We start from the raw sequence: 72,089 nt of genomic DNA, 5'->3' as shown, positions 1-72,089 counted from the left end.
AGCATATGTGGGGACACTTCCTTTGCGTGTACATTTTCTGTGCTCATGAGCTGGTGATCACACAGAGCCCAGTTCAACTGATCATGCCTATTCTCCTTCTCCGTATGTTCAACCCATGCGAGGAAGGGTTATGTGTTCAGGGCTACAGAGAGTAGCTGGTTGTGTCGTCTTTGGTAATTTTTTTTTTTTTGAAATTTTTTTATTGGTTTTTATAATATAAATTTTCCATGTTAACAAACAACAATATACGTAGTATTAAAAACTAAATCATAGGTAATGTTGTTATAATTGTTTAAGTACTAAATAAAAATAAAAAATAAAGGAAAATTTATTGACTTCCCCATCACCTCCGTCCGCCTCTTAATAAAGTATTCTATCCCATCGTGATATGGTCTGATCTTAATTATTCTTATATCTCAATTAGGTTTCAATCACATTATACTATCAATATAATTGATTACGTTTCTTTATGTTAACAATGTCATCTAGATCAGATTAAAAGGTATTCTTCCATTTTCCCCAGTCCTAGTTCATATTCACAATATTTCATCCACGCCTCCCATTCCCCCATAAATTGAACATTCTCTTTTTGATTTAAAATAGCTGTAAGTTTTGCCATTTCCACCAGTTCAAACATTTTCATAGTCCAGTCTTTTTTCCCAGGTCTGTCCCTTTCCATTTTGCTGCATAAAGCAGTCTTGCAGCTGTAGTCGCGTAAATCAAAAAAGTCCTGTGTTTTAACAAATCATCAGGTATCATACTTAATAGCATCATTTCTGGTGTTTTGGGTATTTTTTTTGTACTATTAGTCTTAATTCGTTATAAATCATATCCCAAAAATCCTTAGCTTTGTCACAAGTCCACCACATATGATAAAAAGAACCAACTTCTTTATTACATTTCCAACATTTAGGGGATGTCACTTTGTAGATCTTTGCAATCTTCTTAGGCGTTAAATGCCATCTATACATTATTTTATAGATATTTTCTCGAATTGACTGCGCATTTATTCCTTTCAGGTCTTTCGCCCATAGTCTTTCCCATTTGTTTAGGGCAATATCATGTCCCACAGTTTGGGCCCAATTAATCATTGTTGGTTTGATTATTTCCTGCTCACAATAAATTGTTAAAAGAAGATTATACATTTTAGAAATCAGTTGAGTATTATTATCTAATAGCATCCTGTGAAAAGATGATTTTTCTTTAGAGAATCCATTCTTCATATCTTGTGTAAATACTGATTTAATTTGATGATATTGAAGCCATTGTAAATCGTCTTTAAGTAACTGGAAGTCTTTTAGTGAGCTTTCCTTTCCTTCCCAGTTAATTAACTCTTGGTAGGTGATAAATTTGTCCAATCTAAGTGGGCATAATGTCAACATTTCTTGAGGTGATATCCACATCGGTGTTACTGGTTCAAGAATATGTTTATATCTCATCCATATATGAAATAAGAAGGACCTGATTATATGGTTACGAAATGATGCTTGTATCTTAATTTTACCATACCATAAATAGCCATGCCATCCACTTATATTGTTAAAACCTTCAAGATCTAACAAACGCGAATTGGATAAGTTCATCCAGTCCTTTAGCCATACTAAAGCGGCCACTTCAGCATAAAGTTGAAAGTTAGGTAGTGCTAAACCTCCTCTAACTTTAGAGTCCACCAGATGTTTATAAGCAATCCTCGGTTTTTTCCCTTGCCAGATGAAATTTGATACATCTTTCCTCCAGGTATCAAAGTATTTAACATGTGATATTATAGGCAAATTTTGGAATAAGAAAAGCATCCTTGGTAAAATGTTCATTTGGATTGTTGATATATGTCCCAAAAGTGACAATTTTTTATTTGACCAAATGATCATATCAATTTTTATTTTGTCCCATAGTTTAAGATAGTTATTGGTTATCAAGTCTTTATTCTTTGCAGAGATCCAGATTCCCAAATATTTGATCTTATTAGCCTTCTCCCAACCTGTGTATGATATAAATTCCTGTTGTTCTGTTTCTGATAAATTCTTAAATATTGTCTTTGTTTTTTCTTGGTTAACTTTAAATCCCGATACATTTCCAAAATCGTCCAAAGTTTCCAACAGTATCTTCATTGATTGTGTTGGATTCTCCAAGATTAACAGATCACCCGCGAATGCTCTCAATTTGAATTCATGTTTTTTAATTTTTAATCCGTGAATGTCCTCCATACTCCTTAGCTTACAGCATAGTGATTCCAACACCAACAAAAATAATAATGGAGACAGAGGACATCCTTGTCTGGTTCCTTTCTTGATTGCGCAGTTGTCGGACATCGATTCATTCACCAGAATTTTTGCCTGTTGGGATGTATATATGGCCGATATACCTCTCAAGAAACGGTCTCCAAAATTTAATTTTTCCAATATCTTTTTCATAAAGTCCCATGAGACCATATCAAAGGCTTTCTCTGCATCCAAAAATACAAAGGCCGCCGTTTGTTGAATATTCTGGTCATAATATTCCAATGAATCTAATAAAACTCTTATATTATCTTTAATTTGCCTTCCTGGAACAAAACCTGCTTGGTCTTCATGTACAAGGTCCTTAATAAAATGCTTTATCCTATTCGATAAGACCGAAGCATTAATCTTATAATCCACATTTAACAGCGAGATAGGTCTATAATTTGAAGTTTTTTCTAGATCTCTTCCTTCCTTAGGTATCAACGATATAAATGCATGTGACCAAGTCTCTGGGGATGCTCCCTTATCCAAAATTGTATTACAAAGTAATACAAAAAAGTTCACTAAATTGTCACTAAACCTTTTATAAAATAGTGCAGTAATTCCATCTGGTCCTGGTGTCTTGTCTGTTTTTTGTTTCATTATTGCTTCTTGTATTTCATCCTTTGTAATTGGTGCATCTATCCATTCTTGTTGGGGCTTTGAAAGGACATTCATCTGTATTGAATTTAAAAACTTGTCTATTTTCTTTTTTGAGATATTTTCTTTCTGATATAACTTAGTATAGAATGAAACAAATTCTTTTTGTATATCCGTAGTTGTATAAACTGGTCCTTTAGCGGATTGAATTTTTGTTATAATCTTCTTTTGAAATGAGTCTTTCAGTTGGGTCGCCAAAAATTGTCCAGGTTTATTAGCATGTTCAAAGTATTTTTGTTTAGCGGATTTTAAATTTTTGTTCATTTCCTCCATTATTATCAAATTTAGTTGGTGTTTAGATACAGAAATCTTCATTTGTATGTCATTTTTCTCTTCTTCATGTAAGGCCATAACCAGTTTGTGCTCCAAATTTTGTAGCTCCCAAAGTATATTATTGGTAAATTGTAGTTGAGTTTTCTTCCAGGCCGTGTGTTTCTGTATCATAAATCCTCTTAGAACAGCTTTAAATGCATCCCAAACTGTATTCAGCGAAGTTTCCCCATTAAGGTTAATTTCAAAGAAATCTTTAATTAAGTCCTGTAGTTCTTTTTGAATCTTGTTATCCTTTAAAAGTTTATCATTTAGTCGCCATCTAAATGCTTGTTTATTGTTCCATTCAAATGTAACTGGATTATGATCAGAAAAAGTTCTTGGTACAATTTGGATTTTACGTAGTTGCGTGAAAATAGATTTACTAGCCCATATCATGTCTATTCTGGAGTGTGAGTCGTGTCTCACTGAATAAAAAGTATATTCTTTAGCCGTTGTATTCATTGTTCTCCAGATGTCTTGTATTTCCAATTCTGAAGCCATGGTGAAGAAAGTTTTAGGTAAACATCCTTCGTTTTCGTCTTTTGCTTTGGATTTTTTATCCAAAATTGGGAGAGTAACACCATTGAAATCGCCCATCAAAAGAATCTGATCCTTTGCATACTGAGAAATCAGTTCATGTAGTTGTCCATAAAATTTAGCTTTTCCTTCGTTAGGTGCATATATTCCTACTACAATCGTCTTTTGCCCCAATATTTTGGTCTTGATAATTACAATTCTGCCTTCATTGTCTTTGTACAGTAGTTCAGGACTAAGGCTAGAATGAGCATATATCACAACTCCCTTTGTTTTTGTTTTAGCCGATGCAACAAATGCTTGTCCAAGCATTTGCCTATCCAGGTATTTTTTGTCTTTTGTTGCTATATGAGTCTCTTGCAGACAAATTAGGGAGTATTTGTATTTCTGTAGATATTTAAAAATTCTAGCCCATTTGGTTTTTTCATTCAAACCATTCACATTCCAAGAAATTACTTTTGCCATGATGTAGTAATTATTGAAGCAAAATATTCAGTCTATAACACAGTGCCTCCTTCTGCTCCCTGTGGTTCTTCTTCTTCTTCTTCTTCTTCTTCTTCTTCTTCCTCTTCCTTTTGTTCCAGGGTTAGTCCTTTAAGCTCTGTCTTGTATTTCCTCAGAAATTTTCCCACATCCGATGGAGATAAGATTGTCATTTTCATTTCTTTGTAGGTAAAAGCCAAGCCTTGTGGCATAATCCAACGATATTTGATACCATTAGCTTTCAAAACAGACACAAATTCTTTGTAATTATTCCTCTGTGAGAGTAAATGTCTTGGTATGTCCTTTAATAATATTAGAGGAATATCTCCTGCTGAAACCGGACTGTCATAGTGGATCTTCATGATCCTGTCCTTGATCCTAGTGTCATAAAAAACAATCATGAGATCTCTTGGTTTAGATCTTTTCATTCTAGCAGGTAATGGTATTCTGTAAACTCTGTTGATGGCTTGGTTCAATTCTTGTTCTTCTATTTGAAATAAATAAGCCAGATTTGGGACTACAGTTTCTTTGTTGTCTCCCATCATGTCTGGAAAATTGCGCAGACGAAGGTTGGTTTCTCTAACTCTCATCTCCATCATTGCTGTCTGATTAGTTTGTATTGTTTCAATCTGCTTCTCTTGGCTTGCTAATTTTTTCTTTGTATCCTTGTGTTCTTCCATCACTTTCTTAACTGATGAATCCATTGCTTGCATGTCCGTCTTCATAGTATTCATTTGGGTCTTTACAACTTTAAGGTCTTCTGTAACCACATCTCGCTTTTGGTTAATAGCTTGAGATGCTTGGCCAAGATTTGTCATCATAGCAGTCAGCTGTGTCATTTGTGTAGACATCTGTTCAAACTGTTTAGTTGTTGCCTCTGTTTGCTTGGCTAACATGTCTTGCAATTTCTTTTCCATGGTTAAGGTTTGTGTCACTTCTTTCAGTTTTGTATAGGCAGGGCTATGTAATGAGCCAGAACAGGGTCGGGATGCAGACATTTACATTGAAGTAAGGCTGGTAAAATACATGTCCTCAATCAGGACCCTCTGATTAGTTGTTGATAGAAAATGTTTCAATGATCAGCTTAATAATTTTTATGCTTTAAAAAGACCCCTATTTCACTTTAAAACAGCTTTTTAAAGTTTTGAAATACCAGCGAGTTTTGTCGACCCGGTCGGGTCAATCAGGAAGTATTCCGGAAGTTGATTTCACCGTGGACCTTCTACCGCCTCTTCCCAATGGTTGTTCCCTTCAGGAACTATTTCTATGTTACTCGAGTGCGACGTGTATCCGGTCCTACGAGTTGCTTCCTGTAGTTGTAAGCCAGATGATACAGAGGGTGATATAGAGGGTCTTCCGGATTAAGGAGTTCCTTGCTGCAAACGTGGCTGGAGGACCCCTTTTTTTTCCTTTTCTTCTTCCACCGGAAGAAAGAAGTTCACCCTCCCCTTCCCTCAAAAGTACTTCTCATTGGTGGAAATTTTAGTCCATCTTATAGGCGTCTTTCTAGCTCTTTGTTTTAGTTTAAGCTGATCAGCTTGATAAGGCTCCTGCCTCTAATCCTGATGGATTTTATAGGTCAAACTTATCCAGTTCGATTAAGGGTGGGACAAGGATGCTGGGAATGTCTTCATCTACCCCCCAGTTATTCAGTAACATCAGTAAAAGACGAAGGGTTCTTGCGTACTCACTTGAGCGTCTAGAGGTGAGGTTCTTATCTTAAAGTAGTCCTTATGGTGGTTATAAGGTGGTGGAGGGTAGAGTCTTATGCCGAAGTTGCGTTTTGGCAATTTCTTCCCTAGGTGCCCTCGCAGGACCGGCGTCCAAAACTCCGAGGGACTTAAAGAAGCTCCCTCAGAGTATTTGGGAGGTCAAACTGCTTTTGCGGGCTGCAGGGAGTTCCTGCTATCCGACCCACTTGCAAGGATCGGGTTGGGATGCATATAGCATCCCAGGATTAACGCAAACTTGGATTTCTCCCAGGACAGCCTGGGGAAACGTGGCACTCACCCCCAGCGGCACCACCGGCAGTCCGTGTCGTCTTTGGTAATTTTACAGGGTAAACATTTATTTAGTAGAGAACAAAACCCAACCACATTTCCCTCCGTTTACAGGATGCAAGCCCTGCTAAGAGTTACACGTATGGAAGTGGAAATAAACCATACAGGATTTATCTCTTTGCAACCATGCACCAAACAAAATATGCCTTGCATCCAACTTAAAAGTAATTGGAGCTTCTCATCCTGTACAGCGGGTTTTCAGTGGATGAAAAAACCTCTCCCAAAAGCTTCCGTTTCAAATATTTTATTTATTGAATACTTGCTATTTTATTGATTTGAGTAGTTAGAAACATGTTCATGTCTTGTCAATTAACTCTTAGAAAAAGTGTTAGATTACACAACATAAACATACAAAACTATTATTTACATACTATACATGTTGGATTGATGGGCCAGATTCTTCCAGGTGCTACTGCACCAGCAGTCCTCGCTGAAATGAAATAGGGCTTCGTACAGGAGCGGGTTTTTGCATTGTGCCCTATCAAATCAATAATTAACGTTCCATGGGGAAGAGTTTCTAATGCACCAGAATGTCCCAATGAAACAGAACTTGGTGATAGGCCTTTTGAAAATAAAAGCTCCCATGTCGATCAAACATTTGCATTAAACGTCACCTTCTTTTAATACTGTGGTAACATCCCTATGATGCTAGTATAACATCATGAGCTCCTATTTCATTCTCAGGATGTGAAAGCAATGGGATTTTGGCAGTCTGACTGCGTAGGATTGTAACCATATTGTCTGTGGTTGGGGTTGGGGTTGCCAACCTTCAGGAACTAGCTGGAGATCTCCTGCTATTACAACTGATTTCTGATGATAGGGGCTGTGGCTCAGTGGTAGAGTATCTGCTTTGCATGCAGAAGGTCCCAGGTTTGATCCCCGGGATCTCCAGTTAAAAGGATCATGTAGTCAGTGACGTGAAAGACATCTACCTGAGGCTCTGGAAACCATGATAGGTAGGGTTGCCAACTGCCAGGTAGTAGCAGGAGATTTCCTTCTAATTCCACTGATCTCCAGCCGATAGAGATCAGATCACCTGGAGAAAAATGGCCGCTTTGGCAAAACTCTATGGCATTGAAGCCCCTCCCCAAACCCCACCCTCCTCAGGCTCTGCCCCAAAAATCTCCCGCCGGTGGTGAAGAGGGACCTGGCAGCCCTAATGATAGGCCAATGATCTGACTCAATATATAAGGCAGTTATATATTGTCATGCTGCATATAAAGTGTGGAATGCTGGCTATTGAGGAGAGTAGCAAGCCAGACACGCTTCTTTGCCCTCATACTGCTTTTCTGTTCCTCCCTGGTGTCCTGGCTTGCTACTTGTTGTTCTGCTTAAGGAAAATTGCAGAATGGGGGAAAGAAAGAAATGACTGAATGACCTCACACTCTATTAAAGGAACTGAGGGAGCCAAGGAAAGGAAAGGGGATCCCACTGACCTTTATGACAGTCTCTGCCCACACAAGAATGGTTAGTCCCAGTGATTTCTAACCCTTGGTAGAATAAGGCAGTTTTCATACAAAGCAATCCAGAAAGAATGGGAGCTTTCAAACATGTCGAATAATGCACTTTCAATCCACTTTCAATGCATTTTAACAATAGTTTGCAAGTAGATTTTGCCATTTCACACAGTAAAATCCAGCTGCAAAGTGCATAGGAATTGGATTGAAAGTGCATTATTTGGCATGTGTCTCGGCAGGTTTACTTAGTCTTGTCGGGTTTACTGCTGACAATTTAAGAGTGTTATGAACATTTATTGCAGTTCTCAATCTCACCAATGTGCAAAACCCCCATTAAGCACAAACCAGAGCAAGCTTCAAATGCCATCAATCAGATCCAAGCATTCGACCATGCCCTTACTTCCTGGCAACTTGCCAGTTACTGGCTTCACATCCCAAACTCTGTACTCACCAGTTATTGGCTTTACCTCCCAAAATTCAGTACTTGCTATGACGCAAATACCAGATACTGGGCTGTTTCCAGCTGCAGTTTTCTGTCTCTTGAACAATGCTTCCACTAGTGGCAGAGAGGGCATTTTTGCCAACTCTCCCCCTTCCACTGCAGGCCCCAGTAGGCTCCCATGCTGACTGAGTTCCCTACTCCCTCAGGTAGGGCAGAATTTCATTGGAGCTTAATATGAGGGGCATGTAGGACAGTCCCATTCCATGAACTCTGCTCTCTTTTTGTTTGACCCAACCCGTTGTTGAGAAGCAGTGCCAGGAAATACAGCCATTTTTCTCCAGTGCTATAATGCTGCTACCCCTTGTGGAAACATTTAGAGTCAAGATATTAAGGTTGACATATCCAGCATTCTGTGTGCATACAGAATACATTAATGTCAGGCTAAGCTGAAAGAAAGGAAATGAGCGAGACTTTAGAGATCCTACAATCAACTCATGTTAGCTAGGACGCATTCAGCTAGAGTTACAGGCTTCCACCTTGAGAATTAAGTTGAGCAGAGGTCCATTTCTTCCAGCAATACAGCCTTCATTTACATGCATTGCTACAAATCTCATTGGAATCTATATTCAGAGGGTTGGATCCAGTATAAGGATCATGTGAGGTCCACACAAGGATTGGCGATCTTTCCAACTTTCTCCTACCCGAAGCAGCCATTTCTGACCCCAGGAAAGTTTATTTCTGGGGACATGGGACTTATATGGAATAGCCACATGGATCAGGAGGCTGCAGTGAGGAAGGTGGGGGGGAAGTAAAAATTTTCCCTCCTCTCTCTTTAGTCAGTGAAGCTCTGCTCTCACAAGAGGCAGCTATTGGGAGGGGAAAGCTAGGAAGACCAGTGACTGTCAGCAACTTCAATTGATGGATCACAGGATCCAACCAATTATTGAATTCTACCTGCCCCATTAAATCAATTCATGCTGCTGAGTAATTTCTGACAATTGTTTCTGGCTTCCTAAGTTAAATACAGTGATCTGATAAAGAATGTGCATATGAAAGAACATAAGAAAGGCCATGCTAGATCAGACCAAGGTCCATCAAGTCCAGCAGTCTGTTCACACAGTGGCCAACCACGTGCCTCTAGGAAGTCCACAAACAAGACAACTGCAGCAGCATTGTCCTGCCTGTCTTCCACAGCACCTATTATAATAGGCATGCTGCTCTGATCCTGGAGACAATAGGTATGCATCATGACTAGTATCCATTTTGACTAGTAGCCATGAATAGCCCTCTCCTCCATGAACATATCCACTCCCCTCTTAAAGCCTTCCAAGTTGGCAGCCATCACCACATTCCGGGGCAGGGAGTTCCACAATTTAACTATGTAAACATGGAGGCAGACTAAGAACAAGGTGAGCAAAGAGGCAAAGGAAATTTGGTGATTGTGTTTTGCATGTACATTTCCTGCCACTCGCACAAAGCCAGTGTCTTCCAGTAAAATGAAGGGCATCCAGCACCAAGGAAAGTATGGCACACTGGTGGACTGCCACTCTGTGAGGACAATACTGACCTTGATGGACCAATGGTCTGTTTCGGCATAAGGCAGCTTCATGTATGTATCTGCTCATGTACTGAAAAATCACTGATCTTGTGCAAATGGAAGTTTTAGCAGCAGAGGTAGCACACTGCATGTGAGCAAGGTCTTATTCATAGGATCCAAGCCTAAATTGCCAGTTTATTCTTGGGAGGGGGGAAGAAACCTACTAGGATAAAATTCATAGCACACTTGTATTAGGATTCATTTGATACCAAGTTAACAGGCTTGTAAATAAAATAAAAAATCAGAGTGCTGTATCAATTTTATAATAATCATCTTTACATCCTGAAAGGACTCTGTTAAATTACATATACAATGTTGTTCTATTACAGCAGTGATCACCTGCTAAGAAGGGCTGTTTGAGTGCAAACGTCTCCTGAGAAGACAAATTTCCATATATACTATTGACCGACCAAGTTAGGCATTTTTTTCTCCCATTTTTGATACCCTTGAAATGTGCTCAGTGGAACCAATTACATTTATTCACAAATGCATTTAAGTATGCAGTCTTGAGCCACAACCCTGCAGGACTGTCTGTAGTACAAGCATCACTGAATGAACATGAAAAAAAAAATCACTGGGGTCCTATTCAATAGGGTTTGCACAGATGGGATGCTAAGATTGCATCGTGTAACTGTGCTGCTAAGATTGCATCATGTATCTACCTTTGCTAGCTCTGCTGAAGGTGAGTCAGTGTGCTACAGTCCCCTTTTTATTGATAGTGAATATTGACAGCACTGGATTGTCAATTTGACCTTCAACCTGGAGACTCCCTAAATAAGCAGGAGTGCTAATAAGTATGTGGAACTCTCTTGTATGCAAGGGCTTCCCTCCTATGAAAATAGTTGACTGGCCTACTAGATTTGAAAAGTTTTCTAGTGCTAAAATGAGTGGGAAAGCTTTGTGCTAGATGGGAGCTCCCCATGTGTCCTGCCATAATTTACAAGATCCAAGCTGAGGACTGTCTAACTAGGCTTGAAGAAAGTTCTGGGCTTTGTGTCATTGGGAGAATACTATATAGTTTGAGATCGTGGGCTTTTAGACAGGGGAGATAAGGCTGGACACAGTCAATATCATTCAAAAACCAAGGTAATTCTATCAACACAACATCGAGCTATTATTGATTCTGCCTACAGTTATGAAACGTGCTCCTCAGGAAAATTCCCACAGTGAACTGAGAAAATGGCTCCATCTAGTCCCAATGGTTTGCAATGCATTTGGCTCTCAAACAACCAATTGAATACACTGGTAATCCTGCTATAAATTGTCAAAAGGTTTTTTAAAAAAATAAGTCTGTACTAATGTATTTAGATATTCACAATACAATGCTGCTAAACTACTGGATATTCCTCTTTGCTGGGTCCTTGCATTTGAGCATTCTGGAGTAATCTTGTGACATTACAGCCAAGTATTTGGAAAAAAATCCTTTGAGGTTTTAAAAATACATCTTGAATGTTCTATTGCCATATAACATGAACATCTACAATCCAATGAGCTCCAAGTTTTCTCTGTACATTCTCTAAGCAAAATAAGTTTGTTGAGTGGATGTTTAAATCAATTATGGTAAACATTCTATATTTTGAAATCAACATTATTTTCCAATTCTCCATGTCAAGTAATTTCAGTTCCTGTTGCATTACTAAAGAAGTATATATAGGTTACTGTTGCTAGGTGGCAGAACCAAGCAGCATTTAGAAGGTTAGTAACACGGTACAGTTTCTATAACTCATGAAGAATTTCTAATTATCCATTATAAACAAGCTTTAAAAAGCAGCCTCAAAATGTGATACCCACATAAGTTTTGCTACTAATCCCATGGGAAAGAACAAGAAACAGGGTGGACTTTTAAACATTTCAATATGTTCTTATCAGACAAGCCAATGGTTACATGTTGGAGTATTATGAATGCAGCTATTTTAAGGTCAAAGTACTTCGTTGACATGCTGTTTTCCTAAAATCTCAGAATTTAAGTGGACAAGAAGCCCACATTTCACTTTGGGTGGAGTGTTGTAAATAAGTATAACAGGTTCTTGTACTTCCCTCTATGCATAATGGAAACACAGCCCTGGTTCAGATATTTAAAAATCCCCTGTGGGAAGCACGAGTTAACTCATAAGGTAAACTAGGAAGATCTTATCAGTACTTAGTCTCTGGAAGGACCAGATCACAAGAAGGAGAAAAACTGATTCAATGGAGTTTCTCAAGATCCAGTATCATTTATTTCCCAAAACAGCTACGGTGATAATCTGTTGCATGTGGGGGATTCTTAAAATATGAATCATGACATTGTGATTTTAGGCCAAGAACCAAAGATTTTCTAGATGGCTTGTGTAGATATGATAAGAAAGGCGACTTATTACACATGATATCTAGATCAAAAACCCCGTGAAACTCTATCCCAGGAAAGCCAATTAAAGCGAAGAAAGAGAAGGCTAACTCATTTTCCTTTGACTGTAGCCATAGATACCATTTTTATATGCTGGGTGCAGCCCACATTGTTTCCAATTAGCCCGCACAAGCTATTCTTGCAGTGTTTTGAGATGTTAAAACAGTTTACTATGGCAATCTCCCGGTACTCAAATTGTCAGGTGTAAACAAAAGATGAGAAGCAACTGATTGTAACAAACAAGGAGAAAACCCTCACTTGAACTCCAAGGTTAGGTGTGTTTTGTTCACCCAGATGATCCCTAAAGCTCTCAGTCCATTCAAGTCAAGAGTTTGGCTGGAGTAAGTATTTGTGGGTTTAAGCTGGAAATACAGCACTTTAATAAGGAGCAAGCTCTGACAGCAGAACTAAAGAATCTGAATAGTTTTAGACAGCCTGGTTTAGCTTTTTAAAACAAACAAACAAGCATGCTGCCCCTGTAACTGAGCAAAGTGGCTGCTAGGTTCTACTTCACGCCTCTAGAATGGACTAGGACCTTGGATTTTCTAGACTTCACACACAGCGTGTTTCCTACCATACGATCATTCTCCTTTCCAGTTTCCTATATGTTCGTGCTCATGAACAGCCAAAGAAGTCTGAACACAACATGAAGGGCCTTCCTTCCCTCATGCTCCCCCTTCCCTACCATTTTCTGGCCCATTAAATCACATCTCCTCTGAGTCGGAAAACAGAGTTGGGTTTTTGAAAAAATACACACGCTGTTTACAGTTGTTTGTTTTTGCTGCAAGTCGTACACAGCAGGTTGGCCCCATCCAGGACGAAGGGTTTGCCAGAGAGCAATGTCTCACACCCCAAGCAGGTAAAGTGTTTCTTATGCCAGGCGAAGCCTTCGGCTTGCTGGTAGTCCTCAGAAAATATGATCTGTGGGAGTAAACAACGTCGTCTGTCATTTCTTAAACAGGCTGCGTCCATTGTGCAAACAAACAAACAAACAAAGGAATTTCTAACAAAGAATAAACACATCATTACTATTTAGCATTGCACAGAGAGGGAATGGGTAAACATACACAACAGGAACATTCTGGCCCAATTAATACAAAGCCACATAAAATGTTTATATTTAGATTCTAACAGAGCACCTCCCACATAGATTAAAGCAATATGAAACTCAGGACACATTATTAAAATGCTGTTGGTTGCTGACATTTAAATTCATTTCAAATTTACCGTAATATTTTGGCTATGTGTGTACTGTGTGCCATCAAGTTGCTTCCAACTTATGGCAACCCTATGAATTAATGACCTACAAAGCATCCTGTCTTGAAGGCCTTAACTCATGTTGGTCCTGCTCTTTCCCTGCAGCCATCAACGTTTCCTAGCGTTATTGTCTTTTCCAGAGAGTCTTGTCTTCTCATGATGTGACCAAAGCACGACAGCCTCAGTTTAGTCATTTTAGCTTCAAGGGAGAATTCAGGCTTGATTTGATCTAGAAATGTGGTGTTGGAGGAGAGTTTAACTCTCCTCCAACAACACATTTCAGTTAAAGGTTATCTATACATGCATGTAACTAACTAAGCAGGGATCGCTCAATATGCTCCTTGAGTGGTTCATGCCCCGTGAGAAAACATTCTTGCCTTTATCAGTTCTGGTTCACTTTCCTCATCTCCTCTGAATCTGCCAGCATAAACAACACACTCACACAATCACAGTCCTGAAACAGAGACAATTCTTTCTTCTGCATTTATCCATTCCCAGATACAGTGATTAGATTTCTCATCGTTCAACAATTCAGATGTCCTCTGGATCAGGGTGATTCTCTTTGCCACCAATCCTCTACACACCCAAGTTATCCACACCCCGTATATACCTTTGTGTGCTCCCATCTTCAAGCAGCAGCAGCTCATTATGCAATAAATTGCATATACCCTAGCTCACCTGACACTTTACATTCTGCCCTTTGGAGCATTGCCCTATGTGGGAGCTGAAGGGTAACAAGCTTCATTCATTCAAAACCCGCTGGCATAAATGTTCCTGGTTTCTGAGTACAGAGGTCAGAGAAGCTCCTTAGCACTTGACAGCCATAATTTCATCATTTTACTCACAAAAAGCCGCTTACCCTAGCTTTTGCTTGTTTTTTTTGTTTGTTTTTTTACAAAGCATAATTCTTTTTTCAAGAAAAAGGAGTGTGAGATCATCTGCTGCCAGAAGAAAAGAGCAACATTACACACAGGCAGCATTAAACCCCCCCCCCCCCCGCAAAAAAAAAACGGGTGGAAAATGTTCAAGGCTCTCTGGAAACCAGCACCTTCTGATCATCCAAAACAAAGAATTTTCTAACAGTTAGAGCGGTTCCTCAGTGGAACAGGCTTCCACGGGAGGTAAGTGCTCCTTCCCTGGAGGTTTTTAAGCAGAGGCTAGATTGCCATCTGTCAGCAATGCTGATTCTATGACCTTAGGCAGATCATGAGAGGGAGGGCATCTTACTCACCTTCTGGGCATGGAGTAGGGGTCACTGGGGGCGTGTGGGGGAGGTAGCTGAGAATTTCCTGCATTGTGCAGGAGGCTGGACTAGATGACCCTGGTGGTCCCTTCCAACTCTATGATTCTATAAAGATGGGCAGCTCATCTTGCACAACGCCAGTAAGTTCCGTTAAAATCCTGAAAGACGAAATTGTACCCCTGATCTGATGCAAAAAGACCATTTGCACTATCCCAAACCCATTCCAAGCAGGTCACACACAAACTATGCTGAGGGGAAGAGAAGGAAGACTGATTTTGTACCAACTGGTGCCTTTCTTTAGCAGCTGCTTCTTAGGGAGGGGACTTTCAGCATCAAACCATACAGACAGCAAGCACTCCTGACTATCATACCTCATCACAGGCTGCACAGCGTGGCCGGATGTTCTCACAGTAATGGCGCCCGCACCAAATGGCTCCATTGTTCCAGAAGTAGATCAGATCCACGAGAGGTTCAGAGCACTTGGAGCACACAAAGCATGCAGGATGCCACTGGTGATCATAGCCTGCTCTGTCTGCATAGACCACAGGCCATTCCATGGGCAGCAGATGCTTGCAGAGGTCACAAAACTAGGGAAGAGATTAAAGTCCACATGTTATTTCCATCCACATTTTTGCAGTGAATAGCTAAGCATTCTTTACTTCAGGCATAGCTATGAAGACACCTGCTTAACTTTTGAGAGTTCTGATTCACAGTAACTGAAGACCACATTACATCCTCCATATGGAAGTTCTGATAATGGACTGTGTGTATGTGTGTGTGTGTGGGGGAGAAGTACCACAGCTGACACCAGAGTTGTTGCTAGGGTTGCCAGGTGCCCAGTGGTGGCAGGCAAACCCCTGCCAATCCACCCCCCAGCCGCCGACCAGCTGAGGGTTGGCGGGCAAATGTGCACACACACATACACACTGTGGCATGTCACTTCTGGTTTACACCCAGAAGCGCCGCATCGCAAGGGGCCTTATACCACTCAAACTGTGAGTTCTGCCCCCAAAGCCTCCTGCCAGAGGAGAGGGAGACCTGGCAACCCTAGTTGTTGCAATGAAGTAACATGTAAAGCAGCTGTTAATAAGGATCACCATTAAAAGCCAATGAAAGAGACACTTTGCGGAATATGTTCCACAAAAGTATAGATTTGCCATCAGGGTGCTAGGGCAAAGTGTTTTAAAATATTACGTTTTCTTGTGGCTGTGAACCCAATGTGAAGCATCACACTGAGCAGAACTCTAATTAATTTTAAAATTGTTATCTTATACTTTCAACGATAGCATCACTTCTGAATATTAACGTTTCTAGAAAAACAGTCTTCTTATCATTGAAATGTTGTTGTTTTCCTTAATCTGCTTATGAAACCATCCTACTGGATTCAGCCCCAGGAGGACACAAATGGCTGGTGACTTAACTACCTTCTCAGTGTTCAAGTGAAGCCTAACGTGGCCAAAACAGGCTGAATCGGATGCTTCCATAACAAACATGTTCTAGTGGAAAGGAGTCAACCTACAGAGCACTCTCTTCAATGATCTTTCTGTCGGTAGCAAAAGCTTTTTCAAGGACCCTCAGGAATGCCCCTTAGCCATTTGCCTAAGGGTAGTTTTAAGAGGCAATCTCATAGTACAAGCTTGGAGAGAAGCTTTGACCAGAGAGGGTGGGCTAAAAATAACAAACAAACAAACAAACAAATAAAGCACATTTCTCTTCTGAGGAGGACAAAGACATTATTACATGTTACCTCTCCCTATGCATCATAATATGATTTTCTTGGGGTATGCAGCCGCTTACAATACATACAGATATGTCAGAGCTGGAATATGATCCTGACATTCCTAAAAAAGACCTAGTGCAGTAGACAACACACTATCCCATTATCCAGTGAACAGTACTGGTGATATGAATTCCTTTCTTAGTAACACACTCAACTTTTTATCAGCCTAAATCAGCAGGAAATTCTTCTGCGCAAGCTATGCTGAAATGAAACTTTCTTCTGCTCCCAATCATTTCAATTAGGTTTGTGTAGAATAACTTTCCACTGCACTGAGTCCAATGCCAACTTTATTTATTTCGCAGTTAATCTAGAGGAGTAATTTCATGATCTACATTTACAGCCCGTTACACAATGAAGGCATAAGGTAGAAGGGCAAACAGAGAAGTAATGTTTAATTTTAAATGACAGATAAAAGTAGGATGGGCTGTGGCTCAGTGGTAGAGCATCTGCTTGGCATGCAGAAGGTCCCAGGTTCAATCCCCGGCATCTCCAGGGACTAGGCAGGTAGGTGATGTGAAAGACCTTTGCCTGAGACCCTGGAGAGTCATTGCCGGTCTGAGTAGACAATACTGACTTTGATGGACCAAGGGTCTGATTCAGTATAAGGCAGCTTCATGTGTGGTATAAATGCCATTTCCTTCTCTCCAAACCCCAGGCGTCTCCATGAACGCCATCCTCCATTCCAGTTAACAAACAAAGGAAAGATGCTCAGACTTTAACTGGGTAACAGCTACCAAGAATACAAACTACAGCCAGCATAGTGTAGTGGTTGGAGCACTGGATTAGGATATAGAAGACCCAGGTTTAAATCCCCACTCTGTCATAGAAACTTGCCAAGTGATTTTTGGGTCAGCCACCCTGCCAGCCTAACCTGCCTCAGGGGGTCGCTGTGAGGATAAAATGGAGGAGAGGAGAACAATGCAAGCCTCTTTGGGTCCCCATTGGGGAGAAAGGCAGAATATGAATGAAGTAAATAATCATTCAGTGGTGCCTAGAGGGGGGGAAACATGGCATATGGTTAAGAGAGCATTTTAGCTTAATCGTGGACATTCTGAAGGAGATTTTCTTTTCGAAATGGAAATGCTGTGGTTGGACTCTCAACAGCGACTGCGGAAACACATTTTTAGCATGCAGGTATCACATGGCAGTGAACCTTAATTCCCCTCCCCCCAAGAAAGAGACTTATTTCAGTGGAAATTACTTTTAAAAAAAGAGGTTCTCTACAAACGTCCCAATTTCCCGCAAGCCCGCACAACACCCTTTTCCTGTGAAGTTAAGCTTGGGCAAGAGCTGAATATTTCTGTGGAATATTTTTCTTAAAACACGGGCCAAATCTCTCAGAGAATGAAGGGAACTCGGGGCAGGGGGGGGGAAATACAAGATTAGAACAGTGACTTCCTTCAGCTAGCCTAGAATTTTCAGCAGAGCCTCCTGTTGCTGGCCTCCTGTTTAATTAGGGTTGCCAACCTCCAGGTGGTGGCTGGAGATCTCCTGCCATTACAACTGATCTCCAGCCGATAGAGATCAGTTCACCTGGAGAAAATGGCTGCTTTGGCAATTGGACTCTAGGGCATTGAAGTCCTCCCCTCCCCAAACCTCTCCCTCCTCAGGCTCCGCCCCCAAAAACCCCTGCCGGTGGCAAAGAGGGATCTGGTGATCCTATATCAATCCTATATTCTCCAGGTACTGATCATACTGATCTGGGAGACCCAGGTTCAAGCCTCCAAACAGCAGGCTGATTTTGCTGAGTGGCTGTAAGCATGTTGTATTCTCAGACTAATCTAACTCCCAGGACTGTTGCAGGATAAACGGGGAAAAGAGAGAGCCATGTATGACACCCTGGGTTCCTTGGGAAAAGGGTGGAATAAAATATACTAGATCGAATTTGCGCATTAACTGCAGCTTCTCTCGAGATGCTCCACTAAAATATCATTAATGCCACTGTCTGCTGCCAGCATAGTATCAAAATACATTGTAATCAATGAAAAATCCAGCAATCCCCATAAGGCTAGACATTTTTCAGAACTAACAATTAGGAACTGGGCGACACTGTGAGCTAGTAACCTTTGAATGACATTTTTTTCAGCATTATTACCCTGTGCAATTTCACGAAGGTGCTGTTAACAGGTACGCATTCAGAGCACTACATCTGCTATGCTATAAAAACAACCATTAACAGGGGTGACAGTTTGCTAGTCTACACAGGCGTACGTTTGTTTTTGGGGATGTCAAAACTGCTCGCGGACCTGCCTCCCATTTGAGCTGTCTGCGGCGTCTGCACAAATGAAGCTTTTGTAATGATTTTCTGAAAGAATTTCCCTTTTCCACTGGTGCACGAAGGAAAAAAAAAACAAAGCTTGAAATTCTTCTGGCGAATAACACCACAGATATGTATTTATTTGGAAGGATGAACTTGCAGTCAAAATAAACCTTCCCTGCCAATATAGTTTTGACAAATGTGGTCAGCGGAAGCCTTCTTCTTCAGATGGTTGTTATTATTTTTTTCTTCTCTAAGCCAGAGGAAATCTTTGCCTGGACTGAGCCTCTGCTGCATTCAAAAATATCTGGTGTGTGAGTGATAGGGCTTTAAGTCTGGAAAAAAAACACCCCTTCATGTCCATGTTTCCTGGCTCTGTAGGACAGGCTGTGGGGAGACCGGATGAATGTCCTTTGCTCAAGGCAGGGAGGCACCTGGCTTAAAGCAAAGGAGGCTGGAGAAAGGAGAGGAGTTGAGTGAGAAGAGGGAGCTTCAAGGCATGTTCTGATCTCCACTGGGATCTTTATTGCAGCCTCACAGGAGAAGGTAGGGTTGCTAACCCCCACATGGGGTCTAGAGATCTCCCAGAATTTCAACGGATCTCCAGAAGACAGAGATCAGTTTGTCTGGAGAAAATGGCTACTCTGGAAGGTGCATTCAATGGGATTATACCCTGCTGAGATCCGTCCCTTCCCCAAACCCCACCCTCTCCAGGCTCCTCCCCACAAAGTCTCCAGGCATTTCCCAACCCAGAGGTGGCAGCCCTAGATGAAGGGGTCCAACAGAGGTGGGAAATTGGGCTCAGAGCTCCTCTCATTCACTCCCCTCACCCAACGTTCCTATCTTATATCTTCATCCTGAATACCAAAAGACATCCAATTTCCCGCCTGTTCAGGAAAGCCCAGAGGCATTTTTAATTATTTTATCGTTAACAAGGAAAAGGGGGAAAATACTCTCCAAGATACAACAAGAACCCTCATTACCAAGTTTCAAAGCACACAAAAGGAGAAAAGCCATACTCTTTCATCTCGGGGCATCTTGTAGGTATAGGAAATGGCCCCAAGGGGAAGGCCATTTCCTCATGCTCCTCCTCCACACTTCAAAAGGATCAAATATGGTGTAATTGGGCTTGGAAGATGCATGTTTGATGAACGTGCATGCCCATGAAATTAGCACCTCCAATGGTGCCAAGCTGAAGGGAAGCCAGGGGCAAGCTGCTTTGAGCTTAATCAGTCCCACTAACTGAAGGTTTACATATTGTGTAATAATCTTTGCTGCTAAGGGTTTCACAAGGACATCGGGCATGCACAAGTCTCAGCTTCCGGCATTTTGGTGGTTTTTAGGATGGAATGATCTTTTTTAAAATATATGATTTGGTTTCCTGCCTGGGGGTGCCCACCCCAAAACAACCACCCCATTCTGCTTTCTTTCTGCAACCAAGTGCACCCGCATGTCTTGGCTCAAAGGGGTGGGGGGGGGAGGATGTCTCTGGCTTCAAAGTTCAGATCATATGCAAATGCTTGGCACTGATGAAGAGCATAGCCAGTAACTACTGAATTACCCTAAATTTTGTCTGAAAGAAGTGCCATGTCTTGGTTTTCACTGAGGGATGTTTCAATAGCTGAAATAAGGAAAGTGTGCCATAAGGAGTGCCTGCCAACAATGCAACATATTGCTCAAAGTTTGCCCTTGCAAATGGTACAGAACATGTGATTACTAATCCCTACATTGGTAAGCTGCATACTGGGACCGCTTTATCCACAGTGACTTGGGAATCTTTGGCACTTCTGAAGAAGCCAACTACATAACCAAAAGACTTCAGTTTCAACAATGAATCATCTTGAGTCCCAGTCTTGCATTTTAGTATGAAGCTTCCTCATCAAGCTTCACGACAGTTTTCTGTCTCCAGGGAAGTCACTGAGTACTTACATATTCCGGTCCCTTGGCAGCATTCGCCAGCATTCCATTGGTCGAAACGGCTTCCTTGTTTGCAGGGATGTTTTTATCATGCTGTTTCCCTTCCTCTTTGGTGGTGCCTCCTTGGCCCAGCAGAGCAACTTCTCCAACTCCAAGGGCCTCACTTTTATATTGCTTCACAAAGTCTTCCATCAGCTTTACCTCATTCTCAGAAAGGCCACGACAGTGGGAAGGGTCCTGGTCATAAATAGGAAGCTGTCTCATCATCCTCCTGCGCCGATAATAAGCTCCTTCTGTCCCAGCCACTGGCTGCATTTCTTTTGAAATTAGTTCCATGTACTGGGTAGCCTAATATAAAGAAACAGAAGACAACAGAAGGACTCACTGGGATATAGTACATGTACAACAAGCAAACAGAACTGTCTTTCAATACAAGCCTCATCTTATTCTGAAGGCAATGCATCCCCAGGGGCTCAGCCCATCGCACAGTGAGAAGTTGCTTTCTGTTGTAATGGAACAGTGGCTTCAGGGTTTTTCCTGCACTCCTAGGGTTGCCAACCTCCAGGTACTAGCTGGAGACCTTCTGCTATTACAACTGATCTCCAGCCGATAAAGATCAGTTCACCTGGAGAAAATGGCTGCTTTGTCAATTGGACTCTATGACACTGAAGTCCCCCCCTCCCCAAACCCTTCTCTCCTCAGGCTCCACCCCAAAAACCTCTCGCCACTGGTGAAGAGGGACCTGGCGACCCTAACTCCACCCCCAGAAAACTGCATAGGCATTCTCTGGCTCATATTCAAGGGGCTGTGGCTCAGTGGTAGCGCATCTGCTTAGCATGCAGAAGGTCCCAGGTTCAATCCTCAGCATCTCCAGTTAAAAGGACCAGGCAGTAGGTGATGTGAAAGGCTTCTGCCTGAGACCCCAGGGAGCTGCTGCCATTCTGAGTAGACAGTACTGACCCTGATGGACCAATCATCTGAATCAGCACAAGGCAGCTTCATGTGTGGTTATCTTCATGCCCTCTCCCTTCACACAGAGCTGAGCTTGAAGATTTCCTGGTTTAGCAAGTCTGCCATCTAACCACAAGTTGTTGTGACAACCAAATGTCCTAAAACAAAGTGGGATCTCATGGCCTTTTGGAGAGGCAGCACCTGAATGTAAAAGCATCGTTGTCCCAGGTTCAACTCCTGGCATCTCCAATTAAAGGTAAGGTAGCGGGTGATGTGAAAGACCTCTGCTTAACACCCTGGAGGGCCACCATCAATTAGAGTAGAAAATATTGACCATGATAGACTAATGATCTTGTGTGTGTAAAGCAGCTTCATGTGGTTAGACTGAAAGCTTCTAGTTTAGTAAATCTTTTTTCTTAGTTTTGCTTGTGAGCGATGGAGGGAGCCACCAGGCCAAGAATAAACTGTGCTTGTTCCCATCACAAACTCTGGGTTGTTCCCAATGTCTTAGTATCAGATGAGAATTGAACACAAAGTCTCTTAATCTCTGTGTTTGTCACTCTTGACGTGATTCTGTACTCAGGCACAGAGCACGTAACAGAGATACTGTGTCATAAAATTAGAGAACGTTCGCTTTCTAAAAAGTAGAAGTATGAGGCTAACACACATTTCCCATTTTGCTACTCCTGACCTAGTGACAATATACCTTTTCTTGTGCCAGATATGAATCCTCTACTCTGGCTTCACCTCTACTCAGATCAGCCAATGTTGTTAACATTAAGCTTGGAAAAGGTCAAGGAAAATCACAGCACACATCAGATAACTCAGGGCTCCAGCAAAAAACTTCCATCTCTCATATGTTTTTTTGGCAGCCCTGGCTTCCAGCAAGAACCAAGTATCTGCCTGGAGACATGCTTCCTATTTATGAAAGATTACATGCAAGAGGTTGCCAGTGTTTTGCTGGCTACGAGCCATTCAAGGCAAGCTTGTTATAATGCTACAGCACCAGCTGCTGCACCGTAAGCCCTGCTGCACTTCAGCGAGATGTTAATGACTCTTGTTTAATGCCTAGAGAGGAAATTGAAAGAAAGTTACCCTGAGTTGTATGCTGTCTTCCATTTGTCTCCTATAAAGATATTTAAGCCAATACATAAACCAGCCATATCCTGAGGCTACACCTTTGAACCTGATGGCCACCCACATTACTGGGAAACCCATTTTATTACTCCTAACATATAGCAATCATTTAATACTATTAAAGACAAAGTTATCCATATACTTCTTTTTGACCATCGTTGCTAGTATCTGAGAAGAACTGTTAGTTGGCAATTAATTAGGCCGTTGGCTTTCGATGTGTTGTCAAAAACTGTCTTAAGTCAAGCCAGTCTCATCCCAAACGAACGTTTACAAGAGGATGTGGGTGGATGAGTTAATTTTTGTTCTGGACCAGAATCGAAAGCAGAGGGAGTTTCCCTGCTGGAGATCTTTTCCCCATTATAGTGTGAATTGTTAATAAGCAGCCAGTTGGCCATTCACCCTTCTTTTATAGAAAACCTGCTTCCAGCTGCCTTCAATTTTATTTCCAACTTGGTCAGCATTTGCCTAATGAGCAGTACGCCTGTTAGGTTTTCAATATATACTCTAGATAGGGCTGGAGAATTAGTGACACGGAATACATAACACAGCCCGCTAGGCTTTAAAGGGAAGTCTGTTCCCCCAAACAGTTTCACATCATGTAAGGAACAGCCACACAAGCTAAAAAAAATCAGTCACGGTCCAGATCAACATGAGACTCCTGTGACTGATTAGATGCAGCGTTCGTTTGAGAGAGCTCTTTAGTTTTACAGAGATGGCAAAAAACGGTCTGTGCAAATTTTGTATCGGGTTTGACAGAGGCAGCATTAGAGACTAGAGACAGAAATTCCCAGCTGAAAGGGCTGACATGACATACATCACTGAGACCTGCTTGGATAAAGCAGGAATTCATCTCTTCCAGCAATGCCCACTCAGGTTCTCACTGCAGAAACTGCCTAGAACCAACGGTCAGTGTGGGGGAATTTCATTGGGCTCTTTAGGTGATTGGTAGGTTAGTACTCCACCATACCTCTCTTTAGCTTGCAAAGAAGGTGGTTAAGGATAGACATGATAGAGGTCTGTAAAATTATGCATGGCACGGGGAGAGTGGACAGGGAGAAGCTTTTCTCCCTCGCTCATAATACTAGAACACGGGGTCATCTGCTGAAGCTGGAGGGTGAGAGATTCAAAAAAGGTTATTTCTTCACACAACACATAGTTAAATTGTGGAACTCCTTGCACCAGGATGTGGTGATGGCTGCCAACCTAGAAGGCTTTAAGAGGGGAGTGGACATGTTCATGGAGGAGAGGGGTATTCCTGGCTACTAGTCAAAATGGATACTAGTCATGATGCATACATATTGTCTCCAGGATCAGAGGAGCATGCCTATTATATTAGGTGCTGTGGAACATAGGCAGGATAAGACTGCTGCAGTTGTCTTGTTTGTGGGCTTCCTAGAGGCACCTGGTTGGCCACTGTGTGAACAGACTGCTGGACTTGATGGGCCTTGGTCTGATCCAGCAGAGCCTTTCTTATGTTCTTATGAATGGTGGATTACACCTCTATCTTAATGTACCCAATATAGTGAATGTGTGTCAGATTAGGAATTCTATATGTATTTACCGTAGGATCCAACCCAATGAAAAAATTCTACAAAATCAACAAGATCAGGGCAAGCACTACAGAGAATATTTACATATCAGGAAACATTAAAAAACAACAACTAAAGGGGAATAAACAGTCTTGTGGAAACAGCTAACCAAAACAACCCTCCTTGCAAACCAACAATATAAGTTCCTAGATTATAACCAAGAGAAAAACCACATTCTTATTTACATTTATTCAACCACAAGTTCTAACATAATTCTAAAGCCTTTGGAATTGGGATTCTGTAGCTATTTCAATTTTATTCAATATTGCATAAGAAGTAAAACCACGCTGCAGCAAAACTATTTGGGTCTGGCTAGTTTGGGCTAAGTCAGCTTTCCCTTGGCGAATGATTTCCAGATGGGCCAGGCTCTCTTATCAATGTATCTCTGGTTCTTCTATTGAACAGCAATAGTTTTCCTGCTGCTGAGAGGAGACAGACAATAGACCTCTGTGTGGTGAACTTCAGCATTCATGCCAGTGTTTCCTGTGACACTTATCACATTCAGCTGAGCTTCTAATGGTGAAGTGGCTTTTATCCACAAATTAACTGTTTCTGTCTTGGTTCAGTACATTTGAAGAAGAAGAGTTGGTTTTTATATGGCGACTTTCTCTACCCCTTAAGGGAGACTCAAACCGGCTTATAATCACGTTCCCTTCCCCTCCCCACAACAAGCACCTGTGAGGTAGGTGGGGCTGAGAGAGCTCTAAGAGAACTGTGACTAGCCCAAGGTCATCCTGCTGGCTTCATGTGTAGGAGTGGGAAAACAAATCCACTTCCACCGCTCATGTGGAGGAGTGCGGAATCAAACCCGGTTCTCCAGATCAGAATCCACCACTCCAAACCACCGCTCTTAACCACTGCACCACGCTGGCTGGGTGAAAGGAACAGTAAATGTTTCAGTCAAGAAGGGGGTACGACTGTTTCCCTTTGAGGTGATCTGGTTTTGAAACATCTTCTGAAAAAGCTTTCTCTGGACCTGAACAATGTTGAAAGGAATGGCCAGGTGCTGGCTTTCTGAGGTATCTACCTGCAGCCTCTCCCCATATTTTTGGAAATATTCCCTCCTTGTTGTATGGAGATTTGAGCAAATGGTGCTTGTGCAACATCAAGCTTAGGAGTAATGGTAGTATGATGATACCAATCCACTTCTTTCCAGCAGTCAGGGGAGACAGGCATCTTATTTTGAAGAAAGGCTGGAGAGCCAGTGTGGTGTAGTGGTTAAGAGCGGTAGACTCTAATCTAGAGAACAGGGTTTGATTCCCCACTCCTACACATGAAGCTAGTGCTCCTCAAAATATTCAGTCGTCCCAGGTTTTCCCTGGGCCTTCACATCTGTAGCAGTAACCTTAACAGTCACCTCTCCCTAATTCACAATGAAAAGAGGGACAGTGCTGTGTATAGGGCTGCCTATTTGGGGCCAACGGTTGTGGCTTGGCAGAGAATCCTACAGTGAAGGACAGTCCTGGAGGAGCCACCACTGCTGCCAGACACCAGCTTCCCCTGCCACAGATGCACAGTCCTGGAGGAGGAGAGCAAGCGTGGTGTAGTGGTTAGGAGAAACGTGATTGATTCCCTACTCCTCCACATGAGCGGCAGACTCTAATCTGGTGGACAGGGTTGGTTTCCCCACGCCTACACATGAAGCTGGTTGGGTGACCTTGGATTAGTCACATCTCTCTTTGAGCTCTCTCAGCCTCACCCACCTCACAAGGTGTCTGTTGTGGGGAGAGGAAGGGAAGGAGATTGTAAGCTGGTTTGATTCTCCTTAAAAAGGTAGAGAAAATCAGCATATAAAAACCATATAAAATGGCAAAATCATTCATTATTTTTTTTCATACAGAAACAGGTTTCATATATTACTATATTTTAATTTCCAGGGTACTAACAACAGGTTCTCTCTGTTCTTTTTTATGTGTCAATTTCCTAGAATTTGTGCTATTTATATCATAGCACAGCTCAGGGGCACTTCCCTTCTTGTCCTTCCCGCTTTGGATTAACAGTGTACACTGCTTCCGAAGCCAAAGTTTACCCTTTTCATTGAGAAGAATAACTCCCAATGCTGTGAATACAAAACACATACACACAGGGCCTACCATCTAATCCAGAAGGGTGCCGGGCACACTTGACATCTGAAATTTACAAAGCAGGTCCCAAAGGCATTCTACAGCAGAAACAGGGGCAGCAGCCCTTCTGTAAGCAAATATCCATTCATTTCAAGGGTATTCTCTGTTGGAAGACACTTAGAGTTTCCTTATAGTATGCCAAAAGTTATTAAAGAGCTCATGGCAGGAATTGCAATGGAATTAGTAGAAGCTAAATCAAAACAGTGAGAAAAATGCCTTCTATCATGGTCAGCATCTTTCAGTAGGAATTAGGGTTGCCAGGTCCCTCTTTGCCACTGGCGGGAGGTTTTTGGGGCGGAGCCTGAGGACAGCGGGGTTTGGGGAGGGGAGGGACTTCAATGCCATAGAGTCCAATTGCCAAAGCAGCCTTTTCTCCAGGTGAACTGATCTCTAGCAGCTGGCGATCAGCTGTAATAGCAGGAGATCTCCAGCTAGTACCTGGAGGTTGGCAACCCTAGTAGGAATGCCCAGAAATGCTGGTTTTGTACACTGCCTGCCTGCAGGCCTTCTCCATATGTCTGCGTTCTATTTCTACTTCCTCCCCTCATTTGGAAGCTTGTTGACCCATTCACAGACATTGTTTTTTCCCCTGACCCATAAATCAAACCTTTTTTTCCCTAGGACAGGGCCTAGCCTTCCTCATCATTAAAAACTGGATTTTTATCAAATCGGATTTTGGCAGCATATTTAAACCCATCAAATTTCCATCAAGGAACTGCCCTGATTGTTCTCCACAGCCTCCCATCATGTTGCCTGCCTCTCTGGGGAACTATAAAAGACAAACATTAGTTTTACAGACATTCCAATTGTGTTACTGTTTATGCAAAGAAAAAAAAGAGAGAGAAAGGAGGAAATACAAAGCTATTATCATGTACAGCTTCAGGCTATAACCACCAGAAATCCTAACAAAGTAAGATTCTTTCTACCATACAGAATACTTAGAAATGTTCCTATGGCTTAGTTAAGTTGTTTAGCTAGGCTCATGCAAACCGAAGCAATTTCCCCTAATATGCATGACAACATAGCCTAGAATGCTGACACTGCCATCCAAAATAGACCTATACCCTTCCAGGCCCATTGACTTCAACTCTGCGTAGGAACATACAGACCACAGAAAGAAACGACTGACCAATCTGAGGACTTGTTAAACTCCAATCGGGTAAATTTGAAATCTCCACTTTTTTCAGCACACCGAAAGCTATGAACTCAGTGCAATCCTAAATCCTTTTAAATTGATTGATTTAAATTAAACATTTTAAACTGATTTAGGTAAATAGGCTTAGAATGGATTTACTTCATTTACACCCCACCTTTCTCCCAAATGGGACCCGAAAAGGCTTACGCCATTCTATCCTCATAACAACCCTGTGAGGTTGGTTAGACAGTGTGTGTGACTGGCCCAAGGTCAACTAGGAAGTTTCCATAGTAGAGTGGGGATGTGAACCTGGGTTTCCCTGATCCTAGTCTGACATGCTAACCACTATATCATACTGGGTTTGCTTATGAATGTACTGAATTAGCCTTCATTTTTGGAAGTAAAAAAGAACCCAGGCTTTATTGTGTTATTTTCTTTCCTCATCAACACTCCTGGCATAGGGTATTTGGCTAGGACCTATATCTTGTATATAAAGCATTATAATTTGGATTACACAAGCTGTTCAAAAATGCATGGAATGAAGGGTTCAGCCTCATTGCTTGAGGACAAGGCTAGGACAAGGTCCCATCTCATGAGAACAGAAAATATAAAAACAAACACATGATAACCCCAAAATATTATGGGCTAGAAGATATAAACAAGAAAAAATGCACTTGTTGACCAAGTCAGAGATGAAATTCAATGTAAACTATGCAAGTCAAGTATGTACAGAGCATATGAGGTTAACTGACTACCAATCGTCACACAGATGATTAATAAGCCCTTTCCGTAAGGTTCCCAGTTCGTCAGAGTGTGGAGACATTACTATATGGCACTTGTGTGTGTGTTAAGTGCCGTCAAGTCACTTTCGACTCATGGCTACCCTATGAATGAAAGTCCTCCAAAATGTATATGGCACTTACTGGGGTCATAAAAACAAGCATTGGGTCAAAAAACTGTTTCCATAGTCAAGCCAAAGCCCCATGTTTCCCCACCCCCCTTTAAAAGATGGAAGGACTTCAGCTTTGACTTCAATTTACTGAAATGAACAAGTGTAAATTGAGCATGACTATCTGAAGCACACCTTTGAATTGTCAAGGTAAAGTGCAAAAAGTTGTGATAGTGAATGTCAGCAGCTTGGAATGTTTCAAGTTCCAGACAAGATCTGGTAACCTGAAAAGCATGTAGTGGAGAACCCTTTAAAATTGTTGGAGAACACCCTCCCCGAAAACCTTCATTACAATATTCTGAAAAGGCATAACTTCACGGGTGTTTTTTTTTTTAAATGTGTGTGTTGTCTTAGCAACTTTAAAGCCCATACTTATGATTACAAAGGGAATGTTTCCAGGGTAAATGAGAGAGGCCCTAAGAAAGAACGAAACAGACAAACATAATCAATTGTCATATTGGAAGGCATCAGTCAGTATCTGAATTAGCAGCATACCTACTATTGCCGCCAGAATGGTATATGCTAGGAGATGGAAAATGACAGATATACCAAACAAATCGGAGTGGATTGAAAAAATGATGGAATTAGTAGAAATGGCAAAACTTACGGCGTCGGTAAATCAAAAGGATGATAATGAATTTGCAAAAGATTGGGAGGCATGGATTAATTATTGTAGAGATGAACTTAAATGTGATATTAACAAATGTATTTTGATCTAATTCAGAAAGGATGTATTGGGCATGGATGGCTTTGTTATAATTGAATTAGAAAAACAATACAAAGAGGAAAAAAATGTTAACTAAAAGATCAGAGGAGGGGGAAGGGGAAGTCAAAGAATTATACTTTTTAAAATGCGCAATGGAATGTATAATGATTATTTGGAAAAATAAAATAAAAATGAATTAGCAGCATACCTTGCTATCAGAACAAGGCTTGCATTGATTAATCTTAGTCACATTATACTGAAAGCGCATGCCAGTATAACAAAATCATGATACGCAAAACAGGCATTCAAGGTTAACTGGAAACCTAGAATTAAATCTCCACACATACAAATGCATTGATACTGGGATACAGGGATAAATCTCAACAGAGGAAGATATTTGTTTTGGAGTACCAGAATGATCATTTTTAGCTAGTTTTAATCTTTCACTAGTTCTGTGATGTGAAAAAGTAGTCACGCAACATGAGGAACTACACAAAGAAGATTTCATAATCTATGGCATGGGTAAGCAAAGATCAAGATTATAACCACTGGTGGAATTCATTGTTTCCAAGTCTTGGGACAGAGAAGTAGGGTCTATGTATTGTCACACTATCATTCAACACTCAACACCTTAATTCTTTTGTGTGAACAGGAAAATCCTGATGGTGAACTATTATGATAGCACAACATCCAGGAATGTAGGGATCCAGCATCCATCAAGTGTTTTTACAGTGACAAAAAAAAAAAAAAAATCAGTCTCCAGAGCACGATAAATGGTTTCAAGAGTACCGGGCAATGTAATTGTGCTCCGTTTTCAAGAGCAACAGGTGTGTCTGGGATTAAGACATGCTTCTGGAGTTTGGCAGGTGTCCAGAGAATCCTAGTTTCATTCCTTTCAAGTGACCGACTTTTATAAACATGCAGATTTGAGTTGAACTGTAACTTTAGAAGGTCACTGAAAGCCGCATTCAGATTATATTTTCTTATATAAGGTGTCTCTTATTGACCTCTACTCCCTGTTTTTTAGGGGGGGGGAGAGAGAGAGAGAGAGAGAGAGAGAGAGAGAGAGAGAGAGAGAGAGAGAGAGAGAGAGAGAGAGAGAGAGAGAGAACACAAAACAGCCATTAGAAACTTAGAAGAATCTTCTTTCATGGGGAAAATGCTTATGAGCAGCCCTCCTGAACCAGTGGTCCATCTAGTCTAGGACCTGTTTCCCATAGTGGCCAACCGTTGCCCTGGAGTGCCAACAAACAGGGCATAGAGGTCAAGCCCCCCCTCCTCCCCCCCCGTTGCCTGAACATAGTGAACGGCTTTTCGCCATTTACTATGAGCATGGAGAAAGAGGATTAAGCATCACGTAAACAATATACAAGTTATTTTTGGCATAACAGAGTGATGCAAACTTGTGTCAGTTCATTCCCTCTCCCACAAAAAAATATGAATACAAAATTTTAAAATGGATATCAAAGTATTACTACAGAACCAAATCTTTAACGTTAGTGATACTGAATTGGGCAAGTTAACCAATGTCAAGGCTCTCCTACGTTTCTCTGGAAAGGCAACATGCATTCAGATACCCCTCTATTAACAAGGTGATAATAACCCCACAAGTCTTTTTCAAAACAGCAGAAAGAATTAAACTTTAGCTTTTAAGTAAGGGGAGGCCTCCCTGCTTAAAGAGAGTGCCCAAACAGACTGTATATGCTATAGCTATAAATCGAGTTGGATCCAATGCTGTCATGAAGGTGAGTTCACCGAAGCAAACTGAATATCACCTGCAATGATCAAGATCCAGTTTTTATCAATATTTTAAAATTTCTTTGTACCCTGCTTTTTCTTTCAAGAGAACATAATCCAAGTGAATCTTGGTGGTTTATCAACAGTTTAATCAGGCATGTTGTTGTTGAAGATTACAATTTTTTTTTAATAGCTCCATGAAAATCTATGGTTTGGACCCTATGAATGAGTTTGGTGCTCACTACATAGCCTCTGCTGCACTACAACATGGGCCCATTGAAAACAATACTAGGTAATTGAAATTTCAGAGGAAGAGGAAACCACCTCTGCAGCAGAGGCTATTTGGTGCACATGGAACTCATTCATAGGATCTCTATTCTTTGCAAAATTAAATATAATGTACGATGTGCTACCATTGTGCTTCCAATTCTACCCCTGCCACTAACAGCCACTGATGTGAGACAGCAGTGGGTCAAGAACATTTGCTCCAGAGTTGTGCTCTACCCTGATGTTACAGAGGACAGCAGGAAGAGGAGTGGCAGCTCCATGTGTCTTATAAGATATGGCATCTTCAAATGGAATTATACTATTTCTAATCAATTCCCCCTTTTCCCTAGCCTCCAACAGCCCCCTTTGCCCTGAAAAGTTGCTGGGCATTGGGTAGGCTTGCCTAATCTGGCTTGGGGAATACCTGGAAAAGTTGGGGGTGGCGCCTGAGGAGGGCAGGGTTTGGGGAGGGGCTTCAATGAGGCTTCAATGGCCTTCCAAAGTGGCCATTTTCTCCAGGTGAACTGATCTCTATCGCCTGGAGATCAGTTGTAATCCCAGGAGGTCTCCAGCTACCACGCGGAGGTTGGCATCCCTAGAGTTGAGAGATGCTCCAGGATAGCAATGCTATAAGTGGGAAAGGAACAAAATACCCCTTCTCTTGCACAAGAAGAAGTCATGTGTTTGCTCCACTCATTTGACAACAGCAGTGAACAAAGTATCCCCTTCCTTATGCTAAATGTCATATTGTTCTGCAGGCCCAAAACTCAGCAACAGCTTTTTTGGGTCCAGGGGAAGCTGACAGAAACAGCTTATGAGAATTTGTGCTAGACACAGAAACATTGGATTGAACCCTTGTTAAGATTTTCCGAGCATGCTTTCCAAGAAATGCTTATGAACTTTTTGAGAAGTAGTCTTACCAGTTTCTGAGTGAGTCCAGGGGGAGCCCATTCATATGTAACAGTATCAAAAGTCGGATCTTTCCGGGACACTATAGGATTAGTGATAATCATGCGGTTCCTTTTATAGATGCGAACACCATCACCTCCTTTCACCCGAGCTGTTAGTGAGGAATATTTTGAATCTGAGAGCAAGCGGCCAATTTTCCGATCGTCTTCTGCATCCGAGCTGAGACTGTGATCTTCCGGGCTGCATTTGCATGACTTGCATATTTTCCTGTGGGAGACAAATGAGATCATCCTTTGATATAAACTGGACCCCAATAGGCATGTGCTCTTTGGGAGGCTCCTGGGTGAACTTTAGAAATCTGAAGGTTACATATCAAAATGGATCCTGACATCGGACAAAAAGACCTTTGTCGGCAAGAGCTCTATCTGAAGAGGAATGTTTGTCAGCTATGGACTAATGGGATTTGCAATGATGCGGGGTCTAAAATCCACATGGTAGTCCCTGGAAAAGCCATGGTTCACAATGATCAACTGTTCTTTATAAGCTGACTGCCTGCATGCACAAGCAGTTGTAAAAAGATGCCGAGAATGCCATTACATTAGTTTCATTGCTACAACAAGGAACATCCTGTGCTGAATTGTTTATTTCAATTTACAGAAGCACTTCAGTAAAGGTGTTAAAGATGGGAGGTCCAACTAGACTTAGCATTTTAGATAGAATCAAAGCACACTGATAAGAGGTGGACAATTTGTATCTTGAATTAGCTGTTCCCCAGTATTAGCACCATTACACTTAGGCAAGCACAGATTGAAAGATATTGAAATGCAGGAAGTAAAGCCATTCTTCAGATGTTTCTATCACAGTGGCACAAAGGCCTGAACCCAGCCATTGGGCTGGGGAGGGTGGGGTAAAATGTAACAAATAAATAAATAAAACCATTAATTAAAATGACTTTACTTAAACTTTACTTAAAAGATTGAAGTCACATACTTTTAGTATTTGGGCTCTGATGAGAAAAGGTAGAACAGAAAGAGTTGGAAAACAAATTAAAGATAATTTTACAAGCTTGCTTCCAATAAAAAAGGTAAAGTTCCCCTGTGCAAGCACAGGGTCATTCCTGGCCCATGGGGTGATGCAGACTTTGTTCACGGGGTGGTTTGCCAGTGCCTGCTTCCAATACTTTAAACAGCATCAATCAATCAATGCAAAACACAATTTACAATATTGCCAGGAAAAAATCAAGCAATGGAACCATGAGGTAATAATATATTAACATGCACAGGGCTCTTAATAGCTATCACGCTAACCCAGCCATCATGCAAGTACATGCCTGCTAGGCTAGGAGAGGTAAGTTATAACCATCGAGTGATTGCATGGTCAGTAAAAAAGAAAGACAGCTTTGCTGCTTTGTAATGTACGAAACTGTTCAAATGGTGACATGACATGGGCTTGCCATCCCCAAACCATCCCCATATCAATTTTTCCTCCATCTCCCTGTATTGTAATACTATACACCCCTGGAGAACCTTTGATGCCCCAGTTGATTACATTCAGCATTCCACAAACAGGATCTACCTTATTGGTTAGATCAAGTACATAAACTCATGAATCTCTGAGTTTGATACATTGATTTCCTGCACTGTATCTTCTTCAGAATTAAACCCAAACAAATGGGCACCATGTAACTAAGCTTGTTATTTAAGTTGGGCCATAAACTTTGTCAAAGTAGTAATCAATATCCCAACTTTCCCCCTCCTTATTATCTTACTGATCAACCAATGAAGTTTGAATCTTTTCACTCCAACCCAATCTGCTTCAAGGAGCGTCTTATTTCTCCTATCTTTACACTCTTGGGGATATTAAGTTAGCCCCAAGAACGTCAGGTTTTGTGTTCCAATTGTGGTGTCCCCAACTCTGAAATGGGCTCCAGCCACTGGCCACAAGCTCCTGGGTGACAAAGTGTTTGAGGGAGTGTTAGTGCATCTTTGCATCAGCTCTGCTTTCCGAATGCAGGCATCTGTAAAGATTGCACACCTCCTTCCACCCCGCTTTTCACCTAGCTGGCTTTTCCCCCTTTCATTGACAAAAACCTCACCGGACTAGGCTTGTATGCTTCTCTTACCTGTTCTCCTACCCCCTTTTTATATTAATAATGTGTGCTTACGTTAGGATCCAGCAGAATTTAAAGTCTGTAGAACATCCTGCTTTAGCGGTTTGTATGTATGTGATTCAAACTCTGTATTCAATTTGCTAATTCCCTTTGCTATTATTCTTTTTCTTTACTAAATCCTTAACTGTAAACCACTGCTCTGTTTATTCTAAAAATCTGCACACCCTTTGAGACCTCAAAGCTAGGACTCTGGTATACATCAGGCAATACGATCTTAAAGCTTGGACCCTGGTATACATCAGGCAATACGATCCCAATAATATTTGCCCTGAGCACCGATGTGTATAGGCTTCTGACCCCTTACAGGGAGGATGCTTCTGTGATCCAGGTATATGCACATCTGGGCATTTGGATAACATCCCACACAGCTCTCCTTTTCCCCAAAACACCACTTCTTTTCTTAGTTCCCCCTCCATTTAATTCCCCCTTCCATCTCCTTCCTCTCCCATTATTCCTCAACAGCTTATACAGCCCTCCTTTAACAGGCTCACCCCATTTCCCAGCTCTTGCCTCTCACCCCTTCTCCTCCTCCTTCATTTCCCTTCCCTACTTACTGGCCCTTGCACTCTCAGGCTCTCATTAGCCTCTCCACCTAAGCTCCTCAACTTCCCCCCTTTGACTGCCTTTCCATCCTTGACAGCTAGTGTGGCGTAGTGGTTAAGAGCGGTGGACTAATCTGGTGAACTAGGTTTGATTCCCCGCTCCTCCACATGAAACCTGTTGGGTGGCTTTGGGCCAGTCACAGTTCTCCCCAAACTCTCTCAGTCCCCACCTACCCCACAAGGCATCTGTTGTGGGGAGGGAAAGGGAAGGCAATTGTAAGCTGCTTTGAGACTCCTTAAAGGTAGAAGATGAAGAGTTGGTTTTTATATGCCGACTTTCTCTACAACTTAAGGCAGAATCAAATCGGCTTACAATCACCTTCCCTTCCCCTCCCTACAACAGACACCCTGTGAGGTAGGTGAGGCTGAGAGAGCGTGACTGGCCCAAGGTCACTCAGATGTCTTCATGTGTAGGAGAGGGGAAACAAATCCAGTTCACCAGATTAGCTTCCGCTGCTCATGTGGAGGAATGGGGAATCAAACCCGGTTCTCCAGATCAGAAAGCACCACTCAAAATCACTGCTCTTAACCACTACACCATGCTGGCATTCCAGGGAGAGAAAAGCAGGATATAAAAACCAACTCTTCTTCTTATCCCTTGATACCACCAATGTTGCCTTTCTTATTTCAGCCAAGGGTATCTGTGGTAAATGCCATCTTTTCACTGTATGGCCCAGCCAGAGCTTGGCTCAGCTTCCATCTTTTCCCATCTGCCACTTCGTGCTTTTCTAGCTTTTTTTCTATCTCTGGAGCCAGTGGTGGCCCAATACTGTTGTCCACTTGTCATATTACTTCAGGTATATTGGCTAGTGCCACTGTGATTGTACACCTGCACAATCCTTAGTAATCTAGTTTGTGGCGTTTCTTGAAAATTGGGGGTCATTTAAAAACAACAACATTTCCCTCCCTGAATCTCTGGGGACGTGCCTGGCCCTGCTTCACTACTTTCATTGTCTGCTTGCAGGATTGAAATTCCCTGTTGGATCTAATCACACTGAGCTTTAAAAGAAATGAAACCAATTCACAGAAACCACGAGGTATGGACAATTATTGACTGTCACAGGTGGGGGCAAGGAGATGCACAGCATGAGGATGACTCAAGCCAAGATGTCTAGTATTATGGGGGGAAGAGAACTTGACAAGAGGATACCATGTGGGCTGCAACTCCGTGTCCACAATGTACATTGCTCCAAGTGCTGCAGTTTGCATAGCCTGCGAACAAGGCTCGACAAATGGTGCGCAAGCGAGTCACACATCCCCTTTCTGTAGCCCCTTCTGAGGCAGTGGCTGGTATATCTTCCACACGATAAGATGCAAATTCTAGAGGTCTTTTTAGCTCACAAATCAATTTATGGAAGCTATGTGACTCATCGCTTTAAACACTATAACAGATACGAAAAGCAGAAGAGAGCATAGTACGATGGAGACACTTGCAAGTCAAAATGTAGAAAAACATGCGTTGTTTAACCACTATGAAGCACATCCAAAAGCATTCAAGTCAACTTTCAAGCCCACATTTTTCCATTCTGAATGCCAGCACACTTCTGTATTATGTAGGGCAACCCTAGAATTATGGGGGCACCAGGGACATTCTAGAGAGGCCTTTGGAGCTGTGATGGACAGGAGGCTGCCATGCCCCTGAAGAGGAGAACAGCCACTCAGCTGAGCCTATGGGGTGATGCTCCAGAATCCAATCACTTTTCAGAAGGGGGTGGAATGTTGGAGGGAAGTGCAATAGGAAGGAGTTCAGATCTGCCCCAGGGAAAGAACAGTGATAGATTTGGGTCTGCTTCAGCAAAAGAGCAGAAAGTTTGAAGGGTAGCTCTGCCTGGTAGTAGTAGAGTAGTAGTAGTAGTAGTAGAAGAAGAAGTAGAAGAAGAAGAGTAGTTGGTTTCTATATGCCGATTTTTTTTCAGGAGAATCGAACCGACTTAGAATCTTCTTCCCTTCCTCTCCCCACAGCAGATGCCTTGTGAGGCAGATGTGGCTGAGAGAGCTCTAAGAGAACGGTGACTAGCCCAAGGTCACCCAGCTGGCTTCATGTGGAGGAGTGGGAAACCAACCCGGTTCACCAGATTAGAGTCCACAGCTCTTAACCAGAGCTGTGCCAGAGTGGTTTAGCTCTATCTCTGGGAGAGAATCGAGCACCCGATTGTTAGGCCTGTCTCTGGTAATAAGCAGACCTTGTACCATTTAGGCTGACTCTTGGGAAAGAGTAGGTTGGTGTGGGTGGAATCCTGAGTATGTGGGAGGATTCAGCCTAGTGGCTAGTCGGTCAAAGCCTGTTTGTACCTGAAAGCATCAAAGAAAACTTCAACCACTCTCTGAAGCTATAGCTAGCTTAAATTTATGTGCCTCAGCCAAGTTTCTCTTTTGACTACCAGCAGACTTGTGCTGCTGATCTGTTCTTTGAAACTAATCTGTAAATAAATAAACCTTCTTCGTTATTTCTTTATATACAGCTCCTGCCTCAGTGATCTCCATGTTCTACTTGCTCACCACAAAACTCACTTCATGGCAGTGAACCCAAAGCCTTTACACTTGCCACCTTCAGACCATCTGGTAAGTAAGGGAAAGGTTTACAGATTAAAACAAACTTGTTTCCCAAAATCATAAGAGGCTGGGTGGGTCCTCTCTGTTGGTGGAAAAGGCCTGTCACAGGAGCTTTGGGGGTTTTCATGGCAAGAGACTAACAGAGGTGGTTTGCCAGTGTCTTCCTCTGCGCAGCAACCCTGGTATTCCTTGGTGGTCTCCCATCCAAATACTAACCAGGGCTGACCCTGCTTAGCTTCTGAGATCTGACGAGATCAGGCTAGCCTGGGCCATCCAGTTAAGGTCTGTGTCCTCCATAACCACCAGTAAATTAGAATGTGCAGTTGAAAATTCTGTCTGGTATTTTGAACGAAACATTTATAAATCCCACTTTTGTGACCCCTGTGGTGCTGGCATAATAGCGGTGTCTACTCAAGTTGGACTCAGACTGTGGTAATGGTACGTAGGGGTGATCCTACTTACACTGCCAACATTCCAAGCTGAGTGGACCCTGCCGCCAGGATTGCTACAGCAGAAGACCTCCTTCACCAAGCCCCACCACTCTCACTGATGCTTGGTGGAAGAGTAAGAGGGTTTGTGCTGGAAGGGATGTTGTAGCATAGGTGCAACATTGTTCATCAAGACCCCACCTCTCTCCTGTGTACCTCAGAGGCTGCCAGTGCTGGCTGGACAACTCTAACTCCAGAACCAAAGGGGCCACTTGGCTTACCATGCACTAGGACTGTTTTAGTATCCCAGTCCATTCATGCTTTTGTGTGAGGACTAGGGTTGCCAACTCTGGGTTGGGGTGGAGCCTGTGCAAGGTAAAGTTTTGAGAGGGACCTCATCAGAGTTTAATGCAATGAAGTTCACCTTCAACACAACCATTTTCTGCAGGGGAATTGATCTTTGTAATCTGGAGCTCAGTTGTAACTCCTGGAGATCCGCCAGGTCCCACCTGACGTTGAAAACCTTAGTGTGGACCTTTAGTGATAAGAACCTAAAGCTGGTTTCAGATATGAGAGCCAGTGTGGTATAGTGGTTAAGAGTGGCAGACTCTAATCTGGAGAACTGGGTTTGATTCCCCGCTCCTCCACATGCATCCTGCTGGGTGACCCTGGGCTTGTCACAGTTCTCTCATCATTCTCTCAGCCCCACCTTCCTCACAAGGTCTCAGTTGTTGGGGGCGGGGAGGCGATTGTAAGCTGTTTTGAGACTCCTTATGGTAGAGAAAAGCGGAGTATAAAAACCAACTCTCCTTCTTCATCCAGTGCTGAGACCAACCAGGGTTGACAAATATCCTGAAACAAAACAGTCTACGCCTTTTAAAAAGCCTTTCCACAGCCACACTACCTACAAATGACAAAGGCACTGGGATACATTTAGAATTATTTTTGCCAAACAGCTCCTGACCCTGATAGCAAATAAAGAGAATGGGATTTATTAACCTGTGTTCAGATAATTGGATCAGGGAAACCAATGTCTCTCACAGAGGCAGAAAAAAAGGCCATTACAGCTTATAAATCCATAGGCAGTATATTAGAAGACTAAATTGTGAGTGGAGTATAATTACTTTGGCACCATTCCCTGTTCCCCCTGTTGTGCCAATAAAGATCTGTCATACGGCTGTTCATCTCCAATTGGCTGATGCCACAAAAGAATGTCTGCTTTCAACAGGGTTTGCCAAAGTTCAGTTCACAAGGCGTACTAGTGTTACAGAACCAAGGGCAAATACCTTCTTTTTAGGATTCCTGTTCTTCTCTTCCATTCCCCAAGGTATATCAAGTCAACAGGGTTATTACGTTTCATTTATGATGTTTTTTTTTTTTTTAAAAAAAACACACCTAAAAATAGTGCATACAGGCTTCAGGGGGGAAAAAAACTTTAGAAAGCCGAGAAACTATTTCAACGTCTGTCCACAAATTCCATTCTACAAAAGCAATTTTTTTTTTGTCCTAAATAGGTTCTTAAAGGCAAAAGGAAAAGGGGGAAAGGGAGAGAGAATTGGGAGGCATAACACTATTTGACTGGCACCAAAAGCAACTTGAAGCTTTAGGGCCTAAAGGAATACATCAAAGCTATATTCAACTGTGACAAGAGGAAGAGTGAACAATACAGAAAATGCAGAAGATGCTCTGCTCTGGTTAAACGTTACCTTTTTATTTTAAAAATAGTCCATATCACGGAGCTAACTGCATAGGGAAACAGCATATGGCCATTCTGTAGGACTTACGATTCACCAAAATCAATATAACATGCCCACCAGCTAGGGATGGCAACCTATCCTTATCATTGGGATAAGGCTGCCAACCTCCAGGTGGGGCCTGGAGATCACCTGGAATTTCAACTGATCTCTACACTACAGAGACCAGTTCCTCTGGAGAAAATGGAAGCTTTGTAGGCTGGACTCTATGGCATTATACTTCACTGCGTGCCCGCGTGTGCGACGTGGACACTCTGGCAACCTTGGTAAAACTCTATGTTTCGGCCGAGATTGCTAGAGCATGCGCATTGCGCACCTCGGCCGCAGCCTTGGAAAGTTCCCGCCAGTGGAGATACTGGGCCTGGCAAGCCTACTTATATGCCTGTCTAGACTTGCAACCCAGAGGTTTTCAAGCCCTCAGCAGAACTCACTATATTGGACTACATTTGGCTTAGCTGGTCACTAGTTTGGCAGGCCTAATGAGTTGTATATTCCTATAAGTTGTGCTTGCTTCCCTTTCCTTAAATGCCTAAACAATCCTGCAGCATATAAAAAAATCCAAAATGTAAAGATCTGACCTGCAAACAAATTCATCATATTTGATCTAAAGCCTGACTAGTGCAAACTTTTTGCAACATTTACAGGCAGAATGTTGCTGAACGAATTTCTCTTTAAGGATTAGCAATGGAGACTGGATGTCCAGTCCAGGCCCTATATTTCAGCTGTAGACACTGAGTCACATCCATCCAGCTTTCCCTCCTTCAGTCTTGTCCAATTTCCCTCAACATTCAACCCCTGCCCCACATAGGGTGGCCAACCTCCAGGTGGTGGCTGGAGATCTCCCACTATTACAACTGATCTCCCAGTGACAGATCAGTTCACCTGCAGAAAATGGCTCCTTTGGAAGTGGACTCTATGGCATTATACCCCATTGAAGTCCCTCCCCTCCCCAAACCCCATCCTCCTCACGCTCCACCCCCAAAATCTCCAGGTATTTCCCAACCTGGAGCTAGCAACCCTAGTCCCACTCGGCTTTTGGCTATGCAAAACCCCTGATCCCCAGCACAGCCTTTTCTCTTAACAGCTAAAGAGACTCCACTTTCACTTTTCACTAGCAGAATTGGGCAGCTTGATGAAAAATGTCGAGGCCTGGAGACCAGCATTTGAAACCTACTTCCTGTCATTAATAACCTACTGAACTGCGATGCACTGTTGGCCTGATCCAGTCTACCCCAAGGGCACTCCCCACCCCACAGGGTGCTAAAACATACCGCTACATTCTCTGGAAGGTAATCAATTTCACTTTCCAGCCAGCACAAGGCTCAGGGTTGACAATATGGACCCAAAGGACCACCTCCACCCATATCTGCTCATCTAGGAGTCAAGACTGGCTAGGGAGGCTCTGATGTGGAAATTATTTTCCTCAGGCTGCAACTGGTAAGCACACATAGCAAGCCTCTTTCAGTAGAGACAACAACACAAGTTGTGGCATTCCTTCCATTTTGAAGTATACCTATTATTTTTTGGCTTTCCTACAGAACCAAAAGGCCTTTGGGGGTGGGGGAGGAGAAGGCCAATAAGTTTTGTTTTTTAGTGCAGCAAGGTAAAGTGGACTTTTGCCGAAGATTTTAGACTACTGAGTTTTAAAAAAATCCTGTCCTTAGTATTGTTAATTTTATCCTGATGATTTATACAAACGTACAGTTTAATATAGAGTTGGCTTTTTGGCACTGACTGCTCTTGGGTCTTTGGTGCTTTTCATTGTAATTTTATGGGTTAATTTGTTTTTATAGGATTGTATTTTATCCAGTTTATTAGAAGCTGCCTTTTAGAGAAGGGCAGTGTAATAAATTTGCTGAGTAAATTAATAAAACAAACACATGAAATATTACTTAAACCGCTAGAAGTTGCGGATCTCTTCCCCTGAAATTACAATGCCCAAGAATAAAAGTGCAAGTGTCATCTGACCATTAACTCATCTCGGTTTTTGGGCTCTTCAGTTCGTAGCAAGGATGCCAGGTTGCTTGCTTTGGATGGAGACCAGTCCCACCCCCTGCCGGCTCTCCCCATTATTGCTCATCTGGGAAGCAAGAGAAATATATTCTGGGGAAAATGGGGGGGGGGGTGAGTGGCATTGCTGGGAATTCCATGACATCACTTCCAGTAAAACCTGGAAGTGATGGCATCATCTTGGGTGTTCTACTAGCATGCACCCCATGTGATGATGTCACTTCGGGGTAATGCTGGAAGGAACATCACATTTCAATGATGTCCCCAGTCAGCCCCCCATCATAGAAGCCTCCTGCAAGTTGCCGACCTGTAGTGGAAAGAAAATTTACATTTGCCCTCTGTGCGAGAAAGGACTCAAGATCATTCTCTCTGATGACCGAGAAAGGATTCCGCACACATGAGTCTGCTCGCCTCAAAATTAAACCACCAGCATCTAGGCTAGTGCAGAGCAAAAGCAAACAGCCATACCAAGCATAGAAGATAGATCCAGATAACACCAGAATGTTAAACAAAACATGTGGGGTTGTGAAAATAAGTTCCACAACTATTTCTTGAGGAGGAGGTCCCTGAGTAAATCCAGTCTTTCAAGGAACACCAACTAGGCACTCTAATTCCTAGAGTTACTAATCTCAAAGTTGAAACTGGACTTCTCTCAGAATTGCAGCTGATCTCCAAACTTTAAAGATCAGTTCTCCTGGAGGAAATGGCAGCTTTAGAGGCCAGACTCCCCTAAATCACATTCCCTCTGAGCTCTCCTCCCTCTGAACTCTCCAGGAATTTTGCAAGTCTTACCAGAGGTAGAGATAAAGCGATAGCTCTAGTAAAAGCTTTCCAGAGGCAAGAGCCCACTTCAGCATGTGGATAATTGGCCTATCACCTCTTGTTTGTTTTGCCAAGTTATTCTCCTGGAAAATTCATTGCTGACTAGGGAATTGGTGGGCAATTGCCCGAATGACACCGAAAGGACTGTGAACATATAACCCTACCTTATACCCAGTCATTCCCATCTAACCCAGAATTTTCTGCTACAGTTGAAGAGGGGAGAGGCACGTCTCGTTCACGCCTGGATCAGTTCATAAAGAGCAGTCTTGATTTTGCTAGCTTTTCTGATTCACTTAGTCTGCCTTTATGTATATCACTTTGAAAACACTTGTTGAGAAGCAGTATATGCATTTTTGCAAAGAATTGCTGACCGGGGTATCAGGAAGGGGTCTTTCCTACCCAAGTTCCGTTGGATTAGAGATTCTGGGGACCAGACTTAGAACCTTGTGCATGCAAAGCACATAATCTATACTGACCAATGGTCCTTCTATTATGACAGTTCTCAGAACTCCTCAAGGTAGCTTTTCTTTTAAAACAATGGACAATTGGCAATGCTCTTGGCTTCAGCTGGAGAGAGTTTGGACTCAAAACAAAGCACACTTAAATTTTATACTCCCCTACTTTGCAGGTCATAAGCCAGAAAGTATATCCTTTCAGATTTTATATATTGCTGCCACTTGCATCAACAGCAGGTAATACCATCATGGTTATTAAAAAGCATTTCCTGGCTTGAGAGTAGCCATAATGTAGGTAAAGCCAAGCATGTGTTTTTATGTGGGTAGGATGATATATTGGCACTATCGCTAGTAGCAAATGGAATCGACATCCCAGTGACTTCAATCCAGATTGCTCCTTTTAAAAGCATTTCTGAAACCACATCTCAGAGTGGTCAACAGTAAAAAATGACTTATATTTTTTAATGAAATGAAGCCCATCTTTTTGCCACGATAGTATCGTACTTGTGGGTAATGCAGCCATTAAGGCGCTAGATTATTTATAGTTCTGGCTTGTCACTCACAGCCAACTTTGGAGTATACAACTGAAGAAAGTCTCAGTTAAAGAAGAGCTGCAGCTTTAACAAGAATATCGCACCACCACAACAAGCAAAACTTAAGCAACTGAATTTGTTTGCACATCTCTTGTTGCCCCTTTCTTTTTCTCCCTCTGTGGTCTTCCAGTTGTTAAAGATAAAGCATGATGCATCCAACTTTTTAAAGAAAAACATATATCATGCACTGGCATAGAAGGTAGGGTTGCCAGCCTGCAGGTGGGGCTTGGAGTAGGGTTGCCAGGTCCCCCCTCTCTTCCAACGGGATATTTTTTTGGGTGGGGATCACATGCGACGTAATCCTGTCACTTTCAGTTTACTTCCAGAAGAGTCGCAGTGCAACGGGACGATTTACCACTCAAACCCTGGAAGTAAACTGGAAGTAAACCGGAAGTGATGAGATTGTGTCGCTTGGGGCCACACAAGAACCTTGCTGTGAGCTGACCAATGGATTGGTGGGCGATTGCCCGCCATGCCAAGCAACCTGGCAACCATAGCTTGGAGATCTCCTGGAATTGAAACTGATCTTCAGACTACAGAGATCAGTTCCCCTTGACAAAACGGCTGCTTTGGAGAGTAGAATCTAGGGCATTATAGCCAGCTGAGGTCCCTCCCCTCCCAAACCCTGCCCTCCTTAAGGCTCTTCCCCCAAATCTCCAGGAATTTCCCAAATCCTGCCAGTGTGGTGTAATGGTTAGGAGCGGTGGACTCTAATCTGGAGAACTGGGTTGGTTTCCCCACTCCTACACATGAAGCCAGCTGGGTTACCTTGGGCTAGTCATAGTTCTCTTCGAACTCTCTCAGCCTCACCTACCTCACAATGTGTCTTTTGTGGGGAGAGGAAGGAAAGGAGATTGTAAGCCAGTTTGATTCTCCTTAAGAAAGGCAGAGAAAATCAGGATATAAAAACCAACTCTTCTTCATCTTTTTCCAGCTGTACCCAAAATGCAGAAGGGAAAAGAGCACTCTGACCTCTGTCAATGGGCAGAAGAGTTTTCTACTAACACTGAAACTAATATCCCATGTTTCATTGCTGCCTGTTCAGTGACATAAAGATTTGGACAATTGCTTCTCCTGAAGATGCCTAGGATTAAATAATACCTGCCCCAAACCCAGTTATTTTCATTAAACAAATAAGCCCATTCCCTCAGCTCCATTTAGTTTAAATTTTATTATACCGTTAACTGGAGCAGACCCCAAGGCACAATGGAATTGTGGAACAGTAAAGCAAAACAGGGAAACGCTGCTCGCACCTTTAAAAAATCCTTTAATTTAGAAAATCCCAGTGTTTATCAGGAGAAACCCCTTCTCTACTTCTACCTGAATAGACAACCAAACAGAAAATCCTGGAATTATGTTTAAATTCAACGTTGCCTAGTGCACAAGTAGTAATGAGAAATCTCCAGAACATCAACGACAACAAAAAGTCTAGCCAACAATGTTGCCTAGGTCAAAGGAGCCTTTTCACATGAGAAATCCTTGAGTTTCTGGTAGGGAGTCTTCAATGCGGGAGACAACCTATCTGTAATCAATGTTACTCCAAGAAGAAAGGCAGGAAAGATACTGAATTTTACATGTATCTTGGATCACTGGTCTGAAAATGTTTTCCCACTGAAATCAAAACAAGCCACATTCACTACATACTTTATAGTTTGTGAGAATGCCAGTTGAAGAGATCCATCAAACGGCCTGAATATTTTCATTCAGAAGAGTCATTTGAGTCACTCCAAACTGTACCCCTGAGAGCAAAGGCCCGAAGAATGTGACATTTTTGAAAGATGACCTAACTGCTGAAAGACTGGTGTCCTTTGACTGGAATGTCTCAACTGCTACCCACTGTCAGAAAGAGCAAAATCAGGGACACAAATTTATATACGCTGCCCTTTTGACAAAGAACAGTGTAATGACTCAAAGCACAAAGCCACAAACTAAGGACTCTGAGGACAGTGGCTAAATCCTGGAAATCTGAAAAGAAAAAAAAAATGGAAGAAAAGCAACTGATTAAAGTAAGTGCATATAAATGTTGCTTCCATCCTGTTTGTTCAGCTGAGCTAACTGTGTGTATTTTAAATGCAGTGTTTCAGTAATGGCCTTAGGCATATTTTCCAATTACAGAAGTATGCATTATGTAAGTGCCTTCAAGTCACAACCAACTTATGGCAACCCAAGCAAGGGCCTTTCAAGGCAAATGAGAAGCAGAGGTGTTTTGACATTGCTTTCCTCTCCAATCTTCCTAGGTGATCGTCCATCTATGTACTGGCCTTGCTTAGCTTCTGAGATTTGCCTTCCCTCCTAATCGCTACTGAATTAATTAGGAATGCCAGGTCCCTCTTCGCCACCAGCGGGAGGTTTTTGGGGCGGAGCCTGAAGAGGGCGGGATTTGGGGAAGGGAGGGACTTCAATGCCATACTGTCCAATTGCCAAAGCGGCCATTTTCTCCAGTTGAACTGATCTCTATCGGCTGGAGATCAGTTATAATAGCAGGAGACCTCCAGCTAGTACCAGGAGGTCGGCAAAACTAGAAGTAATGTGCAAAAATGCTTTAGGAACGCCACTATATGAAAGTTACAGCGTTATTAGTTGGGGAAAGGAAAGGTCTTATCAAATGTTTCAGATCCATTATAGCAAGCTTAGTACATAGCCTACTCCAAAATTACACCTCACTGAAGTCACAGCATACTCCTCCCCCACTGCAATAGATTGTTATGGATTCTGATTCTGTTTTTTAATGTAACTGATATTTGGGTATAGTTGTTCTAAACTCAACCCAAATTATAACAGAGACAAACTGGGGTTGGGGGAATGCAACACATTAGATAGATTTATTACCTCCAAGAATGTGGCTCAAAGCCTGCGCACATCCCCCTGCATCTCAAGCAAGGTACACCTCTTCCTGATTGTTGCTGGCTAATAGACATCTGTGGGAAGAAAAAAAAAGATATGGATTTATTTAAAAACTACCTATATTGGTTTTACCAAACTACACATCATTCTTCTGAGATACTGACTTCTTTACAACTACCATATCTTATGCTAAGAATTTGGAAGTTCAAGATTAATAATATGTGGAAAGTTTATGACCCAACAATCCAGTTATAAATATTTCTGCAAGACTTACCATAGCTGGGAAGCAGGTGGTACAACGCTACATAGGGTTGCCAACCTCCAGGTACTAGCAGGAGATCCCCTGCTATTACAACTGATCTCCAGCCGATAGAGATCAGTTCCCCTGGAGAAAATGGCAGTTTGGCCATTGGTCTCTATGGCATTGAAATCTCTCCCCTCCCCAAACCCCGCCCTTCTCAAGCTCTGCCCCCAAACCCTTCCACTGGTGGCGAAGTGGGACCTGGCAACCCTAATTAAAATGCAGCCAAATTGAACCCATCATTTAGGGACTGTGTTGGACTCAAAAATGGGGAAAATGGAATATACTAAGTATGGGGTCCTACCAAATTCAAGAACAAATTTGGCATTTACAGATACAAACATAGAAAGCAGAGACTCGACTGGCTTATATTAATGCCACATAACACTCATGTTGTTACGTTTTTTGTGTGATCATGGGTGTTAGATTTCAAATCTTCAAAGTCAGGCCTTCTGAATGCCCTTTAACCTGAACCCCGGATGTATGTGGTTAACTCAGTGACAAAGGAAAAGGCAGTCTACTGAGACTCAGAGGGCACTTTTTGATTTATCAACGCTAAAAGTCCCAAGCTGTTTCCAGCATTGAAAATAAATCCCAGAGGCTAAGCTCTGCATCATTTTAAGCTCTAATAACCAGATGAAAACAAACCAATAACCACAGATCTACAAATACGGAGCAAACAGCACTGAACCAAAAGCAAATCAGCTATGTTTATCGAATCCAAGTATAGGGATTACAATTTATATCCCAGCCATGCCAAGAAATTAGCATCCTGAAGGCTCTTCTTGCTCTGAACAATTGTAGCCCTTGTGAAATGAAATATGGAAGTCTGTAAGAAGCCTCAGACTGCAAAAAGGGAAGGCTAGTTTATTCATTACAAGCACAGCTAACACAGCCCATTAGTATATTGAAAATCAACGGAGTGCTTTTTAAACACTATCTACACTCCCAAAACTGAACCCCTCAAAAGTAGCTCGTAGCTCACTGAAAATAGCACAAGTTACCAAAAAATAAACAACATAATATTTGAATAGCACTGTATTTCAGTTCCGTATAGGGTTGCCAACTTCCAGGTGGTGGCGGAGATCTCCTGCTATTACAACCGCCCCACAGGGCAAATAATGCTGTTTCAGGTTGGGAAAGTACAGGAGGAAGGCAGCAGTCCCGCCTCTGATAAACGATGGTCCAAATTTAAATTGGGCCTCTGTGGCGCTTTTAAATTGAGCTGCCACTGAAAACGTGCAGGTGCTGTATGGCTGCTGAGTCCCCATGGTGATCAAGTGTAAATTGGGTTGCCAACCTCCAGGTACTAGCTGGCGATCTCCTGCTATTACAACTGATCTCCAGCCGATAGAGATCAGTTCACCTGGAGAAAATGTCCGCGTTGGCAATTGGGCTCTATGGCATTGAAGTCCCTCCCCTCCCCAAACCCCGCCCTCCTCAGGCTCCGCTCCCAAAACCTCCCGTTGGTGGTGAAGAGGGACCTGGCAACCCTATGTGTAAAGTATATAACATGCAGTTTGGGTCTTACCTCCCAGTACCCTCAGGTAAGATTTGTGGATTCTGAGGATCATGTGAAACACATACAAAACCTCAGAAGTTACATGTGATAATGAAAGCCAAAGCATAACTCATTTATCCTTTTTTGGGATTTTAGAAATGTTTTAACCACCTTGCATATCACATTATACTCACAAATGCACAAGGCTATATACAGAGATGGGTTTGCTTTTTTAAAAACAATGAATGACAGTTTCCGTCTGTTATATGCTGATATTACAGAGCTAAAAGTATGGCAACGTGAATTCATAAAATAATTGGATTATTTGGTGCAGTACGTTTGAAAAACACAGTTGAGTATTATATAGCTGGTAAGGAACTAGCTTCTCTTTGCTCACTGCTTTGCAACGATGAGCTACTCACAGAAAGCATGTAGAGATATTTTTATCTAACACACATTGAAGGGAAGTAGGATAAGACACAGTGTGGTGTTATTTCTGGTTATTCAAGAATTTGTTTTGCTACATGATAACAAGGAGGAAAACCTTATTAAGCAGACAAAGAGACTGAAGAACACTGGTGACTTGATATACAAGCCAAACGCATTGGGCTCTGCGCCATGCGCACCCGACAAAGACTCAAAGTATTATTTGGGGAATGTGGCTTGTTTCCACGGCTTTGCTGTTCTGCTTTGTGGACAGTTTCCATGGCAAATGGGGAACATGGCAAGAGAAGAAATAATAAAATGTCCTTGGAGGAACGGAGAGGCGGGGAAAGTGTGGCGATAATGCTATGCTTTATGCTGCTCATTCATGAGGAATGGCAGGCTAGGAATCTATCAGAAATGAGCCCACAGACACAGATTCAAGTTACAGTTCAGTTAAAAAAAAGAGGGACGAGAACAGAGAGTACTCTATAAGCTCAAATGTGGAACAAATAATATTTGTGTTTAAAACGGGGGGGGGATCAGTCTTCAGAAAATGATCCTTTTAAGTTAGAGTTAGGTGTTCAAGAGGGTGTCAAAAGGGAAGTTGTTTTAACAGGAACGATTACTAGGGTTGCCAGGTCCCTCTTCACCACTAGCAGGAGGTTCTGGGGCAGAGCCTGAGGAGGGTTTGGGGAGGGGAGGGTCTTCAATGCCATTGAGTCCAATTGCCAAAGTGGCCATTTTCTCTATCGGCTGGAGATCAGTTATAATAGCAGGAGATCTCCAGCTAGTACCTGGCAGTTGGCAACCCTATTACTAAGGAATTATGCTATGGAATTCAGCCTTGCCATTCTCCCTTTCTGCCATCCCAAGGAACTTTTCTAGGCCTTCATCTCCAGCAGCTCATTTCCGTACAGCTGGAAGGCATTCTGCTCTTCAAGCATCACATCTCAAGAGGTTTTTGTCTGTACTTGAAGTCTCTGCAGCCTTTTCACTGAACAGCAGCAAAATTCCCACTCTTTATGGGTTGCCAAGTCTGAGCCATCCAGTTTGGGAAATTCCTGGCAATATTGGGATGGGGCCTGGAGAGAACAGGGTTTGAGGAGAGGTATAATGCAATCAACTCCATTCTCCAAAGCAGCCATTTTCTCCAGGCGAACGGATCTCTGTAGTCTGGAGATCAGTTGTAATTTGAGGAGATCTCCAGGCCCCACCAGGAGGTTGGCAACCCTAATTGAGGGCTTCTCTAAAAGAGGGCTTATATACACTACAAAGACCAAGTGGGGAGCAGTGTATTTCTTCACACAGATGCACTCTGTGTATAGGCTATCATAGGACCAGTAGAGAGATTAATCCTCTGCCTCCACACTGCTTTCCCAAACTCATAGAGTGTCATGGAGGGTGGGGAACCCTCGTGGTTCTGTGGGCAGGTTATTTGACAACGAACTCTGGGAGCTCTCTACATGGATCTCCCAGCATCTCATCTAGTTTTACCCTGCAGCATCACGCAGTGCATGGAAACAATCTGTACACACTGCAGCGGCTGAGGTACATTTTGAGCCATTCATTTATTATTTTAACTGTCTTTAAACCAACAGACTGTTATTTAAAAAAAAAAATCAGAGGATGACACCCATTACAGGAATAACTGAGCGGAACAGGGAGAGTAGAGCCTGCAGCAATGTGTTGTAATGCATGCACACATGCTCAGTCAGTGAACCTAGTTATGAAAATAAGGATGTTATAATTTTGTCCCCAATTTAATTCATAACATTTTATGCAGCTTTGTGTTGGTGTAATTTGTACCTTTCCCCCCACTGCATTACCTTTTTACAGTCCCATATTGGCCAATGAAAATAACATTCTGTGTCACTAACCAATAATTCTAAGATGCCATGGGATTTTTTCAAGCTTTACTAGTATGGATCTTCAGGTAAGTGCAGAAATCAGAAGTCTTTCCTGACTACTACTTGTGTCTATACAACAAGCTGTTTTTTCAATGTGTAGCCCTAGAGCTCAGAGGAGAAACTGGCATCCCTAAAAGATCTCTTCCAAACAATACCTGCCAAAACTGATTCTCAGTACCAGCGAGACTGCCAGCATTTAGTTTTCTTAAAAGCTGCTGCCACCATCAGAAAGACTGCTTTGTTGTGTTCAGAAATATGGATTTCTATAGGTTGCCTTCCAAAACCTCATAGTTAATGCTGGCAAGTCTTGGGAAATGAGGGAGGAACTGAAAAAGACAAATTCAGCACATGGAAAGTACATTGCAGAAAGATAAATAAGAATCCTGGATGTTATTCTTTGACTTTCCCCAACTCCACCTATTTACAAAAGTTGCTTCTAACGTTGATGCAGTGAAATATGAGGTGCAAGCTTGCAGTCTGAAAATGAAAAAAAAATACGTTCAGAAATTCAGAATCCCTCTAGATACAGAGTTGTCAGCGTGTCTACAGGAAAAAAGGGAAGAAAATTAAACTTTTATTGGGACAAGAGATGTCATGCATTTAAGACCTTGTTTTCGGTAATTCCTATTCACAGAGTTATTTAGGACAACGTGGTAGTGATGGGATTCAGAAGAAGATAGCCAGCCAACACAGTTTGTTCTAAGGCAAACAGATCTGGAGTTCAACGCAGGAATCATGACCCCAATTCTAAAGCATCCAATCCTCATGTGGTCCAGCACTAAGAGTGCTGAAAATAGATTGAAAGAGGCACCTCTTTCCTCGGTGCACACATATGAAACCCCCCCACTCCCAATTCTGGACAAATGGGGTCTGCAACAATACAAATGCCTATAAAACCTAGAGGTCAAAATTGGGGAAATGTCACAGACATCAGTCCTTCCGACCTTTAACAGTCTGAAAATGCTATTGCTCCTCCCCAGTACCAAGACTGGAGAAGCAACAATTGTTACAAAGGAACAATTTCAGTTGACACCACAGTTGGACATCTTACCTGACCTACCATGTACTGCAACACACACTATATATAGCTTGCTTGTTGAGCCTGCATGCTCCCCTGGCATCTCCCTAGGGTTGCCAACTCTGGCTTTGGAAGTTCCAGGAGATTTGGGGCAGTACCTCTGGAGGACTTCCATTTCTCCTAGAGTCTATGATGGACTATAGAGCCTGCCTTATGAAGCTGCCATTTTTTTCCCATGGGAAATTTCTGTAGTTTGGAAATCAGTTGTAATTCTGGGAGAAAGCCAGCAAGCCCCCCCCCCACCTAAAGGTTGGCAACCCTACTCCTCCCCCTCCCTTCATGAATACAGCATGATTGAATCTAGACACCTTCTAAGCCCAACTGCATGTAATAACCAGGTATTTTGATCATCCCAGCCAAGGATTCTAAGCCAGGATTTAATTCTGGAGCCAGTGTGGTGTAGTGGTTAAGAGTGGTAGTTTGGAGCGGTGGACTCTGATCTGAAGAACCAAGTTTGTTTCCCCACTCCTACACATGAGCTGCGGATGCGGACATCATGAACAATTTTATTTCACAAGAAAACATGTATACCCCTCCCTCTTCCCACAGCTCAAGTTGGCTTACAAATTCAGTTTTCTAAAAGTACAATATGCGATCAAACTCCATATAACATCCCCCCTCCTTAAAAGATTTCTTTGACAGATGAAAACCTGCTGGGTTCTGTGTATGAAGGGTAGGAAGGAGGACCTACTTAGGGAGTGCGGGCATGACAAACAAGCCATGCTCAGGACCCCAGCAGCAGCTTGGGAATTTAAATGGCTTGCCCATGATATCTGAATTTGGCCATGGTTAGGCAAATATACTCAGCACTGCAACCGTAAACTATACCAAATTTATTTATTTCCATCAAAACTGTACAGCATCTGTCCTCGGTGAATGTCACGCCTTGCCATTAACGTTGCTTGTGACGCCTTCAAATGAATTGAAAATAAAGCAGCCATATTAACATTGAACATTCTACTCATTTGCTTTACCTATGAGAGAAATGAACCGCCCTGTGGCAAGAATCTCTTGCAAAGTCAGCCCGAGAGTGAATGTGGCCAGATTCAATATGCCTGATACATGCCTCTCGGCAACAGTTTTGATCCCAGTGTGTAAACATCTTGGTTTGTGATGCTGGGCTGCATTGCAGCTGTTAGTTGCTAGCACAAACAAATCCAGAATTGGCTGGTACTTCCCTAAGCAATGTGAGAACAATAGAGATCTCTGCAGAACAGAGTTTTCACTGAGGGGTTAGGTTTACAGACAGTTCTATAGAGCATTCTGGCACCTCCTGCTGCTGAACATATGTACACCCTGCAGCCAACAAGGACCTCTCAGAGAAAAGTTACTCCACCCTTAAGGGGATGTGAATGAACTGTTAACATTCCTCTGAACATTGGCTTGAAAGTGATTCAAAACTTGTAACTCGTCATGATCTTGTAGTATGCCTCAATCCAACTGAGTACTCCGTTGATGAATGGCTTTAAGGCACTGCCAGATACAATCACTAATCCTGCTGACGGCTAAGATCCCCAAGGCACATACCTCATGTAAATGATGCTCCATAAGCCAAACATTTATTCTGGTGTTCACTATTACACAGGCTTTCTTTCAAATCTACTAAAAGGGTCTAGGCATTCTACAGAAAGTGGTTGGGATTACCAATGCCTAGATCCACCCATTAAAAGAAACTCTAAATTATTGGATGCTAATTAGCCTCAGGGCTAGGGTTGCCAGGTGGGTGGTTTCAGCAAGCAATTGCCTGCCAATCCTCCCAGCTGCTCTGGAGAGGCAATCATGTTTGGGGTTTGAGTGGTAAAGTGATCGCGGCGATGCGGTGCTTCCGGAAGTAAACCCGGAAGTGATGTCATCGCATGCGTGCGCCCGCAGCCACCCCAGCTCCACCCCCTAAAACATCCTGCCAATTGAGAGGACCTGGCAACCCTACTCAGGGCTCATCTGCCTTTTATTTTAATTATTGTCTTGAATAGGTCCAGTGGTGGGAAGTACCATGAAGTTGCAGCTGACTTATGGCAACCCTGCAGGGTTTTCACTGCAAGAGATGAACAGAGGTAGTTTTCCCTTGCCTGCCTCCCCACAGCAACCCTGTACTTCCCTAGCAGTCTCCCTTGCAAGCACTAACCAGGATCTGGAAGTTGGCAACCTTACTGCTTAGCTTCCAAGATCTGACAAGATTGGGCTAGCCTGGGCATCCCGGTCAGGGCTGAACAAATCTATGTATCCTACATTTAAAGATGTATTTACCATTTCTTTCAGGAAAATGCTTAGCAGTGCATTTCACTATGCTGTTGCTAGAAGAAGCCTGCCTAGTTCACACCCCTTAGCAGAATTCTTTTGCCACATCACAGCGGTCCTAAATAGGCCAAAAAATATTTTATCTGGCAGTAACTAGTGCAGCTAAAGCTGCAAATTTAAGTGTAGCAAGCCAGACTTATGCTAGAAGCTCGGTAAGGTACTTTCAGTAGCAAAGTGTTCCAGATACTATAAAGCTAGATTTGCTCCCCTTGAGCCTAGTGTTGCCAGTAGAGTTGCCAGGTCCCTCTTCAATGCCATAGAGTCCAACTGCCAAAGCGACCATTTTCTCCAGGCAAACTGATCTCTGTTGCCTGGAGATCAGTAGTAATAGCAGGAGATCTCCAGCTAGTACCCGAAGTTTGGCAACCCTAGTTGCCAGGTCCCGGCGGGAGGCTTTTGGAGTGGAGCCTGAGGAGGGCAGGGTTTGGGGAGGGAAAGGACTTCAGGAGCGTTTCCAGATTCCAGGTACTAGCTGGAGATCTCCTACTATTACTACTGATCTCCAGCTGATAGAGATCAGTTCACCTGAAGAAAATGGCCGCTTTGGCAATTGGACTCTATGGCATTGAAGTCTCTCCCCTCCCCAAAGCCTGCCCTTCTCAGTCTCTGCCCCAAAAAACCTTCCGCCAGTGGCGAAGAGGGACCTGGCAACCCTAGACTTCAGTGCCATAGTCCTCCCTCCCCCTCCCCACTCTCTCTGCTGAAGATCAGTTGTAATAGCAGGAGATCTCCAGCTAGGACCTGGAGGCTGGCAACCCTACCTGGAGAGTAACTGTAGTTCCAGGGGATCTCCAGGTCCCACCTGGACACTGGAATCCCAGTATTTGGCTGCAACCAATGAGCAGAAAGAGGCTTCGTTTCCTTAAAGGTGGGCATTGAGAAGCAATGACACACAGACAGGGAAGACAATTTCAACACTGTACAAGTATGCAGCTCCTACCTGGGCAACAGCTGCCTGCTGGGCCAACAGCTGCCGGGCCAACCTTTTGAGAGCATCCGCACACCTCCACCTGCCTCTAGTATAGCTTCTCAAAGTGGACCAATAAGGATGTAAGAGCTAGGGCTGTCAAAAAAAAAAAAATTCGGTACAGTTCGGATTCGGCTGAATTTGACCCTTGTGGGGTCGGTACGTGCCGAAGTCCGAACTCCCCCGCTTCGGATCCCCGGTAATTCGGGGCCGGGAGGCGCAGATGAGTTTAAAGGGCAGCCCGCCTCCCTTCAGGGGAGCCCGCTGAAGGGAGGCGGGCTGCCCTTTAAACTGATCTGAGCCTCCCAGCTGGGAGGCGCAGATCAGTTTAAAGGGCAGCCCGCGCCTTTCAGCGGGCCTCCCTGAAGGGGGAGCCGAATTGGCCGAATTTATTCGCGAACTCCCGAACTCGCTGAATTCGCCCCCCCCCGGTTGCCCGCCAGATTTGAGTTCGGATCCGTCCGAACTGAAAATCACCGAATCAGGGGAAATTCGGTTGATTTTCAGTTCGGACCGAACCGAATTGACAGCCCTAGTAAGAGCTATCCTCCTTGAATAGGGTTGCCAACCTCCAGGTACTAGCTGGAGATCTCCTGCTATTACAACTGATCCCCAGCCAAGAGATCAGTTCACCTGGAGAAAATGGCCGCTTTGACAATTGGACTCTATGGCATTGAAGTCCCTCCCCAAACCCCACCCTCTTCAGGCTCTGCCCCAAAAACCTCCCGCCAGTGGCAAAGAGGGACCTGGGAACCCTATGCTTGGATGCTGTCAGCAACAAAGTACAACTTTAACCCCCATCAATGAACAAACCCGCTGCATAGAATTAAAGCAAACAAAAACATCAGCAGTTGGTCGGTCTGCATATCTTGCCTGGCAAATTATAGTTAATTCTGCCTGTGGAGGAAATGAGGCCATAAGTGCATCATTTCCATCACATTCTTTTGAGTGGAAGCTGGCAATCAAAAACCTGATTCCTCCTGGTATTTGGCTCCAATGCTACTGTTATAGTGGAACAATCTTTGCAGAATAATGCCATTGTGGGTCATACTACTGTCAAATGATCCTAGAGCAGATAAACAAAGCCTTGCTTATAGGACTGGGTGGTTACAACTTGGAGAGGCAGAAGGAGGAATATGCCAATAGCATATGCATAAACAAAGCAGCTCCCTGACTGGAAAAGCCACATTAGACTGCATTTTGCAAGCTTGAGTATGTTGTCAATCGGTTTAAACAAAGAAAAGCAACAATGGATCAGCTACAATATTATTAAAAAGCGATGTCAGAATGAAGAGTCTTGGCAGGCCTAAATGTAAAAAATATGTTACCAGACCTGTCTTCAATCCTATGCAAGACAGGACATGTCTACAGTTCCTGTCTGCTGCCTTTACGCTAGCAACAGGAGAGCCTTGTCCCGTTTCTATCCCTGTTTGAACTCCTGTGTACAAAATGAATGCACAGAGTACGCTGTTCTTGAGTTGACTTTGAGTCTAGGTATGGCAAAACAGTCTGGATAAAATAACCCAGACCCAGTTCAAGGCTTCGCCCACTGCTAGGAACAAAACCAAGGCAAATATTTGAGGTTCAAATAGTTTCAATATATAATAATCCCATTCAGTCCTGCATTTTCTCTGTCTGGCCAAAACTGAGGCCAGGGCAAGAACAGCTGAAAATACGGCAAGAATCATTTAAGTCGGACTGAGTGCTACTAAAAGAAGAGCATGCATCTTTATCCTGAATGCCCTTGGACAATTTTCTCATGTAACGCTTGCTTGCATTCAGTGTTTGTCAAGTGACTCAAATCAAATGTACATGAAACCTAGCATACACTTGAATCTCTCCAGGGTTGCCAGCTCTGGGTTGGGATAATACCTGGAGATTTTGGGGGTGGACCCGTGGGAGGGGACAGTTTAGGAAGGGGAGGGATATCAGCGTGACATAATGCCAGAGTCCACTATCCAAAGCAATCATTTTCTCCAAGGGAACTGATCTCATCCTCTGGAGATCAACTGTAACAGTGGGAGATCTCTAGGTGCCGCCTGGAGGTCGGCAACCCGAAATCCCACTTTCTGTACCATGTTACAGGATATATTGCAAATGAATATGCATGTATCACTTTCAGTGGCTGAAGCACCTCACACAAATTATCTTGTTCTAAGGATTTAGAACAGCCCTGTAAGGTAGGTCATTCCCATACTGCAGATGTTGGTGTACAGTAACTTCTCCAATTTAGATTCACCCAAAGATACATTCTAGGGAGGTTGGAACTGCCTGCATGGAACAAAGAGGGACATTTATAGATACAAAATACCTCTGAGGTACATTAGGCTGAGAGAGAATAATGAGCCCAAATATCATAGCAGGGTGGGGATTTGAACCCATGTCTTCCAGGTCCTGCTCTGATTCTCCAATAGCTGCACACCAGTGGTTGTCTCCAATACCCTTCCCTACATTAGCCAATCACATTAATGCCCAATTATACCACTAACTTTCTAACGCTTGATATGTCATTAATTCAAATACTTAGACTGAGCCATGGCATACAGATGTGGTTGGAAATGACCAGAAACAACATCTCTTTGCAATGATTTTTGGCATATGATTCTACAACCATGCCACTGACAGATTTGTGTAGTGAAGAATCTAAACACGTATAAGCTGCAAGTTTGCCATCCTCCAGTTTGGTGGTGAGCCCGGTATACAGACTGTGCTCACGCAGCCTTGCTTACATGGAAATTTTCCGCTTCCTAATCCAGAGATCACAAAATATTGTTTTGTTTCTTCCAACCCGCACATCTGCTACTTGCTAGCGGCAATCCGCAGACGCATTGGTGCATGCCACACCCTCTTCCTTCTCTACAACAAGTCTTTAAAATGGTATGTTAACATGCAAAGACATAAGCCAAGGAAAGGGTTTTAAATAAACTTATTAGTCTGGAACTGTCAAGTCCTAGCACTGACCATCAGCATGCAATTTCCTCTAAGCTTTTAATCAGGATTATCCTATCCATCATCAGTTTCTCGATCAGCAGGAAATATTGTTTCCTGCTCATTTATGACTGTGTGTGTGTTAAGTCCTGTCAAGTCACTTCCAACTCATGGTGACCCTATGAATCAATGTCCTCCAAAATGTCCTATCTTTGACAGCCTTGCTCAGGTCTTGCAAATTGAAGGCTGTGGCTTCCTTTATTGAATCAATCCATCTCTTGTTGGGCCTCCCTCTTTTCCTGCTGCCCTCAACTTTTCCTAGCATGACTGTCTTTTCAAGTGTCTTGTCTTCTCATAATGTGACCAAAATATGATAGCTTCAGTTTAGTCATTTTAGCTTCTAGGGTCAGTTCAGGTTTGATTTGATCTATAACCCACTGATTTTTTTTTTTTTTTGGCAGTCCACGGTATCCGTAACACTCTCCTCCAGCACCACATTTCAAAGGAATCTTTCTTCCTATCTGCTTTCTTCAATGTCCAGCTTTCACACCCATGCACTGTAATAGGGAATATGATGGCATGGATTAACTTAATCTTGGCAGCCTGTGACACATCCTTACACTTAAGGATCTTTTCTAGCTCCTTCATGGCTGCCCTTCCCAGTCTCAATCTCCTTCTGATTTCTTGGCTGCAGTCTCCCTTTTGGTTGATGATGGAGCCACACCAGCAAACTTTGTGTACTAAAAAGACATGGATTGAACTCCTCCAGCACGCGATATGATGGATTTGAGCATGGAAACTGAGCGCGTGGTCCAATCCCATCAGCGTCAATAAATCTGACACCCTACTAAAACAGTTCATGAAATGTTGCTGAAGAAAAGTTTCTTCTTTAAAAATTTTGGCCAGAGAGAAAAGCACCAGTATCGAAGGAAACTATTCCAAGAGGAGCTGCCCAATTTCAGCCTCCATCCAGTGTGACAAAGATATCACAGTGCAAAAAGAGGCTCAGCAAATACCATGCGACTCCAAGAGCAAATACTTGGCAGGATTCCTTTCTCCAGCAACAATGTGTGAATTCATGATAAGGAAAAAAGAGACAGGCTTTTCTTTTTTTTTTTTAAAAAAAAAAAGAGAGCAGAAAGGTTTTTACCCCCACTGACTGGATTTGGCACGAACTGAGCCCAAACTTTAAGAACAAGAGAAAATGGCATGACCTAGGCAGTGATCTGGATCAAGAATCCCTCCAAACTAAATGCCAAATACAATTTGTTCTATATGTGCATCTATCCCCCCCTTTATTTTGGACCATGTCAGAAGACTGTATTCTAATAGTGTGCTGAACTAAGGAAACCTTCAGTCACATCTGAGAGACTAAATGCACCCAGGAAGTTTCATGGCTATCGAGTACATTTTTATCTTACCCTGCTTCCCTTGGAGCTCAGAGTGACATACATGGTTTCCCTTTCCCTGTCACATCCTGCCAACAACCATGTAACAGGAATCTGAAAAGACTGAATGGCCCAGGGTTACCCAGCAAACTTCATAACAGGATTTGAACTCAGGTCTTCTAGATCCTAGACTAACCCCTAAACCACATTGACACAGACTAATTGCAAAGCTAATCCGGGGGAATCTTCATGGATATGTACTGAGCTTCTTCACAGAAGACAGGCTATATATTGGTTGTTACAGTCTGCTTGTCACAGCAAGTATGTTCTTACCATTTCTGAATGTTCCCTTCATATGCTAGTGTGTCACATCCCAACAGGTTGGAAGAAGCAAAGGGATCTTATTCTCTCAAGGTACTTCACCAGAACTCTGTTCACGAGTTACAGTGAACGCACATATATCCTGCTCATACCTGTGTACATCTGTTTCTAAGAAAGAGCCAATGTGAGTTCATGTTATAAATGAAACTGGGTACCAGTATCTGGGTAGATCTTATTCGCTCAAGGTACTTCACCAGAGCTCTGTTCACATGTTACAGTGAACGCACATATATCCTGGCCATACCCATGTGCTTCTGTCTGTAAGAGTCACTGGTACCCAGTTTCATTTATGACATTATCTGGGTAGATCTGTGGTTTCAATCAAATCTTCAGCTGTATGTGCATTGAATGTAACATGAGAATTACTCAATGCATGTATAAAAAAAATCAAGGGTTCACTGTACATGGAATGTTCTGCATCCACTGTAACTTGTGAACAGAGCTTAGAAACCAATCCATTGCAGGTTCATCCAGAAGGGCTTGACATTGTCCAAGATGAGTCTGGGCATGAACAGGCAATCCCATGATTGATTTTCAAGGAAAACATGTACAGCCACACAGTAGGACAGAAGGAACAAAATCTTCTTACAGCCAGTACACTTTGGGCTCAGCGGGGTTTACTGCCAGGAAAGGGTTCTTAGCAAATCATAAGCTTAGGCGGCAATCCTAAGAGGTTCTACGGCATTATCAAAAGGATAGTCAGCGGCACTGTCGGCGGGGGGCACTGGTTGGCTGCTTTTCTTGTGTACTTTTTAAAAAAAAATCTCAGACTGCCAGGCTACCTTCATCTAGTGGTATAGGAAGGCAGTGTCTATGCCTGCCCACCCAAGCCTTTGCACTGTTCGGTGAGGGTACTATGCTCTTTCAAAACTGCTGATGCCTCAGTTGCCTTAGAATTGTATTATCCCTCATAAATATTCTATACTACAGGCATGCCGTTTCTGGCTTTCAATTATAGCTCGTTAAATCAAATTAAGTGACTCTGTAAACTAATATTTTATGTAATGGAAGCTTAAGGCCAAATTGAAACAAAGGTGCAGCTGGTATGCATCCTTACATTAGCAAGTGGAATGTACTTCTGTAAAGATGCACTAGATAGCTTATCAGGCATGCTTGGAACATATGAGTCCCTGGCACGTGTCTATAGTGTGTGGGGGGAATTACATGAAATCTCATAGATGATGTGTTCAACCAGGTGGGAACAATATTACAGCTGCTTGGATTTCCTACAGCCTTTCAAAATCTTGTTGAAATTATTGCAGGAAACAGCAAGGATCCAGCCAATTGGATGGAATGCCCTGCAGGGAGATCCTCATTACTTTACATTCTCAGCACAAGCTGGGAAAGTTTGATAGCCACCTAAACCTTTGAGGAGTGAATGAAACAAACAAAGAAACAAAAGTTAGGAAAAGAGAATAGGGGACATGAATTTCTTTGCCTTTAATACCTGCACAGCAGATGGAAAACATCACTCGATAGAAGTTTCTTTGCTGCTCATTCCAGTAGAGTTTGCTCATACTTTTCATTGGAGTGGGGACTGTCCAGTCGTATGGTCTCCAGTCAACCTTTTCTCTTGCAAATGAATTTCTAAGCTGCCAATTCAAAGAGACTGCATAACTAAGGCCAAGTTATTCATACTGGGTAGTAGTACTTTGTGGATTGACCACATAATTGGTAACCAGTGCAATGAAGTGGTTATAGCATCAGACTAGGATCTGGGAGACCCAGGTTTGAATCCTCACTCTACCATGTAATTTTGCTGGGTGATCTTTGGCCTGTCCAGTCACTCTCTCAGCCGAACCTACCTCACAGGATAAAATGGAGGAGAGGAGAAGGATGTAAATTGTATTGGGTCCCCACTGGGGAGACAGGTGGGGTATAAATAAAGTAATAAAGAAAAATTCATTAGCCTGTATTCCCCTGACATCTGCCATAGTCCTAGCTTCTTAGTAGGCTTCACAGAGGGACAGGTGGGAACACTTTTCACAGAACTGTAGCAAAGTAACAACTGAAAAATCTCGATCTGAGACCTCACTTACATGTCTGCTACTTGTTTATTGTACCAGTAAAAATCTATACTATTCAAAAGAGCTCTACAAATGCATTGGGAGCATACACATATGCCAAGCCCACTGCACATTTTAGACTGCAGTTGAATGTTCACATCACTCCAAAGAAGAAGGGTTCTAACCAAGCCTTTTGCATTGTGTGCTCACTTTTAAAAAATGAGTAGGGACTTTAAAAACAGAAGAACACAGGCAGTTTTATATAGTACAATTCAGATACAAGTTTTCCACCACAGTGAGAATTAGATGCACATTGTTTGGGATTTGTATTTCTGGAATTCGTGCTGTAAATGATGATTAATAAAAATCAAACAGAACATAAGGAATTCCCTGCATTAAGCCATATCTGGTGATCGTACAGAAAGGAAGAACAAACATTTAGAAGTACATTCCCTTCTGAAGAAATTGTATTAATGGAATTATAGATCCCTCTGTGCTAGAGCACTGGTATAGAAAGCAAAAACAAATATACATTAAGGAAGTTCCAGTGGGTTTATTATTATTTTTCACTTGGCACAGGAGTGCCAGCATACCAGCACAGAAGAGACAAAGATTAAGCAGTTCAAAAATGCACCATGTGTAGGGTTGTCAACTCCAGGTTTGGAAATTTCTGGAGATTTGGGGGAGGCACTTGGGAAGGACAGAGTTTGGGTGGGGATGAACCTCAGCAGGGTATAATGCCATAGAGTCCACCCTTCCAAGCAGTCATCTTCTCCAGGGGAACCAAACCCTGTAGTCTGGAGATCAGCCAAAATTTGGCGAGATCTCCAGGCACCACCTGGAAGTTGGAAACCCTAGAATGAGCCAAAAGTGAAGACGCATGCACAGGATACATAAGCATTCTGAAATTCTCTCCCTTTTTTCTGGAAGGTATCTGCAACCGAAACTAAGACATAACAGAGGTGATTAACAACGGACCTAAACAGGAAGAATCCAGTGAGCCCCGCCTTTACGTTGAACGCTGTGGCCTGCTCTAGTTTTAATGTCTTCAACCCCACTGATTTCACCCCCTACTGATTTCAGTAGGATTCTGGCCGCCTATGCAGCACTGCAGCCATATTGTTGAGGTGTGTCCTTAAAAAAACAAATACAACTGCTCAATCATCTGAAATTCAGTTTTGAGACTTGTGCTGCAAAGCCAGAGTTTTGACTAACACATTTGATCCTTTCTCTTGAAGAAATGGCTTTGGGAGCAGACTTCACGTTCTTGGGTTACATCTCCATGTCAGTGGTGAAGTGTTTTCAATAATGCTCAAACAGTGCAACCTATCAAGTTGAATCTTTGTTTTGACTTAAGGTTCTTCATTTTACATTTAAAAAAGAAAGGCATCCAATGGAGAGAGCTCTGGTCTACCCACAGCTTCTTTTACTCCTGACATGCTGCTTAAGGCATCAACTGTAATTAAGCCCAACAGTGAGTGAACAATTTCGGGACCTCGCAAGAAGCCTTAATGGATTCCAGACTCTGTATTCACAGACTTGGTCCAACTGACTATATGACATTGCCAAGCCAGACTCCAAATTGACAGTAGTTCTCTCCATGCCTAGAGAAAAAAGTGCTCTTCTCACAATCCAGGAAATTAAGCAGTCATCTACGCAAGGATGCTTGGCCCAGCCATGTGTTTGGCATTACTGTGCTATTCAGACTGATTCAAGGACTTTCCTTTGTTTTCATTAGGCAACAACACGCCTCTTTAGCGAAAGCCTGTGGTTTCTTTCTTTCATGTTGCACTTGTTCCATCTATAGAGCTGATGATGGGCCAGCCCTTTTGATTCCCTCTCCTCTGCCATCTTCTTTTGCTTGAATTCATCAGGAGAGGGGGGAAAGCCACTCAGGAACTATGTCCTTGGGGAGGGGCTTTGGCTCAATGGTAGAGCCTCTACTTGGCATGCAGAAGGTCCCAGGTTCAGTCCCCGGCACCTCCAGTTAAAGGGACTAGGCAAGTAGGTGATGTGAAAGACCTCCACCTGAGAACCTGGAGAGCCGCTGCCAGTCTGAATAGACAATACTGACTTTGATGGGCCAAGGGGCCGGTTCAGTATAAGGCAGCTTCATGTGTTCAAAACACAAATTAGGGGACAGGGGATCTAGCCAGGACTAGGGATCTTCTTTACTGCCAGAGATGAGAGACCAGCCTAAAAGGGACGAGATATTTCCCTATACGAATAAGCTGTGGAAGCTTACACTAGAGTTTCAAGAGTTCTAAAAGGGGAGACTACAGCCTTGACAGATACAACTTCTTTCTTTTCACATCCCCAACAATTTGAGGAAAAGGCAGCAGATGTTCTCATGGTAACTAATGAAATTGCAAAGACAGAAAGGCATGCCCAAGCAAGGAACATATATTTTGTGCTCAAGTACCAGGTGCCTTTGGGAAGCCCACAAACAAGACCACTGCAGCAGCCTTATCCTGTCTGTGTTCCACAGCACCTAATATAATAGGCATGCTCTTCTGATACTAGAGAGAGTAGGTATGCATCATGACTAGTATTCATTTTGACTAGCAGCCATGGATAGTTGTATCCTCCACGAACATGCCCATTCCCCTCTTAAAACATTCCAAGTTGGCAGCCATCACCACATCCTGGGGCAGGGAGTTCCACACTTTACATATCTCACAATTCAAATGCATAGGGGAAAGAACAGAGCCTGTATGCCACATTGAAGTTCATAGACAGATGGCTCTTCAATGCAAACAGTGCCATTTGTTTGAAAGACAAGATCACAGTCATGGGTGAAGGATTTCAGAAACCCCAAACGATGCCAAAAGTTTCCTAATAAGATCTCATTATATTGGAAGTCACAGAAAGCTCAGGTAAGAACTTCCCTTATCTACCTGTAATCATCCACCAGTGCCTCAATTCCAAATCCAGGTCAAAAATAGATTGATAAAGGTCACAGGAAGATATGTCATTCAGGTATGCCTGGAGCTGATCGACCAGCACACACTCAATCATCTCACCTAATAAATGGGGGTTTAGAAAATAGTTTAAAATTTGCCTTTACAGACTTTTATCAGCAAAGTATATAGCAATTTCATCTATCAACTGAAATATCTTCCTCCAGTGGGCCTGAATTAGGGACCAACCAACTTCACAATCTAACCAGCTTAGCTGAATTTCCTCCAGCTCATGCATGGTAGGAGCAAAGACACCTTTCTTTCCCACTATCATCACAACAACATATAGACCTCCAAATGTGTGTTCTGCCCAATTCAGCCAGAATCTTTCACAATGACATTCTACCCATCTTCATATCAATGAGCTCTCCATTACATCAGGGAACCGGGGATTTCAGATGGAAAAAGAGGGCACCAGGGAACAGGTTTGTTGAATATCCTCGACATCCTACTATTCCAGGCTGGAAGCATGGATTCTGAGGTGCCATTAAAACTCCCAAGTGTCCCAGAACAGCTTAGAATCCCAATAGGATTGTAATAGATCCTCTACCTTGTGTGGGAGGAGAAACTAATATCAAAGTACTAAGCAGAAAGTTACCTAAACATAACATGGGTTCTGCTTTCAACCCATCCCCAGAAAACTGCTCAGTGCAAAAAAAAGAATCCAGTATCAGCCCTTTAAAGTGCTGTGACCAAATAACTTAGAACAGTCCCATTGTATCCATTAAGTTCTGAATATGACCAAGTAAGGGAGACTCAGGAAGGATGTGGAACTCCAAAGGAGCTTTGCCAACCTCCAGGTGGTTAGAAATAAAACACACACCTCGTGCTGAGATTCGAAGGTACAAAAGCAAGGACAGCACTGATGGCTAAATATAACATGTAACAAGTAAGTAATAATAATCAGTTGTATTCTGTAAACATTATTATATATGTATTCAACAATGTTGCAATAAATTATTTCACCATAGACTATTGTCTCCAGACATGATTTATGCATTGTTTGCAAATAATTACATCAAGTCAGTGCTTTGGAATGAAGACCACAATACATCAGTTCACTGGGTCCTAATGTATAATGTAATTGTCCATACTCCTATTGGAGCAATATCAACCACAAAGTTATGCAGAGAAGATGCCACAAGATTCCATGAGATGGGCCCCCAGGTGGTAGCTGGAGATCTCCCAAAGTGGCGATCAGCACTACCCTGGGCATGCAAGAAAAAGCCCCAAGAGCCAAACACTGAGGCAAACCTTCCTGCCTCTCATCCTGCCTCAACTAATCCCCAGATGACAGATCAATTTCCCTGGAGAAAATAGTTGTTTTGGAGGGAGAACTCTACGGTATTATGCCCCACAGAGGTCCTTTCCCACTCCAAACCTCACCCTCCCCAGGTTCCACCACCAAATCTCCAGGTATATCCCAAGAGGGAGCTGGCAACCCTACCACCAGGCTAAAGAAAATGGTACCAGGGCACTCATTGATGAACTACGTGGACGTCATATACGGTCAAAATCTGGCCACTATTATCCAGCTAGGTTTCAATCAAATAAGACGTGTGGTGTGACTAATGCATGAAACAGCGATATTTTATGAAAAGATATTAAAGCCAACTTTAACAACAATTCCTTGAAAAGACTGATATTGGGATACCATTTACTATTACAGTGAATATTTTTCATATTTCAAGCAGAGTATAATTTGCAGACTGAAAAACATGTCATTCCTAGTAAACTAATACACAGCCAGATGCACAGTTAAGCTAAAGCGGTCAGATTTTAAACCAAGTTAATGGAATTAAAATAAGAAATACCAGATGGCACCTCAGCTACATTGTTGATTAAAACGTTTGCAGTACTCTGTTGCTGGCATGTAAAGGAATAGACATGTAAGACAACTTTTATCAGGAGATAAACAGCATGCAAACTTCATTGCGAGTACTACAATATGCTGTTTGGCTCAGTGACTGAGCCAAGGGAAGAATGGAATCATCTGGAGCTACTTGAACTGCAAGAAGGCTGAAGCATCAAGTTAAGCCTTATTAAAAATAAAGAGCTATAAACTTCCAACAGTCAACCATTACCCTCCAATAAAAGTAGCATCTGTGGAAGAATTGTTTTGCCACTCACTCAGTGTAGTTACACTGCAGCTCAGTTTCCATAATTAAGTTATTATGAATTATTCTCTTATATGTGTCACGTGTAGGTCCATGCATACACACTGTATTTATAGATCAGGAAGCAGTCATTGTCTCTTCTCTCTCTAGTGCCAGCAGTGCATGGGGTTGGGCACAGTAGACCAAGCAACACTGCTTGCCTAATGACAACTGTTCATAGGAAGGAGTCAAGAATCATCTGAGAAGTGCCAAGCCATTTTAGCCCCCACCCCCATTCTTGGCCAAAAGATCTACATTGGGCTCCATCAAGCCTAAAAGCCAAAACAAAATCTACCTACAGTGTAATCTTAAACAGAGTTGTGTGCGTTAAGTGCCATCAAGTCGCTTCCGACTCATGGCGACCCTATGAATAAAAGTCCTCCAAAATGTCCTATCTTTGACAGCCTTGCTCAGATCTTGCAAATTGAGGGCTGTGGCTTCCTTTATTGCGACAATCCATCTCTTGTTGGTCCTCCCTCTTTTCCTGCTGCCTCAACTTTTCCTAGCATGACTGTCTTTTCAAGTGTCTTGTCTTCTCATAATGTGACCAAAATACGATAGCCTCAGTTTAGTCATTTTAGCATCTAGGCCTGATTTGATCGATAACCCACTGATTTGTTTTTTTGGCAGTCCATGGTATCCGTTAACACCCTCCTCCAACACCACATTTCAAAGAAATAATGTAAACAGTTACATTATTTTAAATCCACTTATAATTGCGGACTCAGAAGGGTGTGACTTTGCTTTCACTGCAAATCTTGCAGCTGGTCATTTTCTTCACATTCACCCACAATTCCAAGAGCTATGGAAGAAAAAGCACCAGGATTTGGTAACTGACAAGGTAGATTCAGATGACTGGGAGCCATGCGTGAACCACTTTATCTTTCTCATGTGAAACTTGTAACCACACCTAACAGCAATCTTTTGTACTTCCAGCCACACAACTCATCCCAGGATTAGCAGTTTAGCACCTCTGTCCTCTTTTGCTTGGCATTCTCAGTGCTACAGAGAATAGGATTTCTGCAGAGCAGTGAACATTTAAAAGACCAGTACACAACTTCTAGTCAACCAAATCCACAGCGACATTGAAGCAGAAGACATGAAAATGAAGCTCTTGCTCTATTCTTGGATGAAAAGGATTATAGCACTAGAGTTAGGCAGAAAGCAGACAGAAGGACAGAAGTTTTGACACAGTTAGTACAATAACCTAAACCTACAATAAACAGACCCCTTACTGGAACAGGGGATCCATAGGCTCAGGGTTACAAAGTCCAACAACAGGTGTTCGTGCCACATCTACAGCAGTAGTGGAATGTATTTGCATCATGGGCCTGCTGAGGTCAACTGGTGACTTTAGGATTCCACAGGCCTGTCATGTGTGTCAGGCTGGCTGGCTCCCCATTTCTCATTCCATGGAGCTACAGGCCAGGTTATTTTAACATAGTACTCTGATTACTTATTTGGGGTATGGATACAAATGAACTTGAACATCTATTCTATTACATGCCAGACATCAGGTATTACATCAGACTCTTTGGAAAACAACCATGTCTGATCCCTTGAATCCTTACTGTCACATCCATGACATTGGTTTTCCATCCTTCTAAATATCATATATATATAAAGCTTCCATCTTCCCAGTTCCAAAATATATACAGTAAGCCATTGTAGGGAGGAGGAAATCTGCATTTTATTTCATAGAATCAGAGTGGGAAGGGACCACCAGGGTCATCTACTCCAACCCCCTGCACAATGCAGGAAATTCACAACTACCTCCCCCACACACCCCTAGTGACCCCTACTCCATGCCCAAAAGATGGCCAAAAAACCCCCCTCCAGGATCTCTGGCCAATCTGGCCTGGAGGAAAATTGCTTCCCAAAGTGGCGAGTGGCACTACCCTGGGCATGCAAGAAAAAGCCCCAAGAGCCAAACACTGATGCAAACCTTCCTGCCTCTCATGATCTGCCTAGGATCATAGAATCAGCACTGCTGACAGATGGCCATCTAGCCTCTGCTTAAAAGCCTCTAGGGAAGGAGAGCCCACCACCTCCCAAGGAAGCCTGTTCCACTGAGGAACCACTCTGTTAGAAAGTTCATGTTAACGTTTAGCTGGAAACTCTTTTGATTTAATTTCAACCCATTGGATCTGGTCAGACCTTCTGGTGCAACAGAAAACAACTCCACACCATCCTCTATATGACAGCCCTTCAAATACTTGAAGATAGTTATCATATCTCCTTTCAGTTGTCTCCTCTCCAGGTGAAACATTTATTTATCAGCTAAGAATGCAGATCTTATGGCTTTACAATCCTATGTCTACATATCAGCTAAGAATGCAGATCTTATGGCTTTACAATCCTATGTCTACATATCAGCTAAGAATGCAGATCTTATGGCTTTACAATCCTATGTCTACACTTGAAAGGAGACGAAAATTGTGTTGGGATGTCTCTAAACTGGTAAGTTTTAACAATTATTGTCCACCAAAGGAAACTGCTCCAGGGGGAAAAGTTTCATACTTCAGAGAGGATTGTTCTAAAAGTATTTCTCTTCTAAGAGTATGCCATTTTTTAAAAAACTGAAAATCCATTTTGAGGAAGCTGGCCCTGCATTTTGGTGCAATGAATAGTTATGGACTTGGAACTTAGAGACTTGTGTTATATAAGAATTTCCCCCCTAGGTTTAAATGGAGACGTATAATGACAGCATTTTACCTCAGTCAATTTTTAACATAAAAGATGACCTGTGTCTTTTGAAAATGAACAGACAGCTTAGATTCGCAATTGAAATAGCTTCATTTCAGAAGAGCAGATTCCCTTTTTTCCTCCACATTATACACAGACTGCAACTCTTTGCTCAGTTGTTGCACAAATATAGTTTACCCCAAATATAGTTTACCCCTTGGATGCAATATCAAAAGCAAAATATTAGGTTCATCTGTGATTAGGTAAAGCCTAATTGTAAACAATGGTTCTGTTTTTCTGGAGAAAGCTGCCTTTGCTCCACTTTGCACACTGTAGAGACAGATGCCACGGGCTAAAATGCTGTAGAAAAACGAGATTACCCCAGTTTAAGTGGTACCAATTCTTTTTCTGCAAGCTTTAGGTGTTCCAGAGAAGATGTTCCCAGATGTTATACTAAAGACTGTGCTAGAATAAACATTGTTCTTTCCTTTGATTTTGGCCCACACTCCCAGAACTGGAAGCTACCCTGCATAACCTTTAACTCTACACTGTTATAACAGGACAAACCCATAACTATTCAGTGTTTCTACAGTGTCTTCCAGGACACAAAACACTTGACCCCATGTTTGTAACCAGGATTACCTGGAAGTAAATCCTACTAATCTCAGTGGGATTTACTTCCAAATTACCATGGTCAGGACCACAATCTGTAAGTAAGCACTAACCAACAATGGGATTTACTGCCCAACAGAGGACTCATAGAATTAGTATGGTTTCCCATTCAGTTACAAGGTTTCCCTTCCACAAGGGTTAAGGCTTGACTGCGTCTCAGTTCTCTCTTTGAACACATCAAAGACTCACCCAATTGATTTAAGGAGGAACTACTGCACCCAGGAATACTTTCCCGTCCTCTTTTACATTTCACTACATAAAAAGAATAGATTCACAGGAATGGATTCAAGGCTCTTTTCCTGCTTGCGTGAGTGCGTGGGGGTGGTGGTTAAGAGACGCTGTCTGCTTTCCTGCTGCTATAGCAGCCTGCTGGACCAGGCCAACACACAAGGTCTGAAGCCTAGGAGGCAAAAGATTGTAGCTACATAAAGCAGCTTTGGCAATGGCTGAAATATATTCAGAAAGGAAACAAAATAATTCCTCAAAATAAGAACAGTCACTGGGAAGTTACAGGGTGAAAAAGGAGACTCTGTTCGAGCTGCAAATAAGCACACCGTATAATTTGCTTCCTATAAATTACCCTTGGCATTATCAGTGCAGCAACCAAAGCAGTAACATACCCTACGGTTGCCAACTGCCTGGAGAAAAGGTGTTTTATCCCCTTAACAGAGGCTGAACGGGCTTTTATTTAATTGCCCGCTGGCAAAAGCTTCAGCTGTGCCCTTCCCCACATTCAGCCTCCGTTAAGGCGACAGGACAGTTATGTCACCGGGTTGTTGGCAACCCTAAGAACAGCCTCTGTTCTCGTGGACCCCCCCCCCCCGGGGTCCGCGAGAACTAAATTAAGGTCCGCAAAACAAAGTTATAAACCCATCATAAATTAATATTTTCAATTAAAAGTTCTCTATTATAAAAATATCTATTCAAATATTATTCTAAGTTTAATGCTTAACTAACAGTTATGATTAAAGTTTATTTTCAAATTCTCGGAGTTTTTATTTTGAACCTTGGGGTCCCTGCGCCGAACCAAAAAGCCCTAGTGGTCCCTGGTCAAAAAAAGGTTGGGAACCACTGCCTTAGGAGGAGTTGGGGAAGAAACACTACTCACCTTCTGAATTCCTGAACTCAGATCCATTCCTCAGCTGCCCTCGCTCCCTCTATTTCCCCCCCCCCCTTATTCGGAAATGAGCCAAATGGCCTCGGTGCCGCTTTTAACAACGGCCGCAGAGCGCTCTGCCAGAGGCGCCAGGGGACCCGCTAGCTAGCAGAAACCCCAATTGCTAGCTATGAGCTGCCCGCGCGACGCTCTTTTAACCGGGACCCGCAACTCCCTTTAAACCCCCGGCAGCCAATCAGAGGCGGAGATCGAACTCTGGCAGCCAATGCGAAGCGAGCCTTCGGCCGCACGTTCTCCGCTTGGCTTGGACCCCCGACGGGGAGGGTTGGGGAAGCCCGCGCCGCGTTCCAGCTGCGGAGGGCGGGTCGCGCATCTGTCTCGCCCGCTGCAACGCGGGGAGCTGAAATGCCTCTCTGAATCACACGTCTCTTTCGTTTCCTTTTAAAGGATGGCGGGGGGGGGGGAGCCCTGGAGAGCCCATTCGCGTCGTGAGGAAGTGCGTGTGTGTGGGAGAGGGGTGCGGTGATATTATTAGCCCTTCAGATCTAAAAATACATTCTTCTCTTAAGTTGCGCTCTTTAGCCCCAGTTCTTCCCACCTCGTCTGGTTTGACGGGGACGTTGCAATAATATATATATATTTTAAAAATTAAACCAAATAAATATTTTTAAACCATGGTAACCTGGGGTTATTTATATAACCCGAGATGAGGATTGGAGCATTAACAACCTGGGTGAGAACCTGCTTGGGCATGATCTATTATTTGAGGATATTATTAAAATACTTGGCATTCCTACAGGAATGCCCGTGTTTAGTCTGTTGCAGCAAAAACAGTAAAGAGCCCTGTGACATCTTAAAAATGCACAGATTTATTGTGGCAAAAGTGCCTTGTGGGCTAGGACCTGTTTTGCCAGAGTTGTATGTTGTCCTCTCAGTACCATGGC

At 42.7% G+C, this 72,089-nt stretch overlaps 1 protein-coding gene across 1 annotated transcript; it reads right to left on the bottom strand.

Annotated features, from left to right (window-relative positions):
• Positions 1-12,938: 12,938 nt before the first annotated feature.
• LMCD1 (LIM and cysteine rich domains 1) lies at positions 12,939-71,184 on the bottom strand. The gene is made up of 6 exons (XM_056861076.1): positions 71,137-71,184; positions 46,360-46,448; positions 32,155-32,410; positions 20,653-20,988; positions 15,058-15,273; positions 12,939-13,107 (listed from the first exon to the last, which is right to left on the bottom strand). Exons 1-6 carry the CDS (start codon positions 71,161-71,163, stop codon positions 12,949-12,951), a joined length of 1,083 nt encoding a protein of 360 aa, XP_056717054.1. The 5' UTR covers positions 71,164-71,184; the 3' UTR covers positions 12,939-12,948.
• Positions 71,185-72,089: the final 905 nt, after the last annotated feature.

This window comes from Euleptes europaea, chromosome 1, assembly GCF_029931775.1.
Source record: "Euleptes europaea isolate rEulEur1 chromosome 1, rEulEur1.hap1, whole genome shotgun sequence".
NCBI classification, from domain to species: Eukaryota; Metazoa; Chordata; class Lepidosauria; order Squamata; family Sphaerodactylidae; genus Euleptes; species Euleptes europaea.
This window is presented reverse-complemented; position numbering and strand designations above follow the sequence as displayed.

Excerpts from the sequence above, each read along its gene's own strand:
- LMCD1 (XM_056861076.1), bottom strand. The coding sequence starts at position 71,163 with ATGGATCTGAGTTCAGGAATTCAGAAG. Across the intron at positions 20,989-32,154 it reads CTGGACTCACTCAGAAACTG|GCTACCCAGTACATGGAACT; the intron begins GTAAGACTACTT and ends TCTTTATATTAG. Across the intron at positions 13,108-15,057 it reads GCTGTGCAGCCTGTGATGAG|ATCATATTTTCTGAGGACTA; the intron begins GTATGATAGTCA and ends TTACTCCCACAG.